Below are 72,089 nucleotides of genomic sequence, written 5' to 3'. Positions count from 1 at the left end.
GTTGTTATTAGAGTCTAAATTATTTTTTTTCCCCGTTATATTCCTTATGAGTTGAAAATATCCATTCTTACGTCATTACAAGAATTATATGATTTTTATGCAGCACCTGACTACTGTTGTTGTCAACGTCTTTGTCATGAAAATCCTGAATGCCCTTATAGTGAGTTTTTTGTGCGTGCTCCTGATGATTTTAGAGTCTTTCCATTAAGATATGATCATATTCGGAAACGATTAGTTGCTAATGAAAGTTATTGGAAGGCTCTTGATGAAAAAGTCTATGGACACTATAATAATACGAATGTTATTGAGGATGAAGAGCCTGTTATAGACTTGGTGGTTGAAAATTCACTGGTTGACAAATTAGTGATTGAAAAATCATTAGCTGTAGAAACGGTGGTTGAAAATTCCTTTGTTGATGATGAGGTTATTCATGAGGGTAAAATATTCAAATCATTATTGGATGATAAAGACAATGACTACCTCCATGTTCCGTTCTACTAATTCTAAATTTTTACTGGAGGAAGTAGAAGGTTGTGGTGTATTTTCATCTCTCTCTTTTAATTTTTCCTTTTATCTTGAGTTCTCTTTATGTGCTCCTAACCTTTTCTTTGTAGGGATTAATGTGCTTGCAATTAAGCCCTATCTAGTGCCTAATGAAATGTTTGCAGGAGCGTTTGATAAGTTGCTCAAGGCATTGAATTCTTCCTATTGAGAGAAGGAGTATGGTCGAGCGGGACCTTGATAAACTAGAACTTTGCGGGAGGCAACCCGTATTTTATTGTTTTTTTTCTAGTTTAGTCTTTTCTTTTTATAATGTGTTTTTGTTTTTTGTTTTAGAGAGGTAAGGAGAGTGTATCTTATACTTGTGGGAGTTTATTTTGTGTAGATTTTGATCTAGAAGGCTGATTTAAAAGGAGAAGAATAAGCTGAATTGCACTCGTATTCGATCGGGCTGAGCTCGCCCGATCGGGGGCGCGTACGCGTCAGCAAACTTTGTCAACTTCGACATGCTATAACTTTTGCGTTTCTTATCGGATTTTGGCGTGTGGCCTATCGTTGGAAAGATCTTTAAGTCTACTTTCTAATGAAATTAGAATCACTGCATTATGACTTTTAGATAAAACGTTATGATCAGAATAGTGCACCTGACTCAAATTTAGACTTTTTCCCACTAACATTTTGTTTCATTCTTGCCCAAATTTGTTCCAAAGAGATGCATTGCAATCCTTGAGGCTTTGGTGACATTGATGTGGTGATGATGATGAGTAGTCACCTTGACTACTAGCTTCCCTTTAAGACAATGAGGACATTGTCCAATTTAGCTTGGGGGGAGGTTCTCGTGTTCACATGGTATATCTTTCACTCTCTCTTTTTATGTATTTATTTTTTTTGTTTTCTTTTGGTGTGCTTAGTATAGATTTTATTGCTTTCTTAGGTTAGTTTTATTCCAATGAATTATGAATCATGCTTCCCTGTGCCCCTTAATGAAATTTTTCGAAATTATTTTGATTCTTGGTTATTGATGATAAATATTGAGGATTAGTTGATCATGATTTGATATTGATTGCTTGGTGATGTGTTCATTTTATATATATATTTATCCTCGTCCCTTGGTCGTAATTAGTAGTGTTTTTGGCTCCTACGAGCCACTTTTATTACTAATTTGTGTTTTCCAGTGCTTTGGTAGTTTTGCTTGAGTTTTGTAGGAATTTGCGTACTTGGAGCATTTTCCCGGGCTTTTAGAGGAGCATCTACAAATATTGGAAGACCGCGACCGCGTTCGATAGCCCAAGACCGATTGGAGGGATCAAATCGGTGATTAAGGGCTCGGTTATGAAGATCGGAGGCCCAAGATTTCGAAGCCCAAGTGCACTCTCTCCGCCCGGAGGCGCGCCCGGCCGGGCGGGCCAAAGCAGCAGGGGCCCGGTGCTCGCGCCCGGCCGGGCGCGAAGAAGATCTTGGAGTGAAGAACTCGGGCCCGGTCGGGCGAGCCACCGCCCGGCCGGGCGCGAAAGAACCCCTAAAGTGAAAAAGACGGGCCCGGTCGGGCGAGCCACTGCCCGGCCGGGCGCGAGTGAACTCCGTAGGAAGAAAAAGGCGGGCCCGGTCGGGCGACTCTTTGCCCGACCGGGCGCGTGTAGTTTTAGGGAATTTGTTTTCCGATTTAATTTGTTCTAGCGAATAATTCTTGCTGAGTATTAATATGTTACTATTAGGCAAGATTAGGACGTCTTGGACCTCTATCTCTTCATTAATTATTCTTACTCTAGGATTATTTTTCTCTTCCTTCTCTCTACTCAACTTTCTCTCTCTAGACTTTAATTTGCGAGAGCCTGTTAGATCTATGTTGGTTAGTAAATTGCGAGAGCCTGTTAATCATGTTATTTATGCAATGTTGATTGATTGATTGTTATGATTTATCCCGGAATATTAATTATTGGTGAACCTATGACCCTAGGCCTTCTTATTATTGATTTTCTCCCTGAACTTGATCTCCGTAGAATAGTTTCACATTATATACAACAAATTGGTTACTTTAATAATTTAGACTATATTAATTAATTAGGAGTAGAAAGACCAGTTTCCCTGTGGATTCGACCCTACTTCCCTATCTACTTTAGTTAGAGGATTTAGGTAATACTTTTGATTAGGTGATACGACTTTAGCCTGTCAAAATTTGGCGCCGTTGCCGGGGAAACGGTTTTATTTTTATTTCTAGTTGTTATTAGAATCTAGATTATTATTTTTTTTTATTTTTATTTTTATTTTTATTTTTATTTTATTTCATATGAGTTGAAAATATCCATGCTTATGTCATTACAAGAATTATATGATTTTTATGCAGCACCTGACTACTGTTGTTGTCAACGTCTTTGTCATGAAAATCCTGAATGCCCTTATAGTGAGTTTTTTGTACGTGCTCCTGATGATTTTAGAGTCTTTCCATTAACATATGATCATATTCGAAAACGATTAGTTGCTAATGAAAGTTATTGGAAGGCTCTTGATGAAAAAGTCTATGGACACTATAATAATACGAATGTTATTGAGGATGAAGAACCCGTTATAGACTTGGTGGTTGAAAATTCACTGGTTGACGAATTGGTGATTGAAAAATCATTAGTTGTAGAAACGGTGGTTGAAAATTCCGTTGTTGATGATGAGGTTATTCATGAGGGTAAAATATTCAAATCATTATTAGATGATAAAGACAATGACTACCTCCATATTTGTTCTATTAATTTTAAATTTTTAGCGGAGGAAGTAGAAGGTTGTGGTGTATTTTCATCTCTCTCTTTTGATTTTTCTTTTTATCTTGAGTTCTCTTTATGTGCTCCTAACCTTTTCTTTGTAGGGATTAATGTGCTTGCAATTAAGCCCTATCTAGTGCCCAATGAAATGTTTGCAGGAGCGTTTGATAAGTTACTCAAGGCATTGAATTCTTCCGATTGAGAGAAATAGTATGGTCGAGCGGGACCTTGATAAACCAGCGCTTTGCGGGAGGCAACCCGTATTTTACTTGCTTTAATTTTTGTTTTTTCTTTCTTTTTCTTATGAGAGGAGAGAGGAGGGAATTTAATGAGTTTTATGAGTTTTTGGTACAGTTTACAGGAAAGAGTTAGTCAAATTTTGAGGAAGAAAAAAAGTTCGTCAAAACTTACTCTCGGGCCCGGCCGGGCGGAGTTTCGCCCGACCGGGCGCGAGAGTTGACGTATACGGACATTAATTTCGCCCGACCGGGCGGGATGGCGCCCGACCGGGCGCGAGAGCAAGGATGGAAAAGCTTGACATTGGCCCGACCGGGCGGAGCTTCGCCCGACTGGGCGGAGCTTCGCCCGACTGGGCGGAGCTTCGCCCGACCGGGCGCGAGAGTTACCTAAGAATTTGCTTAATTATCGCCCGGCCGGGCGAAGGCGCGCCCGACCGGGCGCGAGAAGAGATTTTGGAAACGGATAGATCGCCCGACCGGGCGAAGGAACGCCCGACCGGGCGCGAGCGATATCAAAACGGACAAACCTGATCGCCCGACCGGGCGAACGTCCGCCCGACCGGGCGCGACGCCCCAACCGACCTCCTTTTCTTCTTTCTTCTCCTTTCTTCTTCTTCTTTCCTTCTTTTCATTCACTTTCTCTCTCTAAAAACCTTAAACTCTCTAACTTCTCTCTAAGATTTCTCCTCCCTCTCTTACCCAAATCCAAAAATTTTTACATTTTCTTCCTCCTCTCTTCATCCTCTACATTCCTACATAAAAAAATTCTACATTTCCACAAATTAAATTTTCGACTACTACCTAATGGCGGCTAAAAGGGCTCGAAATTTGCTCGGGGGTAGCTCCAGCTCGTCCCAACAGTACGATCCAGCTCTTCAACTCGTTCAGTGGCCGACGATCAAGATCGCGACGGCGGAGCAACGGGAGAAACTGGAGGTGCTCTACGGAAGAGAGGTAATTCCCTCACGGTGGTTACACCGTCCCACTTTAGAAGCTTTAGGTTTATATGGTTTTGTTAGGAGATTTTTAAATGATATTGGTATGCGTAAATTTGTAGATATGCATTATGCGACATACCGTGAATTAACTTGTGAATTCTTGTCTTCTCTTGTTATTCAAAACCATAAAAGTGGTCCTAAATTAATATTTAGGCTTAACAATAAAAATATCACTCTTTCTTTTGTGGAATTTTGTAAATTATTTGAACTGGAACCTGATTTGAACAGACAATGGAATGCTGAATTTAAAATGGAAGATGTTTATTTAGCTTTGACTGGCATTTCAAATGTTCATGCTCAACATGCTAGTGCTAGGCCCATTCACCACCCCATCCCCAAATTGTGGCAAAGATTTGCCGGTGTATGTTTCCTAGGTAGAAATGAACCCCATAACTGTCAGACCAATGAACTTGCTGTGATTGGCCATTACATTTCTGGGTATGAAAAACTGAACATCGCCCGGTACATTATTCACCACCTAGGTAGGCACGCTACGGCCAGCAACCACCACACTACCCCTATCCGTCTTGGTGGCCTTATCACTAGGATAGCCATCAAGAAGGCCGATTTTGTAGAGAGTGGACCCCACCGGATGACTAACATGGGACCCGACACTTATATGACCTCTAGGTACCTTGAGGAGCTTGGGTGGTTGCGGGTAGACGAGAACCAGGTCACCCATTGGTGCATTAGGACAGGGACTGAACAACCCTTGCCCATTTTTCCTTTGCCCAACCCAGACCTGACCGCCTTTCCACCAGGGCAAGAGTCATACACTTACGCCCTGTTAGTTGCCCATGCTAGGGGTGAGGATCCACAGCAGGCCCAGGCCCAACCACAGCTTGTAGTCCAACCCATTCCACAGCCACCATCACCACCCCGACAGTCCCATTCCGTCCCTCACGGTGACTCTGACCCAGTTTGGGACTTGCAGAGTATTGGCCAGGCCATAGGTCGCATAGAGCAGACCCAGACCGAGTTCAGACAGATGATTGGTTCTGTCGACCAGAGGCTAGGCTACCTAGAGAGGAACCAGGGTAGGGGACTCTACCCCATTTATGATGATTATGCTCGTCGGGGCAAAATTCCCGACGATGCTGTTTACCCAGACTGGTTCCAGCCCCCACCTCAGGGATATGATAGGGATCCCACTGCCCATGGTATTTACACAGACTATACCTCGTTCCATGGGTACGGCCAGGACATTCCTTTTGGGGGACCGCCGGGGGGGACTTTTCAAGCTAACTATTTTGGTGGTAGCTCTTTTGGTGCAGATGGTGCAGGTTCCAGTGGTGGAGCAGGTGGGTCCTCTCATATGGACCAGGATGAGGATGAGTAGCCAGCTGGGTTACTTTCGAGCCAATGAGGACATTGTCCGATCTTGGCTTGGGGGAGGATTTTTGGATTTGGTATTTACTTTTCTCTTTCCTTTTCTTTATTTTTGTTTATTTTTGGTGTGTTTTGTTAGTTTAGATTTATTGCTTTCTAGATTAGTTTTATTGCTTTCCTTATATGAAAAATACAAAAAAATTGAAAAACCAAAACAAAAATAAAAAAAATACGTTCCAATGAATAATGAATCATGCTTCCCTGTGCCCCATACTTGAAAAAATTGTTTTGATTCTTGGTATTTGATTTTGAGCATTGTGGATTAGTTGATCATGATTTGAAGTTTAGTTACTTGGATTCCGAAACATGCGTCAATTTTGTCCAACTACTTGTGAATGTAGTGCTTGACTAGTTGATTTGGTTAGGAATGAGTGATTAGTTCCTGGTATGTCAATGAATTTGAGTATTGGTTTGCAACTATGAGTAATGTTTCATGGCTCACTATTATGCACATGCGGAGGACGAAGGCATTTGTTCTTTAGGTAGCCTTCAGATTTATTTAGATACATTTGTTCCCTTCTTGCTACCCATGTTGTTGCCTTGACTTTTTTTATTGTTTTTAGCCACATTACAAGCCATGTTTGCCCCATTGGTTACTAGTCTCAAGCTTGGCTTGGGGGAGCTATTAGTGAGTGAGGTGAGGGAGTTTGTAGTGTGCACATTATTTGCACAATTTGGGTGGGTTTGAGAAGTTATTTGTTCTTGATCATATTTTTGTCTTGATGAGTTTTATTGTGTATATATTTGAAAAATAAAAGTGTGATGGAAAAAAAGAGAAGTTCAAGAAAAAAAAAGTGAAAAAAAAGAAAGTGAACTATCTAAGTGAAGGTTTATCAGAAGAGCAAAAAAAAATGAAAAAAAAGTGAAAAAAAAAATGAAAAAAAAAGAGCAAAAAAAAAAAAGTGTTTCATTTTCAAATTATCTAAGTGAAGGTTTATCAGAAGAAAAGAAAGAAAAAGTTGAGTTTCATTGTAAATATTTGAGTTTGAGTTTGTTTATTCACTCTAGTTTATATTATCATATTTTTATGAGTGAATTTTGTAAGTTTTGGGATTGTTTTTTATGATTAGAGTATTTTTGGTGGATTTGTGTTGGAGTTAGTTTTGTTGGAGATGATTATGATCATTATATTTGATCATGAGTTTATTAGGATATGGCTCCCTTTTAGCATAGCTTTTCTCTCACATATTCCCAAATTTATCCTACCCTTTACCTTAGCCTTACATTACAAGCTTTAAAAGACCTTCCGACCTTGTGCATAGAGTTGTGTAAATGTGAAAGTGTTGTTTATCAATGCAAGTTATGACTTGACATATTCCGAGTTGACTATTAGGTTGAGTGTATGTCTTTTTAAACACACGAGTGTTGTGAGTTTGGGAGGGCATTGTTCACATAAAGGGGTTGGTTGGAGAGCGATCGAGTACATCTTTTACTCGCCACATAAATGAGAGTTGAGTGTGTAAGCACTAGTCTTGAATTCTATATGCTCTTGTGGTTTGCTCTACTTGACAATTGTTGGGGATGAAGGGTGATTAGATGGATAGGATTGGTTGATTTTGAAGCATGTTCACTTGATTTGCCTTGAGTCGTTTGTGCTTGATTTTTATATTGGGGTGAGGCATGTTTTATTTGTTCATTGAGGAGCTCTTTGCTTAGGGACAAGCAAAGGTTTGGCTTGGGGGAGTTTGATGTGTTCATTTTATATATATATTTATCCCCGTCCCTTGGTCGTAATTAGTAGTGTTTTTGGCTCCTACGAGCCACTTTTATTACTAATTTGTGTTTTCCAGTGCTTTGGTAGTTTTGCTTGAGTTTTGTAGGAATTTGCGTACTTGGAGCATTTTCCCGGGCTTTTAGAGGAGCATCTACAAATATTGGAAGACCGCGACCGCGTTCGATAGCCCAAGACCGATTGGAGGGATCAAATCGGTGATTAAGGGCTCGGTTATGAAGATCGGAGGCCCAAGATTTCGAAGCCCAAGTGCACTCTCTCCGCCCGGAGGCGCGCCCGGCCGGGCGGGCCAAAGCAGCAGGGGCCCGGTGCTCGCGCCCGGCCGGGCGCGAAGAAGATCTTGGAGTGAAGAACTCGGGCCCGGTCGGGCGAGCCACCGCCCGGCCGGGCGCGAAAGAACCCCTAAAGTGAAAAAGACGGGCCCGGTCGGGCGAGCCACCGCCCGGCCGGGCGCGAGTGAACTCCGTAGGAAGAAAAAGGCGGGCCCGGTCGGGCGACTCTTTGCCCGACCGGGCGCGTGTAGTTTTAGGGAATTTGTTTTCCGATTTAATTTGTTCTAGCGAATAATTCTTGCTGAGTATTAATATGTTACTATTAGGCAAGATTAGGACGTCTTGGACCTCTATCTCTTCATTAATTATTCTTACTCTAGGATTATTTTTCTCTTCCTTCTCTCTACTCAACTTTCTCTCTCTAGACTTTAATTTTCTTTCTTGTTCCTCAACTCTATTGTAATTCCGCCGTCTTGGTACGATTTCTCTCTTAATTAATCTCAGTATTTTACTCTTTCCGATTTTCTGTTATGTCTTGGTTAATTATTATGTTTTGTTTAGTTTTGATTATGTCCGAGTAGTTTAATTCTAGGGTTTATGGGGATCCATAATTAATATGAAGGGGTAATTTATTATTATTGATTATTGATATTGCATGATAATTTCTTATTGAATTGTTTTAATTCTTTGCAATTAGATTATGAATCGAGCAGATGTAATTTGATTGTGAATGTTCAGCAATATTGAATTGATGAATCGAGCAGATGTTAATTTGATATTAGAGGCTATTTTCAATAGGAACTTAGATCTAGTAAATTGCGAGAGCCTGTTAGATCTATGTTGGTTAGTAAATTGCGAGAGCCTGTTAATCATGTTATTTATGCAATGTTGATTGATTGATTGTTATGATTTATCCCGGAATATTAATTTTTGGTGAACCTATGACCCTAGGCCTTCTTATTATTGATTTTCTCCCTGAACTTGATCTCCGTAGAATAGTTTCACATTATATACAACAAATTGGTTACTTTAATAATTTAGACTATATTAATTAATTAGGAGTAGAAAGACCAGTTTCCCTGTGGATTCGACCCTACTTCCCTATCTACTTTAGTTAGAGGATTTAGGTAATAATTTTGATTAGGTGATACGACTTTAGCCTGTCACTTGGATTCCTAAACATGCATCAATTTTGTCCAACTACTTGTGAATATAGTGCTTGACTAGTGATTTAATGCTCTGCAACTAAATTAGCGCTGGTTTAATTGTATGAGTTACGCAATATTAATTCGAGATTCGAGAGATGAGAATTAATATTAAGGCCTAGTTTCAATAGGCAGTTTAATTTATAAATGGTTAGGTCGAGATTCGAGAGATGAGATTTAATACCGGTAAATTAACTCTGTGATTGTAATACGTAGCGAAAGCCCTTTATGATCTGATTAATTGATACATTGATGATTGATTATTATGTTTTACCCTGGAGTATTATTTATTGGTGAACCTATGCCCTAGGTCTTTTATTCATTGTTTTCCTCCTACTTTTATTTCTCCCTACTTTTATTCTTCGTAGTATAATTCCTTTAAATAACAACAATTTGGTTGCTTGATAATTTAGATTATAATTAATTAATTAGGAATAAAAAGACTTGTTTCCCTGTGGATTCGACCCTACTTCCCTATCTATTTTAGTTAGTGGTTTTAGGAATTACTTTTGATTAGGTGATACGACTTTAGCCTGTCAACTATAATGCAAAATTAAAGATAATTGGCCTATAATTGTGTTTACTCTCGAAATCTCTTGTTTTCTATACCACAAGTGATTAGAATTTTATAAACTACGCTTTTTCAACTGGAAATTCTTGCCGGAAAATAAATTGTGTTAGTGCTACTCAAAGTTTTGGTGACTTTGTGGTAGTTTTTTTAAAAGAAAATTTTAAATGGTAGTTGTTCTCAAAAGTGGTCATTTAAATGGTAGTTGTTGGCAAAATTTCCTAAGCATTACCATCCCAATTAGGAAATCTTCTTTCTGGTGGAGTAGGTTGTGTTGGTCCTGTTGGTGCAAGTAAGCCTTTTCCATTTACTTTTTCTAGTAATTCTTTATAGCTTACAGGAAATGGAGTAAATTTTCTTTCTTTTGTCCATCTTTTCCTGGGATCGTTATATTGATTTGTGTTATGGTATTGCGTGGAGGTCGCAAATACGTCAATAAAGGATGATGTTCCATCATTCCCCTTCTTGTAGTTATTTTTAGGCTGATGATGATGAGGCTTATTCGCCTTTTCTGTAACAAGATCATCTTCAATCCTACTAGCCACGGAATAGACCTTTTGGAAAGTGTCTAAACCAAGGTAACGTAGATGTTTATTGTACTTTTCATGACAATTGTCATTGAATTTTTGTACTAGCTCGAGTTCGGGTGGCCTTTGGGCAAGGTGGGCCGCCTTTTCTCGCCATCTACCATAGAAAGCAAGGAAACCTTCATCGTCGCCTTGCTTAACCATTTCGAGTTCACGTAGAGTGGACTTGAACTATATGTTACTCTCATATTGGGTAATGAAAGCCGAAACTACATCTTCCCATGTTGCTTTGAATTTTGGATCTAGCCCATAGTACCACTCTCTTGCGGTTGGGTCTAGAGATAAAGGGAAAGTCAAAGCCTAAAGCCTAGGATCAACTCCCTTTAGTGCCATGGTGCCAGTAAAACACATTAAATGATTTTGTGGATTATTGGTCACCTTAAATATTGGTAAGTCCGTAGCTACGAACTTCTCTAGTAAAGCAAGTCCTGCGGGAGGAGCAAACTTTTCTGCGTCAAAGTACTTGTTCCCCATTGTAGAACGAAGAACTAGCTTCTCTGACGACTTTTCTTTGATGGATAATTGTTCCATCTTTTCTTGCAAGGCTAAAGCTTCAGCATTTTTCTTACTAGCCTTTTCGATTTTCTTAATTCTTTTTTCCTCGACTTCTTGAGCCTTTTCCTCTCTCAAACGAAGAATCTCCTCTTGAAGTTCTTGAATGGTAGACATCATTATTGGACTAGGACAAGTTGTCGAACAAGAATGGTTTGAAAGGGTTTGATCTTTAGGTAGTAAGCGTAGAAGGCGAGCGGCCGAAAGTCTTCTTTCCCAAGATTGGAAACCGACCCTAAAAGAAGTACGAAAGGAAAAGTAAACCGATATGCTTGCTTAAAAGGGGAAGAAGAAAGAAAAAAAGAAAATGACGCAAGGTATATTCGAACGGATAACATTTCCCTTAACAATTCTTAAATAAAGATATCGTTTTGACGAATCAATTTGTTTTTTGCAAAATCAAAACTGATTCGTACAGTGGGCGCGCGCAAATAATAGAGTTGCGCGCGGATGTCGCGCGCAACTAATTTTCTTGCGCTGGGAGTGGTCGCGCAACTCTGTGAGTTGCGCACGCCACCTGCTCGTATGACTTTTTTTTCTTTCTTTTATTCAAGCCTTTTTTATTTTCCCCTTTTTTTCACATCGTTCTTTTTGTTTTTTTTATTATGTTACCCGTTGAATATGACTCTAAATTATGAAGAGACGACTTCATAATTGGGAACCTAGACCAAACTAAAAGGAAGAAAAGAAAAAAACTATCCTAACACGTTGCAGATAGTCATATAATCACATAAGCATGCCACAAGTTATAATTCACGTATTGCCATTCTAAGGTCGAAAAGGATTGGGTGTCCAAGGTACCATATCTTAAGAAACGACGCACAAATTAGTCACTCAACGTGTTGACTCATGACATCGCTCTCCTAACATTTTGTTGGCGATATGGGTGGGATAATTGTTATTGATTTCGGGATAGAAGCCTAGTGTTGGCAACCCCTAGTCAATGAGCCAATCCCCAAGGTTTAAGTGTACTATACTTATGCATGATGCAATGTTGCTTGTTTGGTTTTCACTTTTGTGCAAAAGAAAAATATTATGCATTCAAGTCTCGCTCTCTAACTAGAGATTATCCAAGTTAGTTCTCGTTACAACCCATAAGCAACCTGGTGTTGGAAACCTTGGATCATTACTACGAACTAATCATGTAACCTCTAAGTCCCCATTTGAGTCGCCACTATAAGGAGGGTGTTCCCGTCATAGGGGATCTTTCTCCTTAGATGCCCATGGCCCTTTAAAGCCTAGGACTTTACACTTTTTAGGGTGTATTAGGATTTGAATTCCTGACTGTTTGGGAGACCTTGAATTAAAGATGATTCTATCATACACGCTTTTTTGTAAGAAACAAGTAGGAGTCGCCAATGAGTTTTAGGAAAACCCATAAACCTCATTCATGCCTTTCTCCTAAGTAGAGTTCAAGGGATATTTAGCATGAATCATAGGTTTACCCATGCCAAAATTGGTCTACATAAACCAAAAATGAGTTCGGGAGCGAGGGTACCATGATAACTTTCCCTTTAGAGGGGAATCGCGATCCTAGCCCTAGTGTGGCCTCTACTAGCTCTTCCTTTGCACAATTTCATCACCAAACAATATATGCAACGTAATACCTAAAACTAAGTCAGTTGATTTTATTTACACGCATTAATTATGTAGGAATTACATTGCAAAAGTCGTTATTCTTATTTAATCAAATTCGTGAAAAGACCAATAAAATAAACAATATTCGCCTTGACTTAAGTGATCAACCAACAATTATTTTATTCAACTCTAATCTTGATTAACGAAAGAATCCTATGTGAAATTAATTAATTTATTATTTTAAGGTGATCAAACAACACTAATTAGTTAATTAAAGTTCTTTTCAACAATAAAAATAAAGGTGATTTAACTAAGTGCTCGGGAATTTACCACTTCTCTTTGCTAGATCTCCGTTTAGAACACTTATGGACACCTTCTTGTTGGGAAACCTCAATCGTAGTAACAAAATATCAAAAAGGGTGAGTGTTTAGGACAAGAGGGTTTGGATGCACAAGTTCAAAAGTATTCTGCCAGGATTTTGGTTATTTTTCTGTGTATTGAAGCCTTGGATTAGGGTCTTATTTATAGGGAATGATTAGTTTTAGGGTTTAGAGCATTCTGCCACAGCAGGTGTCGCGCGCAAGTGAATAGGTTGCGCGCGGCTGTCGCGCGCAAGTGAATAGGTCGTGTGCGGTATACCCGTGCAACTATTTGTCTTGCGCACAGCTCTATGGTAAGATTCGATTTTCCAATATTTTAATATTCTAAATCTTTTGTGAGCGCATCTCCAGAAGTTGCGCTAGACGTCGCGAGCAACTGAATAAGTTGCGCGCAACTGCTGAGTGCAACTTTGTGAGATGCGCGCAACATTTTCTGCGGCATCTTTAATTTTAACCTAGACGCTTCTAAATCCGTCATTATTGGGTTTTAAGCACGGGCTTAAGCTTATTTATGATCGGGTCTAGTTAATTTCACCTTGTGTTGGCCTTGTTCTTTTATTTGGGTTAATCTTTTGTGTTTTGTGGCTTAACCAGTTATCCATAAGTATTCTTCACTTCGATCCAACACGAAGATGGTTTTATTTATCGTCGTTGCACTTCCTGTCGGGACAGGAGGCCAAAAGTAGATGACTACACCACCCAACTGCAGCCTGAGAATTGGGTTTACTAATAACGAGCTCCTGTAGTGACCTTCATAAGAGTAATGTGGGAAAATTATTAGTATTTGCATTGCTTTCATTCGGAAATATCATGAAAACAGTATGATTATGAATAGTAGCATTGAATTACCTCATGAAAGCTTGAATAATGGAAATGGTAAGCATGTAACCGGTGAGAAATTCCTTCACATCCACTCTTGAAATAAATGCGATCGCATCCTCATCATAGTGGAACAATGCCTTAGGTAAAATCACTTGAATATGTCTACCCATGGGCAACTCACTAACACGGTTGTGAAGAAAAGTACAAGCTTTAGAGAGCGACTTAAGGACATCGGCTTCTACAAATGGAGTAGAAGAAGCTCTCAAACTCTTATTCGACAAGTGTTCACCCTTCAACCCTTGTCTTTGTTCCATGTTCTTCGGAGGTTGGACATCCTTGGATTTTGGCTTCTCCACCTTCTTCCTTTTAGCGGACTGATTCTCCTTTGTAACCTAGTAACATAAAAGCACATGGTCATATTACAAGATATTGTATATGTAGACATGTTTTAAAAACAAGTAGTGTATACTTACCCCTCCTAACAACCTCACCCGATCACGTGGCCATTGTACAAAGCTACCTTTCGCCTCAAGCAGCTTAAATAAATGATCATATTCCTCTATAGGCATCGGTAGTGGTAAGTCCTCAAACCCAACTACTATAGAATTGATCCCGACCGAGATATAGTGGGTACCAGTATTAGACTTGAAATGGACCTTGTCAAACGGTTGTGCGCTACCATACCCCACCAACTGCAACTCTCCATCCTTGTTTTCCCTGGGGGTGAAGGAGCTCACAAGGCATCTCTTCCTACACATTTGATTAGGACATTAGTTATGAACTAACCAACGAAAGTTTAATAGAAGCACATTTGATTAGCTACTGAAGTTTACCTTAACATCAAGGAAAGGTTCTCGTGTCGGATTTGCAGTCTTAAAACTCTTCATGCGTAAGACTAGGAATCTGCAATGGTAATATAATTAGGCATGCAACAGACCCCGTTTGACCAAGTCCTAAAAGAGACCAAGTTCATATTTTATATTTTGATTGTAATGAGATTACCTCGCTCTCAACAAGTGGATCGTCCTCGGCGCGGTCTGGGTGACTACTTGAGTCCACCAGCGTAATTGAGGGTAATGGAAAGTTTGGCAAGTTCATGTGCTTCAAAATGGCATTGAATTGACTTTGCATTTGTTCTTGCATCTCTGCGCGTATCTCCGCCTTAAGTGATTCCTTTTCCTTGTCATCCATACGATGTGGTGAATTAACACTTGATCTACTTCTTTCTGATCTAGTGTATTTTGAACCCATCACCTTTTCCCACCCTAGTTGTTTCCCTCCTGAACCAATACACTACAAGAAAAAGGGTATTTAGCGACGGCCTAAGTAGTCGCAAATCAGTCGCAAAAATAGATTTGCGACGGATTTGCAACTACTTTGGTTCGTTGCCAAAGACCTCGTCGCAAATCCATTTTTGCGACTAATTTTTGGACAGTCGCAAATTTAGCGACGGATTTGCAACGCCTTTGCAACTACCATTTAGCGACTAACTTTCAAATTTTAGCAACTAAATTATTGTCCGTCGTAAAATATTTACGACGGATTAGCAACTACTTAGACTAATGTTTTAAGACTACTTTTGCGACGGATTAGCGACTACAATACCAAACTTTTGCGACTACGAGACTAAACTTTTGTGACTACGGAGACTAGTTTAATTGCGATGGATTTGCGACTACTGAGACTAATGTTTTTTGCGACGGATTAGCAACTACTTATGAAACTAATTATTTGTGACAGATTAGCGACTATTGAGACTAATGATTTTGCAACTAACCAATCAGTCTCTAAACCAAATTTGCAGTCGCTAAATATTTGCGACTGACAATCAATATTTGGGACCATAATTTAGCGACAACCAATATCAATCACAAAAAAAAGGTACCCACGCATAAATTCAAATAACCAAAATGTTAATTTTATTCAAATATCCAAAATATCATCAAATTTGTATCAATGTATTAAAAAACAATATTTAACTCATATGACTAATTATTTCAAAAGTAACCTCCCATATAAAGAAAGCTACTTCAAATAAGAACCAATAATGACGATGTAAAAAAGACTAGTTGTTCACAAAATTACCACCAAGTAAATAAAAATCACTTAGTTGTATCACGAGAGCGGGTGACTGTAGGCGTAGGAGGCTTACAAGGACGGTAACCTTGTTTGTCAAGTGATACCATTTCCTGTAATGTTTTTTGCATAGCTAATTTTTCCTTCTCATGATTATCGACGAATTCCTTAGCATATTTAAAGCTCTCTGCCGCTATTTTTTGGCTTTCTTCTACCTTGTTATGGTTTTCGTCTTCCATCTTCTTTAATTCTTCAACTTGAGAGCTTAATTGAGAAATCATGGAAGGAGTAGAAGATGATGTCGTAAGTTGAGAAGCAAGATCGCTCTTGTAATACATTTGTGAAGCACTCCCTAAACCGTAGACTTTTCCTTTCTTTTGCCCACCTACAACCTCCAAATAGACTTTGTCGGGGTTTATCTTAATTCCTTTGTTCTTATACTCCTCAAGTTTTTCCATATATTCTCCCTGCATTAAGATATGTATCAGTAACTATGATCTCAAATGTAAAAACTTAAAAAGACTAAAAACATCAAAAAAAAAAAAACAAAAACAAAAAACCAAAAAAAAGAAGTGAAAATAAAAAATGCAACACTTATAGCAAAATAATTTATGTAAGCAGTTATTAGTAAAAATTTCGGCAAAGTCTCCTTTGTAAATTGAAGAATCCCCTCCTATAGGGTATGGCTTCAAAATAAACCTGTCTTAATTCACATTGTGCCATACCACATTAATCATATGATTAATGCCGGCAAATCATTCTCATCCTCCAACTCAATCACATAAACAAATAAATAATCTATAATATCTCCAAACATTAACTACCATATATTTTTTTTTTTTGTAATCTTAGCAAAATATATAAGTATACTCATACCATGACTTTTTGAGACTTGTCACCCATCAATTCAACTTCATCATTGCCCACACAAACAGAATGAGTGCTCTCATAAACTTCAGCAGCTGTTGGTAAAATTCCATCCTTTTTCTTTGCCTTGTATTAGAAGAAGTTGGTAGCACTAAAAAAAATACAACAAAAAATAGGGGACATAGATTAAAGAGCAATTATAACATAGTTATTGTCATCTCTTAGTGGCTAAAAATTTTCTACTTTCTTCAATCTTATATAATATCATAAGTTTGCTACTAAAATCATACACTTGCCATTTTTTTAACCACTTGAGGAGTAGATATGCTACCTTGGCGCAGGGTCAAACTTCTCTAATGTTTGGCCAAATAACCGATTATCTCTTGCTTGATTAGAACGTTTCAGAAAATCAGGATGCTTACGCTTATTTATGAATTCAGCTCGAACACTGTTAGTCATGAAACTAACTTCCTTATGGAGAGGCATTTTGTAAACTTGGTTCAATGTGCCCCTAAGTCTATCCCCAGCTTTTTTGTCAAATTCTCTCCTAGCCTTAGCATCGAACTCTGCTGCACATAATTAACATGTAAAGCTTATAATTTTAACTCAAAATAGCATATTATACATAAATAATTTTACATGGGCACTCTGAACAAATAAGTGAGTTTTTGGTTGCATTTGTAGTGAGATGTGGTTGTGATTACTTACTAGAGTCTTAGCAGTTTACAAATCGAAGCTGCATGGAAGTTGGCATCCTTAGTTGGTAACTCAGGAGTCGTTGGGCCGAACATGTAATCATGGAATATCTAACTTGCAATTGTTTTTGGTTTGTCTATCTTTGACACCTAGGCACCCCCTTTCCTAGTTTCATAGATTGCTTGGAAGGCTAGTGTTCCTCTTAATATGCACCTTGGTGTTTGGTAAAATTAACACTAATGATATGATCTAATGCCTTTGAGAAGACAAGGAATGGTTATTTCACAGGATGTTTGCATTTTGTGTCATAGTATTAGTGAGTCCTGCTCTCATCTGTCTTCAATGTGAAAGGGCAAAGTTGGAGGAGCCTATTGGTTGTATATGCTGTAAGTTCGCTTTGTGATTTGAACAGAATGCACTGCTTCAACTAGTGCTTTGTTGTAGGATAGCATAATCTACTTTCCTTCTTTGTGGGCTAAGGCAGGGGAGGAGTTTGAAGTTGGTGGGGAAATTCAGTGGGATTGTGCTAATATGTAATTTGTTCATTGCTGTTTTAAGGGTAATTTGTCTTCTGTTTTAATTATTATTAAAATAAAATATGCGTTTAGTATACTTAACTTTATCAAGCAAATTAAACGTTGTGGTAATTCATTTGCAACATAGAAAATAATATCATGAATTTCTTAAACAACATTTGTTGTGGACCGAGTTTGATTCTCTGTATCTTTTCCCTGTCAGAGGATTTTAATATTAGATGTCTTAATACCCCCCTTTTGCACCAGAAGGTTTATAATTTACCAATATTTGCTAATGGATTGCTGTGGATCGTGGCTGTTGGAGGTGCCCTACTGCTGGCACTATGCGCATCAACACTGATGCAGCAGTGTTGGAAGGGTGGGGTGTGAGCTTGGGGCTGTGATTAGGGACTCTGATGGCAGCATTATGGCTGTGATGGTTCGTAGTGTGAGTGCTCAGGTCCGTGTGGCTATGACAGAGGCTTTGGAAGCACGAATGGGAGTGGTTTTGGCTACTGAGTTAGGCTGTTAGAGGGTGGATATAGAGTGTGAGTGCTCATTATTGGAACTGTTGGAAGTTACTGGAGTCATACAGAAAAGACTACTAATTCTGGGTCAAGCACAAAAAGTACCAAAAGCAGATTCAGAGAGGTTAGTCTCTGACAATATAACTGTCTTTGATAAATTCTGTTACATGTTACAATAATCGTTGGATTTTTTTGTGCTTAATGTCTTTGATTATGGTATTGCTGTGAATTGGTGATTTGATTGCAGAGTGCCAAAGTGAACTGAAACTGAAACTCTTATCATAGTATAATGAACTAAAACTCTTGTCTGGCAAAGATTTTTAGATTCTCTTCTATATGTGTAATAAACTGAAATTCTGGGCAAAAATAAGAGGGAGATGAACTTGATTGATTATAAGAGAATTACCGAAGATATAATTGATATTGAGCTTTTGAGAGTATCTCTCTCAGGTACAAATTGAATCTAAAATGAAATTGATAAAATTCTTCATCATTTATGTCTTCCTAATTCCTCTGATTATAGATTAACTGATCTTCCTCTTCTTCCTGCTAAAGCTACTTTTAATTGAATTGTAATGCAATTCCTAATTTGTCCATCCCCTATATATCGAGCTATCCCCAATGCATTACACATAGCAAACATGTCGTAAAACTACAGAATTCAATATTCTAGAGACGTGTTCTAGGATAAAAAGAAAGCATGAAAAGATATCACAGTGCAGAATGGTTGTCTTATTTATTTTGGCTCGTGATTTTGGATTGTTAATACAGTCTGCAATAGAACACTTGTTCAGATTCTGGTTCTCTGATCCTTGTCTGGTCTGAGTGTTTTGATAGGTATACATATGTATTAATTATACTTGCAGGTAACCTGTGGTATATATGATTGAGTGATTCTCTTCACTATAATAAGTGTCTAGAAGTTAAACCACTAGATAGAGCCACATATCATTTTCTCTTCTTTTAGCATGATACATTGTCTAGCATTAGTAATAAGGTGATTTACTAGGCCAATACGTAAAAAGATTAAAGATAATGTCTCATGTTACCCCCATATCCCCAAAAAATTGATGGGTTATATCACAAAATGAAGTTTATGTAGTACTAGTGCACCATAATTGCAAGTGAGACTATGAGAGGGACTGAGGAAGAGCAAGAGCAAGAGACATTTGTTCAAGCAGAGGTCATGTTTAGCATTCAGTACTTTTTAAGCCCATAACAGAAATCCAACGATGACAGCTATTCCGTTACAGAAGGATCAAACCTAAGTCTTCTAGGACTGATAGAATTACGAAGTTCATTAAGTCAATGCACCAAACAGAAATTAGTAATCAATCAAGCTTTCCTCTAAATTCCTAGTTAATTTGAGAAATACTTATTCCTAATTCTAGTTACTAATTTTGTATTATTTTCAAGAATAATTCTCGCATCTGCGATATTATCATATTAAACCAATTTGCAATTCGATCAATAATTAGATTAATATCAATTCGCAATAGAAACCCAATTAAAATAAAAAAAATTGGACAAAAAACTCAATTAACATACTGTTATTCTAACCCTTAACTTGCTGCCCCACAACTCAATTAACTAACACCACATCATTCTAGCAACCACCCACAACGGTTGCCATGATAACCAACCAGCAGCAAATTAGGCTAAAAAACATAATAAAATCAGAGCAAACAAGAATTCAATTATAACTAGCGAGCCTCAATACCCTCTAATGAACAGGAATTCAGAGCAAAACGAGAATTCAATTAACAACAACCCCCCCTCCCCCCCTCCCCCCCTCTTCATGAAATATACTTGTATATATTTTACAAATAACAGTTAAAAAAAAGGGGTCGAAATAACTAGAAAAGGGATTTTTACATTGAGAATCATTAGGGATTTTTGCATACTCAATCAATTTTGATTGATTTTTAATTAATTGACTTCAATAAGACCATGGAAACCAAATTAAAATCAATAATTGGACCCAAAAAAAAACAATGATAACCCTAAAATTCATAGTCAACAAATTACAATAAGCGAAGGGTGGAAGGCATTTAAACTTACCTGGGAAGAGACGTGGTGGCGCAGTGGAGCTAAGGAAGATGAAGAACGACGGTGAGGGGATGAGGGTTGATTCTCTAAAATTAACCCTTCTGCGTGTATCTTTCAGAGTGATTAATTCTTTTTTTTTCCTTTTTTTTTTGTTTTGTTTCACGAGATAAATGATTAAGGGGTTTTTTGAGGAAGAGTATGATAGTTCTTGTTTTTGACAGTGAATAAGAAGTATAAGACTGATAGATAATTCTTGTTTTTTTGGCAGCAATAACCTTTTTTTTTCTTTTTTTTTAAGGAATAAGGGGTGTTTTTATTTTTTTATTATAGTAAGGGTTTTTTTCTTTTTAACTAATATTAAAAATAATAGTAGCGACTACCGTGTTAGTTGCAAATTATTACAAGATCGTCGCAGATTAGCGACTGCATAGCAACTATTATAAATTCGGTTGCAAATTTTGTGACTACTCGTCTTTTTCTGTCGCAAAAATATTTTTTGCAACTGATTATTATAGTAGTCGCAAAAATCAGTCGCTAATTAACGACCGCATAGCAACTACTGCAAATTCGGTTGCAAAATTTGCGACTACTCGTCTTTTTCAGTCGCTAAAATTATTTTTGCAACTAATTATTATGGTAGTCGCAAAATTCCGTTGCTAATGCACCTTTTTCTTGTAGTGAATAACTCGCCCAGGGTGGTATGGTTTTCCCAAAGCCAAGGTGAAAGGATCTTTTTCAATGCTTGGAGTGAGCTTGCCTTCAATCACTTCCGATGTATGATCGAGCTGTAACAAAACAAGAAGTTATAAATTCCAAGTAAGATGTAGTTTATATGAAAATATTTAATAATAAGGGTGTAATAATAGCAAAAGTAGCATAGTTTGATTACAAGTGCATCTGCTACTGCTTTTGTATTCGTATGCATGACATACTTGCATGTTTTCTTGTCAATCCCATGCAGAGCACACCACCAGTCAATTGCACGACATACTAAAGTTGAAACCGTGGAAGAAAGCGGTTTATTAGATTTTGATAATTTGGATGTAGGGTATAGACCCTCTTTGATCCACTTTGGTCTACATTCCGCAAATGTCTTACAACCCATATGATGGCTGTACAATTTCTGCAGAGCATTGATTCTAGCTTGTTCACTTTTTTCCTACATATCAAGAAATGTCAGCATCATTATTTATAGTAAACCAAATTTAGCAAACAACTACTCTAATTGATATTATATATATATATATATATATATATATATATATATATATATATATATATATATATATATATATATATATATATATATAACATACAAGTGCAGCCGACGTTACTGATTTCACACAAACTTGTTCTAGTCATCCGAAAGTATTTGTGGATATAAATCCCACGGTTTCATATCAGGTTCCTCCTCTCCTTCAGTAGCTTTTTTATTTTTCTATAGTCTTTTCCTTTTTTTCTTATGGATCCATCTGGTTCTCAAGTAACTTTTGAAGTTTTTGAATCTCTCTTATACGAAAGCTTCAAACAATTTTCTCTTGGCTGGCTCATCAGGAATGTTAAACACGCTCTGTAAGAATGACAACTGTCAATGTTAAAAGCTTTAAAAAAACAGAGAGAATCAAAAAAATGCAGTAGCCTTGGAAGCTGCAATAGCCAAGGCAACTGCCCAGGCAGCTGCAGTAGCTAAGGCAATTTCCCATGCAGCAGCAACAGCCATGGCAACTGCCCAGGCAGCAGCAGCCGCCCAGGCAGCAGCAGCATCCGTGGCAGCAGCCCAAGCAACTGAATTTTCCATGGCAGCAGCCCGGGGAATAGCCGAGGGCATTTACGGGTTTTGCCTCTTTCTTGTACTACATGATTTGTAAGCCAAATTAAAACAGCAAATTCAAAATACTTACCGTTGTATCGTCCCAAGCCGTTTGAAGCAACCCGGGTGGTACCTCGGCCCAATCAAGTGTAATGGGTATTTTACGAGTTCGTATGCCAACGTGTTGGGAATATTTGTCGCGTCATTGGCTAGCAGGTTGATCAAACTCGTTATACTCAAGAACCATGGGTACCCCGGGTTTCTTAAAAGCTTTTGTTGCACCCCTAGCTTTTCTCTTCACCGGTGCCTTTACCCCCCCCCCCCCTCACCGCCGGTGGTTTTCACTTGACTTTGCATGTGACTTTGTCCTTATGAATCACATACAAACTCGGAAACAACATTATCCTTAATAGGGGGGCACGTTCAACTGATATCTCGTATTCCTCAAGCCTAGGTTGCAACTCATCATGAGCTTGGTCTTCCTCTTCACCCAAATCTGTCTTCTTATTAACATCATATAACTCGTCATCAGAGTGAGAACTACTACGGTCTTCATCATCCATATCCTCATCACAATGAAGGTTCTCATCACTACCCATGATGTATACACACCTACCATCACAAGCAAAGCAAATTGTTAGTCATCACTAAAAGTAATCAAAGGTGCTGCACGAAAATATCAAACACTTACCCAACTTCTTTGTTTTCACAACAAATTCACATATAATCCTCTTAACAATTCATATTTAGTGTATATTACATGTATATAAGTTGAAAATGCTTAAAAGTCAAATATTTCATGCAAAAACAAGGTGCTAAGAGCGAAAGATATTTGTTATAAACTTTCCCAACTTCTTTTTTTTCATTCCAACTTCACATATAATCCTTCTAGAAATATATATTTGGTGTATATCACATGTTTATAAGTTGAAAATGCTTAAAAGTCATTGATTTCATGCAAAAACAAGATTTTAGGAGCGAAATAAGCTCAGAATGACATAAATGAGGTTCTAATTTTCCCAACATCTTTATTTTCATGAATATATAGTTCACATCTAATCAAGCTTGAGATTTTTATTATGATGCATCAATAAAAGTACCTCATTCGAGTATTCCCTCGTTGTGGTCTGATCAAATATAAGTAGTGTCATTGTCTACATCATTTGCTACATCAAGTCTAGGAGCAGTGAAAGGGGGTGAATCATCAAATGCATCATATTCTTCCTCGTCTTCAACATCTCCAACCCCTAAAATTCATCTTTTCCCAGCAAGGACAATGGACCATTTTGGATCGGCTGGTTAGTTACATAGAACACTTGCTTAGCTTGAGATGCTAAGATGAATGGTTCCAAACTATCCCGCAAGTGGCCAAGGTCTACAAGAGTGAAGTCGTCATATCTGACGTTGCGCCTGTTATTATCGACTCATTTACACTTGAATAGACCTACCTTGAACTCACAGTAATCTAGTTCCCATATTTCCTAAATTCGTCCATAGTAGGATAATAGTGCCTCAACTAGTGATGTATCCATTGCACTTGCAAATTTTGTTGATGAAGCCACAAGAGTGACACCACTATTTTGAGTCAATGAGGATTCCTGATCCCGACGCTTAGTCCATAATGTGAACCCATTTATGTCATATCCCTCAAATGAATGAACATCTTCCTTTGGACCATAAGCTAGCCACTTTATTGTATCAGAGACTCCCTCATCCAATTGATGCATCACACAATCATGGAACCACTTCACAAACATCTTATTATGCAACTGCATTAGTGCCCTTTCCCCTTTAGATGGAAATTCGACACGCAAACTATCCATGTGCTCTTTTAAATAAGGGTGAACCTCTACAACATGATGAATCACAAATAAGTGAGCTTGCAAGAACTGATCTCGAGTAGGTGAGATCCGTTTTGACCCGATTGTACCATGACTATCAAGTCTCCCTTCATGTCGGGAAGTGGGAAGCCCAATAGGTTCGGCAACGGCAACATACTCTGCCACGAAATTACCAATCTTCTCGGCCACTATTCCTTGTACCATAGTACCTTCCGGATGGGCTGGATTTCTGACTTTATCTTGCAATGTACCCATGTGTCAAACAAAAGGATAGCACCACCTCATAAAGACTAGACCGCACAACTTAATCTCACAAACCAAATGAAGAATCAAATGCACCATTATGTCAAAAAGTGACGGTGGGAAATACATCTCAAATTTGCACAGAGTTACAACAACATTTGCCTGGAGAGCATCAAGTGTAAAGGGATCAAGCACTTTCCTGCATATAGTATTGAAAAACAAACAAATGCTTGTAATAACTTCTCTCACGTGCTTCGGTAAAATACCACGAATTGCAATCGGTAGGAATACCTGCATCATCATGTGACAATCATAGGATTTCATACTTGTCAACTTCAATTCTCCATTTAAGGAAACAAATCTTTTCATGTTTGACGAGAACCCAAATGGAACCTTAATGTCATACAAACAAGCACAAAACTTTCGTTTTTCTTTCTTTGACAATGTATAGCAAGCTGGAGGTAAATAAACCTTTTATTCTTGCCTTTTCCATCATCTTTCTTCTTTGAGCTACCCGTGGCCTTTTCCTTGCGCTTCCCCTTACGTTTTTGTCCACCGTCTTCGCTTCCATTTTCCTTTACCATTGCCTTCCCTACCTTTTTGTTAACCCACATTTCCGAACAAACCCCCCACGCTTGGAAATCTAATCGCGCACTCTTTCCATCCTTTGTTTTTCCGGGAATGTTCATAATTGTCCCAAAAATTGCATCACAAACATTCTTCTCTATATGCATCACATCGAGACAATGTCTAACATCATGTTCTTTCTAGTACTCAAGCTTCCAAAAGATTGATTCCTTTTTAAAGAGAGCATGTGGGTCTATTGGTTTCGTTGTTTTACCAAAAACACATGGTTTACCCTTCACTCTAGCATAAACCTTTTTTCCACTCAATGGCCTAGGTGCAACCCCCTCTTCCACTTTCCCATTGAAGGCCTTTTTCTGCCTATGATATGGGTGATCGCAGCTAAGCAATCTTCGGGCTCTCACGTACACATCTTTGCCCCAGTTGTGAAGGTACACGCTTGTTGTGTCATCAATACAAATGGGACATGCTTTCTTCCCTTTGTTCTTGTACTCGGACAGGTTGCCATATGCGGGAAAATCATTGATGGTCCACATAAGGGCTGCACGCAATATGAACATCTCGTTCTTATGGGCATCAAAATTGGAAACTCCTTCGTCCCACATCTTTCTCAAATTATCAACAAGGGGCTAAAGGTAAACATCTATGTCGTTTCCAGGTTGCCTTGGCCCCGTTATCAAAAGTAAAAGCATTATGTACTTCCGTTTCATGCACAACCACGGAGGCAAGTTGTAGATCACTAAAAGTACCGGCCATGTGCTATGTTTGGTACTAAAAGAACCAAATGGATTCATACCGTCCGTGCATAACCCAAGCCTTAAATTTCTAACTTCATCAACAAATTCCCTAAACTTCATATCAATGTTCTTCCATTGTGGAGAGTCAGCCGGATGCTTTAACAAACCATTTTTCTTTCTTCCCTCTGCATGCCATCTCAAGTTTTTAGCATCTTTTGGTATTGAAAATAGACGCTTTAACCTTGGAATAATGGGAAGATACCACAACACCTTGGCAGGAGGTCCCTTCATACCAGCATTGCAGCTTGTTTGCTTGTAACGCGACTTACCTCAACGTGGACACTCCTCCAACTCTTCATATTCATTTTGATACAGAACACAATCATTAGGACATGCATGTATCTTCTTATATTCCAAACCAAATGGACACATGAGTTTCTTTGCATAATAGTAGGAATTAGGAAGTTCATTCCCATCTGGCAACATGTCACATAACGAAGTCAACAAAGAAGTAAAACTAGTGTCGCTTCAGTTATGCTTCGACTTAATGTTAAAAAGTGTTAGCAGGCTGAGAGTTTTGTGTATTTTTTGGACCCATGATACAAAGGCTTTTTGGTAGCTTCTGATAATGAGTCATATATCAGATCGGTCACCAAATTCACCTTCAACATCACGCATCATCTCATCCAAGTGATCATCACCAACATCCTCGATCTCATCCCCCTCCTCATCCCCATCTCCATCATCATCACTCCCATATTGCTCTTCCACACGAATCTCGGCACTTTTAGCATGCGTCTCATTCCTAACAACATTCTCTCTATACGATCCCTTTTCACTGTGCCAAACCCACACATGATATTGAGGCCTAAACCCATGACATTGTACATGAGCCATGATGGTATCAACACTATCTACCCTTGTGACATTATTACAATTGACACAAGGACAATAAAGGTGATTGACACCCGTTCTGAGCTGATACTGTGAAGCACTCTTGCAAAACATTTGAAGCCCATTAAAGAATTCCAATGTATCACGTCTACCATACATCCAACCGCGATCCATTGACGTTTTAAATTGCCTTTAAATATATCGACACATTTCAAATAATGTATAAATGTAACATATATTATGTCAATTAAAGTACATATAGCATATAATTCATCTATATTGCATAAAAATGAATGCTCCCAAAAGGTCCTTATCACTCCAACCTAACCCATCCTTGAACGTCTAATCTCACTAGTGAATGTATGTCAACTTTTCAATTTCAAGGAAAATCCGGCAGCATTTCCCCCCAGTTCTCCAAGTACACAATGTAGGTAATTACTTACCTACATATGCACCCAGAGAACATGGTGAGAAAATGATAAGCCGAGATATTCATTAAAATCGAAAAAGAGACATACATTCACTACCTAAGTGAGATTAAACGTCCAAGAACAGTCCTAACCAGGGACTATTCAAGACTTTCTCCTATTGAGAAAGACTTGAACGCGTATCAAGGAAAATGATGGTGCAAGCATTCAATAATTTGCATTTATTTGATATTCAACAATACATAAGTTCATTCATTCGTATAGTGCTAATTAAATTACCTAAAATCAAACTAAGGTTACTTAACAATCCATTCATTCAATCATATCAATCCATTCAAACATTATAATTTACTAACTGTAGGGAATATTTCAAGCATTGTGATCCCAAGCTTGAACCCCACTGTGATCATACACTAAAGTATGGTGGCGTTCCAAAGGGAAGAAAGCTAGAGCAAAAGAGTCGCCAACAAGTTTTAGGAACTTGTAAACCCAAAACGATCCAGGAGATCGTCAACTCCATAAGGTCAGGAACCAAATAGGTGATGGGAGAAGAAACGGTAGGTCGTTGGGCTACCTCCCCACCCAATCAAGCAATATTTATAACTCAACAAACCCCTATATATAGGAGTATAGTAGTAAGTCGAGGTCGAACCCAAGGGAATGGAAATTGAATGCCTATTGTCTAATGTTATGCTACTCCGAAGTCAAGTACGGGGTTTATGGTAAGAACTAAAGCTAAACACAACTAATAACTTGTAAGCCAAAAATAACAAATGCTAGGGCTAGGATCCACACGCATCAACAATGAAAATCAATCAATTTAGGTGGTCAATCAATTAAGTCAAGCAATGTGAGGAAAAATCGAAATTGCAACCAAAAGAGCATATCATGCTATTCTCCTAGAGGTCTAACTAGCGCCAACTACATCAAACACTAACTAGGAAACGTCACAAGATATCTCAATCGAGTAAATGCAAGCCACAAATCAATGGTCCGTATCAATGTGAACTTACAATGCAATCTAGTGTGAATAACAAGGGTGATCAAGCCTAATCAAGCACACACATGCACAAAATCAATCAACTAATTTAATCACATTATCAACTCAATCAATTTCCCCAAATTAATCTCAATTCATCACTAATACATGCATCACCTTTACCCTAGCAATCAAACTACTCACAATCCATGAAAAACATCAAGATCAAAGCTAAACTGATCATCAAACCCATATTCATCATTTGAAATCAACAAATTCAAACCAAATCAATCAACCTATTAATAAGCTAAATCAAACAACAATACTAATGAAATCAACCATGAAATTGCATTAAAGAGTAAAGAATCCTTACAAACTTGATAGAAATCCAATCAAATGTAGCAATCTTCAATCATCAATCATCAAACCCACATTTTCTCTCTCTAGAAATCTAAGAACAAGTGTTTTTCCCTCTCTAAGATCTAATCTAATCTAATTCTAGCTAATGAAGATCTAATTCTCTCCCTAAAAATAAAAGGAAATAACTATATATACAAAGGAGAAGATAGTTTTGACGTCCAAAAATAGACCCACGCCGGTGCGACCGCTCGTAGGAGAGAGAAAGGCGCGCACGGAAAACACCCACACAGGTGCGCCCGCACGCGCTTGATGTGCGGCCGCACGCGACACCTGTACGGCCGCACATCCCCTGCGTGCGCCCGCACCTTCGTGGGTGAGCTTCCCTTCCTTCTTCGTCCTAGCTCATCCGGTGCACACACCCTTGATGATGGTGATGCGGAACGAAGTAGGCAGCAACTTTCCTTGGAAATTTTGGTGAACACAAGGCATGAAAGGTGCACAACCAAGGTCTTGAAGCTTGCTCTTCGGGTCCCTCTTGACTTGGATCACTTTGCACTAGCATAAGGCATCAAAAACGATAAAAACCATTGAAAGGAAGCTCGGGAATTCTTGGACAATCGATCATAACCTACAAATAAAAGAGAAAAAGCAAATAAAAGGGAAAAACAACAAATAAACTAGAAAATGCACAAAATAGAGAAACTAACTAAGAAAAGCACAAAATGAAGAAATCAAGAGTAAAACTAAAGAAAACTAAAGAAAAGAGTTATAAAATGAAATGAAAGTCATCCAAAAAGAGATCAAATGAGTGCCATAAATGTCACTCATCAAATTCCCCCAAGCTAAACTTTAGCTCGTCCTCGAGCAAAACAAAGAAAGAAAGATCAAGGATGAAAAATTTATTGAAAATGAAAAAGAAAGACTCAAGATAAGAATATACACTTAGACTCACTGTCGTAGGAATCACGGTTGTTTTTAGCTACAACAAGCCCTTTAAACCCCAAAGTCGACTATGAGGACGAGTGAGCTCTCGTAAGGGTATCCTAAGAGTTTGACCCATAACTCTCCACCAAACATCAATGAGGCAAACCATAAAAAGAAAAGAAAAGGAAATGAAAAGAACCTTTGCGAAATGGACTTACTTAAAGACTATAATGCAAATGAACAAAAATTTTTCTCAAGTAGTTAAGGTATGCACTTTTCAAGATATCTAAGGTTGATTGAAACATAGGGTATGCTAGGCATAGGAACTAGACATCACAATCCACGTTCATCCCAAACAATTTTACCGCGTTCTCCCCACTAGTCTCAAATCTCCCCTTAGTGAGTATCCCAATGATTCCTCGAAGGAACCGGAAAAGAAATTTATTTAGGCTACTCGACAATCTCGACTATGCATCCACTTTCCTTAGGAAATGACCCATGATGCCCTCCCCCAAATAGTGACTCAACTATCTAGGTTGAAAGGTCTTTCCCCAAGGTTGTAACGTAAGGCATAAAGGGTGAATGTAGACTAAAATTTAAAATTTGGTGATTTTCCTAAAAAGTGAAGCAAAAGGGTGATTAATCCATAACACCACAATCAAGAAATTACCAAACAAAAACAACACCCCCAAGCTTACTTGAAGCTATACTCACAAAGAAATATATACAAAAAGCGTAAACGCTTCTCTCCCAAGCTAAAATGAAGCATTGTCCTCAATGCTTAGAAGGAGAAAAGAATACATCAAAATATTTTTGAATGTTTCATTTTTTCAATTTGTATTTTTTTTATTTTTTTTTTATTTGAACTTGCAATGTCCTTGCCTTTTGCTAAATTCGGACGGCTCTTTCTATAATGCAATTTATTATTCCATGCCTTTTATGAAGTAGGACGGCTTCTTTCTTTAAACATTTGCCATTATTCACAAAGAAGATGATATCACAAACTTGCACTCATAAAAACCAAAACTCCAACTCATCCACCACAAACTCCATCATAAATGATCAATTTGCTTCACAAAAACCAAAATAAAAAGAAAATGAAACAAAAGGTCAAAGTACTAAAGATGTGGCTTGAAAAGAAGGTATAAGGCTTAAATGGTTGCAAGAAGGAAAATGTAAACCCAAAAATAAAGAAAATAACAAACTATATCAAAAATGAAAAATACCACCCCGAAAAAATGTGCCTTTGTCCTTCCTAGATAGTTCGGTCTCGGGTTTAAGAATCATACATCAAGATTTATAGATTAGGTTTGCATAGTCAAGGATCCACGCCGCTCATACAAAGAATGTTGAAGGCTTGAAAAACAATGAACCTCACATGGATGTAGCAAAAACTCACTAATGGTGTCAAATTGACTATAGGGAGCAACTACCAAGCATGCCACAAACAAGTAGAATCCGACTTCATGATCCTCCTAGTTCAAACCAACTACCCTGGCATACACCTATCCTAGAGTCAACCGAACATAGTCTCAAACCGTGCATACCTTTACTACCTAGGAAGAAAATCATGCAAAAGACAAAGTCTAATGTACAAAGTCCAATTCAAAAGAGAAATGAAAAATAAGCCTCAAAATTAAACCACAAATAAGAAAAGAAAAATAAAAGAAAAGGAAAGTAAAGGAAAGTAAAAGAAAATAAAATAAAGGAAATGGAAACATAGAAAAAGGAAAATAGGAGAAATAATATGAAATGGACTAGAAGGCAAGTTAAACACATAAGAATCCCAATCGATAAACATGTGATCGATCGACATCATCATCATCGATCCCAAACACATTACGTGTTAACAAGCATCCATCCTCGAACCATTCAACTTCCCCTAAACTAATCCTATTCTATGCAACCAAAGAAAAATAAAGAGAAAAATAAGAAAGATCTCACCGGGCTCCAAGCTTAGCAAAAATAAACGAAGCAAGTAGAAACCAACTTCGTTGCATTCCATGACCAAAAGCTTCTTCAAGAAACCAAGTGAGTGAAAGAAAAATAAAAGAAGCTATAAACAAAGAAAATGGTTAGTAACTTCAAAACAAAGGAAAGAAAATAACAAATAAAAGGAAACTAAACTAAGCAAAAAGTATATACAACTAAGGGAAAATAAAAGCTAAACTAAACAAAGAATAAAAGGAATAAAAGAAAGAAAATCTAAGAAAGCAAGAAAGTAACTAACTAACTAAAGAATTAAGCTAAACTACAAGATTTATATTTTAGGGATTTGGATCAAAGGGAGCAACCACAACAACAACATCATAAGCAAAGCATCATCACAAACAACAAGTAACCAAGCAAACCGGGCAAGCATACAAGCTACAAGGAAAGTAGCATAGAGATCGAGAAAAAGAGGAAACCAAATAAGAAGAGCAAAATAAACATGCAAGCAACTAAGATATGTACACAACAACCAATATTGGCCACCAAGCATAGCATTAATTCCCCCAAGCTAGATAATAATACATCTCAACATCCCAAGCAATACAAAACAAGCATCAAAAATCTAAGGGATGGAGGCAAAAAGCACAAAAAGCATAAGGGAACTAATGACTACTACCATCACCACCACCACTACCACTACCGCTAGGCCCGGCCCCATTGGGGTCAATGTTGCCCACGGGGTCATCGAAAGGATGTGGATAAGGCTCCCATCCTCCGTTGAAACCCTCGGGCCACCCATAATGCCCCTTAAAAAGATCTTGTTGCCAAGGAGCAAGAGGGGTGAAGTTATCGGGCAAGCGTAGTTCGTAAGGGTGGTTGTCATGGACATGGGGGTAGTTAGGGTCACCCCTATAGTCACATCCACCGGGAGCCTTGTAATCGTAATTACCTTGCTCATCCGGGTAGAAGCGACGCTCGGTATCGGGGTCGGAAGGACCCGATCAATATGGATGCCCGTAAGAAGGTATAGGACCTTGTTGGGGCGGGAAGTACGGATAGTTAACGGGGGAACAATGTTCCCGCGGTTAACTTCCGCATCATAGAGTTGTTGTTGTTGTGAAAACATACCTTGTTACATTTCTTGGATACCTCTCAATTGGTCGTAGATGGCCCCAAAATCTTGATCATACATGCCGTCCAAACGGATTTGCAATCCGCTCATTTGCTCACTAAGAGCCCTCATATCGGCATTCTCATAAGTATGTTGCCCTTCTTGATCTTGATCTTGAGGAACTTGTTGTTGTGGAATTTGTTGTTGTTGTTGACGTTGTTGTTGTCGTTGTTGTTGTTTTTATTGGACTCTTTGGAACTCCTCATCATCATCCTCATCATCCTCATCGGAGTCAAAGTTGGGGCGCCAAAAGAACCTAGGGACATGCCAAATGTTCTCGGTGTTGATCCGGACCAAAGAAGTCAATCCGGGGTTAGGCAAAAAGCACCAATGCTCATTGTTCCTTAACCACTCATATCTCCCATCTTCATAGTTCTTGGAAATGAATTGAATTTAATTTGCCCCAATTGTCTCAAGTCAAGATATTGGGTGGTGTTCTCTCCAACCTCCTTGCAAAAGGGAAGATAGTGGTCAAGGCGGAGGCGAGTCAAAAGCCTAGTCACCATGCCCCCGCATGGAATCTCTCCCGTGCTCCGGCCCCTTAGATCAACACAATATTGGGCGAAGATGTACCCCAAGTTCAACCGGCCTCGATACTCCGGGCGAGTAGACAACCAAAGCACCTTGAGCTCAAGCTTGCTCGTCTTCCCCAACTCTTGCTTGGGGAACACAACATACCCCAAAAGGCGGTGTACTACCCTAAGAAAAAGGTTGCTACACCGATGAGATCTTGGCTTTGTTGGTGATGAATTCATTACCACCTGAAATATCTTCCCACCAAGAGTTATGATCATACTCCGGGAAGATGTACGGCTCCACATTTAAGATATCCCCATGGGGGTCAAAATCCAACGCCACATTAAACTCTTCCAAAGAATGATCAAAATAGTGGTTGAAAATTTGGAAACGCACCCTATATTGCCCTCCCAAGGGCACAAGCTCCAAGGTAGCCAAAAACTCCAATGTTGGCTCCTTGTAGGTGCGGTAGGCCGAGTTGATGAAAGACCCCGTTCGCAAATTCAAGAGCAAGGACCTCACATCTTCATCTATCCCCAAACTAGTCATGTCACGTTGAAGATAGTGGCGGGTTGGTTTAAGGGTTCTTTCTTCCTTTAATTGTTGGTAAATGGTTTTTTGTTCGGTGGTGAAGTTTTTCTTTTTGGGAAGAGAGGTGGGTAATCATGTTTGAGAGGAGGGGTTTGTAGATGTGCTTGGCCTAGAAGAAGTGCTAGGCCGGGAAGATGTACTTGGGTGAGGTTCCTCAATGGAAATATCGGTCTTTCTCTTTTTGGTGAATTTCTAGAGGATTTTAGACATTTTTGAGGCTAGGGAAAAATCACCAAATAAATCAACCAAGAACAAATCCAATGAACCAAAGAATTCCACACCAAAGTCACACCTTACTACCAAATTTTCAATTCACAACTTCACACTTTCTTCCACCAAAATCAATTCCAATCAAACCAAATACACCAATTATCCAAGAACAACCTCTTTCAATCAATCCAAGAACAACCAAATAACCAATACCAACATCAACACTTACTACCCAATTTCCAAAATTCAATCTCACAAATTATTAATCAACAATGATGAAAATTGCTACAAAACCAACAAACAACACAATGTTATGCAATTTCAATCATCAAACATCACAAAATCACATCCAAAATCAAAATCAATCATCAAAAATCACAAAAATCATACTACACTATTCATGCTCATACAAAAATTCAATCTTAGCAAAATTATGATATAATTAACAAAATTAAAGCAATGAGAAGTGATTATACCATACAAGAAGCAAAATTGACCAAGTTAGAGCCTCCACTTTCAAGCACACACAAAAGCCCCAAATTTCATTCAACAATGGAGCAGAGAGAATGAGGGTTATTTGGGTCAAAATGTGTAGAATTTGATGAGTAGGAACGTTTGTGAGTGAATTTAGATGAAAATGGAGTGATTTTTGTGAAGTTTTCTTGAAATTTTGATGGTGAATGGTGGAGTTAGGGTGCGCACGAAGGGGGTTTGAGAGGAGAGGATGTCGTGAGCTTGAGAGTGAGGTATGAGGGAAATGAAAGAAAGAAGAAGGAGGAGGAAAATAAAGGAGCACGACAGCAGGGGCGTGCGGCAGCACCTGGTGCGCTTGCGCCCGCACTAAGTGCGTGTGCGGCCGCACACTGCTGTGCTTCTTCGTTCTCTTTTTTTTCTTTTCTTTGATGCTTACTGACCACTTGGGTGCGCACATGAATCATGATGGTGATGAGCAACAACATAGGCAGTAGCTAAAAACATTTTTAGTGAGCTCAAAGTTAAAGATTCATGTGTTCACCACAAGAACTCACTAAGCATCAACTTCCTCCAACTTTCAAAACATGAATTTCCTATCTTACCTCTCTAAAATTCTTACCCCTTTTACCTCAAATTTCGATCGGAATCGAACACAACCATGATATGTGCTGCAATCACCTTCCATTCATCACGCTATCTCGAAGAAATCCAATTCCGCAAAGTTCATCCTAAAAATCCAATCAAGTAGAAAAGTGAAAGAAAAGAAAAGGTAATAAAAGGAACAAAAATAAGAAAACTCAAAAATCAAAAGGAAAGATTAGAATCCCCGGGTTGCCTCCCGGGAAGCGCTTGCTTAAGATCCTAAGCTCGACCCTTCCTCCAAATCATGGACGGTTAAAGAACACCACCTTCTTCAAAGTGGCGGAAAGAGCAAATTTCTCTTCAACTTCTAAAAACTTCTCGTTGTTGCTTGATGAGATTTCATACAAAGACTTTTCAAATGCAAGCTTTTCTTTCCACAACTTCTTTCTCTTTCTCTTTTTCCTAGAAGCTCGTGCTCTTTTCTTTGCCTTGTTTTTCTTTGCAAATGGCTCCTCACCATCTAAACTCATGGAAACAACATGTTCATCTTGAGGATAGAGTTCAAACCAATGAGGAATGTCAACTTCCTCCTCGTCCATAAGCTTGGGAATCATCACTTTATATTCACTAACCTTCTTGCAATCACAACTCAAAAGCACATCATCATAATTCTCAAGAAAATCGTTAGTTGAAGAATCAATAATGCATACATCATCAATAGGGTGAGGGGAATTAACACACATAATTCCTTTTACAAGAGACAAAGACTCACGTGTTGGTTTCAAATCAAAACTTTCCTCATTCTTACCAATTCTCAAGGTAATACGACCTCCCTTAACATCTATCAAGGCTCCCTAGGTGGCTAAGAAAGGTCTTCCTAAGATGATAGGGATATGGTCATCTTCCGCAATCTCAAGCACAATGAAATCAACGGGAATGGTGAACTCTCCTATCTTGAGAGGAACATCCTCAACTCTCCCCTTTGGAAATTTAATAGACCGATCGGCCAATTGAAGGGTCATGTTGGATGGAAGGAGTTCACCTAGCTTAAGTTTCTTAAAAACGGAATAAGGCATGATACTAACACTAGCACGAAGATCACAAAGAGCATTTTGGAACAATTTTCCTTTGATTTTGCAAGGTACGGAGAAATTTCCGGGATCTTTCAACTTTTGGGGTAAGTCATTTTGAATAAAGGCACTAAAATACTCCCCTAAATTCACCGGTTCCACCATATTACAATCTCTCTTACCGCTCAAAATTTCCTTAAGAAACTTAGCATAGTTTGGCATTTGTTCTACAACATCGGTAAAAGGAAGAGTAAGATGAAGTTGCTTAAGCATCTCAATGAATTTTCCAAATTGCTCATCCAATTTATGCCTATTATGCTTTTGTGGGTAAGGAAGTCTAGGTTTGTAAACCTCGTCTTGCTTCCGCTCTTTCTCCTTAGGCTTATCATTGGAATCCTCACTCATCTTGCTAGGCTCTTCATTCTTATTCCCTTCACTTGAATCATTCTCCTTTTCACTCTCCTTACTCTTCATAGGAACACTCTCCTTAAGGACCTTACCACTCCTAGTGGTAATAGCACACATCAGTTCCCTGTAGTCAACTTCTTGTGAGGGTAAAGAAGATGGACTAGCAGAATCTTTCAAAGGTTGGCTAGTTGAACAATTTGGTTCTCAAGCATCTTTCCATGATTAAATAGGACCTCAAACATTTTATTACAAGACAATGTGAATTCATTTAACATCTTGGATTGATCCATCATTAAATTTTCTAGCCTATTCAATTGGGATTGTTGAGTAAAGAAATCATCACCTTGGTTTTGAATCTTTGGAGTAATTTGGGGTGGGGTATCTCTTTGAACATCATTTTGAAAATTTCCCCTACTTTGATTACTCCAATTACCCCTACCATGATTTTGGCCGGAATTTTGATTATGGTTACCATAACCTTGGTTATGATCCCCATATTCTTGGCCATGGCTTTGATCATTACAACAAAAATTATTATGGTTACCACAAAACTCTTGGGTCACATGGTTACCATAACCACTATTTTGGTTATAATTATCATAGCTCACATGATTGTGATAATTCCTATTCCCAACATTCTTTTGAGCATTAAATCTAGGTCCAAAATCATTATTATCATCACAGTCACATGCACATTCTCATATCCATCATACCTATCACAAGGAACATTGGGGCAATTAGAAGCATTATGATCATTCTTTCCACATAAATCACAAACCAAGCATTCTCTTATCATGCAACAAGAAGCAAAAAGAGGGTTAGAGTAAGAAGATGTACCTCTCCCCTTAAATTGGGAGGGAAGACTAGAAGCTTGTGAAGGACTCTCGAGCTTGTTCTTGAGAGAATTCACCTCCTTTCCTAACTCCGAGACCAATGTGGACAAATCGTTGACGACATAAGATTGATCGGTTGAGCAACTTGTGCTTGTCGATTCCCTCTCTTCATCATCCCAATCCATGTAATTCCTTACCACATCATCTATTACATCCACAACCTCTTCTTCCGTCTTGTTCATAATCGGCCCTCCGGCTCCGGCATCTAGGCTCGATTTACCTTGAAAGCTCAAACCACCATAGAAAATTTGTATGACTTGATAGGTTGGAATTCCGTGGTGAGGGCATTTGTAACACCCTAGAAATTCCTTTCCTTTAAATACACACTTTACTCTTTTAAAAATACGATTTAGGAATATCTAAGACATTACCGCCACCGTTAAAACGGCTAAGGCAATTATCAAAGACACACAGCGAAAGACTTAACTCAAAACCATTCAAAAATGAGTCAACTTAAAAGTCAACCAAACGAAAGTAAAGATTAAAGCCAAAGTCAAACGAAGTCAAATAAAATCAACCTACAACTTAGAACCATAGAAGGCCCTTATCAAAACCAATTAAATTACGAAAACCTTTGCGTTAGTCTCATAAGCATAACATAATATAATATAATATTTGAATGTAATAAACCACATCTCAACTAATAGAAACTAGCATGATTCGCTCTTCACTCATGCCCCGTCATGAATATGTTTCAACACCTGAAAAGATTATCTCCACTTGCCCCCACTACTCTCCATTAAAATGGATCATCGTATGGCCAAGATAAAGACATAGCCAGACACAAACAACACACACAATCAACAAAGCTGAGTACATAAGCGTATTTAAACACACTAACATGCAACTCCTAGCATCACACATACTTACCTCATTGCACCTGTTTACAAGTACACACAACAAACAACAAGACTCTTTAACTGGACACTAAATAATTCATTTAGCGTTGATTACGCATCGAACGGGTTTCCAACTAAACCTACCTCAATAAATTGAGGCCCACTGACACGGGAGCTAACCGTGCCAGCATCACCTATGCCACACCCATTGGTGGCGGAATTCCAGCGCATAATAATAATAATAATAATAATAATAATAATAATAATAATAATAATAACAATAATAATAATAATAATAATAATAATAAAAAAGGGAATATACAGCGTCCTGTACTCCATTTGAAGTTATGGTTAAATATAAAACCCCATAACTCCCCCCATATGTTCATACTCAAGGTATATACGTTCCAAGAGTTTTGGTGCGTAATCTCTTTCACTTTACGTTGTTTACATATTATTAGACTTGGTGATGACTCTCAAAGCATAACAATTCAATCATCAATAATAATTCAATCACTCAAACATACCAATTTAATTCTTGAATATTTAGTGACCACATAATATTTAATGTTGAACCCTTTTTACTTCTACCTCAGTGTCAAAGATACCTTAAACGCATAAAGCGCCAACAATCCTATCCCTCGTTGTTAAAAACACCTTAAGTTCACAAAGGCACCAGCATACAATTTATTCCTTGTGTACATAGACACTTATATAGCTCCTTCCTCATGCTTATAGCATCAATAAAAATTATATAAACCATAATAAAATTCCTTTTCAATAATCCAAACATAATTAAACAATTAGTTTGATTAAACATGCTCTCTATCATGCCTTAAATAAATATGTAGTCCATATAATCATGCCAAAATATAATTTTCCAATCCATAGATCATCACAAATAATTCATGCTTCACAATTCAATCACCAACACCAATAATTCACAATTCAACACATGAACCTTAGCATGATACTACTTGTAATTGATTGAAATTAAGCCTAGCATGATTCTACATCATCAAAATATGCTAAGTACGCGAACGTACCTCAATTAAGGCCATAAAGTGGCCGAAAATACTACAACAATTCCCGAATCAAGTCTCCTACAATAAGGGACAATAATACTATATTAATTACCCTTGTATACACAATTTCCAGCAACTTAAATTCACTTTAAACGACTTATACAAATCTGAAAATTAATTTAAAACCCCTAATTAAATTCTTCTTTTATGGGTAATTAATCCCTTTTATTAAAATCACGAAACCAACACTTAAAGTCAATTTTCAGCTTTATAAACTAATTAAAAGTCCCTTAAAACCTCATCAAATACTTTTATACTCAATTATCAATTAGAAACTCTAAGTATGCAAAAGCCACAAATTTATTGATATTAGAGCCCTAAAAATCAAGTCTTGATAAATTAAAACCCTAACTCATAAATTTATGAAATCTGAAAATAAAAACCCAATTGATAACTGAAATTATACTTTTAAATCCTTGAAAACACAATTTTGATACTAATTAAATAAGTTCAATAATAAAAATCCAAAACCACTACTAATATAATTATGCAAGTTAAAGAATTTAAATCAAAAGAGGAGAGAGATGAGAGAGGTGTAATATGATGATGATGATGATGACGGTGGTGAGGGGTGGTGGACAGCCCACAGCCGGCGGCAGGTGGACGGCTGGGCGGCGGTGGTTTTCGGCTGGCGGAAGAGCAGCAGCAGAGCAGTCACGCAAGGAAGGGGAAAGAAGAGAGGAATAGGGGGAAGGTCGTGGCTGACCATGGTCGCCGGCAGGTGGCCGAACGGCCGACCGGTTGCTTCCGGCGGTGGCAGCCTTGAGGTACTTCCATTCATAACCCACCAAAACTCCATGTTAATGGAAAGCTACGGGAAGGAAGGGAAAGAAAAATAAGGAAAAGAAAGGAAGGAAAAGGAAAAATTAAGAAAGAAAAGTAGTACCTTTGACCATTTGACCTTTTTGGGTGGTTAAATTTTGGGGATTCAAGAGCTATTTATAATGTAGGGTAAATTATTGACATTTGGGCTTATATGAGATAATACAAGGGAGAGATAATTGGCCCAATAAATGAAAGAATGATTGGGCTTGTTGTATATATGTAATTTGGTAGAGTGAGGATTAATTGAATTTAAAACTCAATCTGTTTAAATCCCTTAATTTAAAAATAAATTGGCCCAATATATATATATATATATTATAAATAAATAATTTATAAAATACATAAAAATATGGGGTATTACAGTCTACCCCCCTTAAAAGAAGTTTCGTCCCCGAAACTTAGGTGCGAAAACCAGAAAAAGATCGCTTGAAAATGAATAAGTGCTTGTAAATTCTGAAAATTTCCTTAATATTTTTAGTTGATGTACTTTTGTGATACTTACTTTTTCCTCATCTATTCATTCATATACAAACTAGTGTGTAAAGTAACTAACTTACTAACCAACTTACACAAACTAGTGTATAAGATAACAACTTTACTAACAAACTTACACAAAATAATGTGTAAACTATTAGACTATCTAACAAACTCACACTACTATTAGTGTAAGATTCAACTTTGGTAATAAACTTACACATTCTTGTGTGTAAGGCTAACAAACTAAATAACAAAAATTGGTGTAAAACTGACCGAAAAAGCACTTAAAATGCCAAAATTAAGGGAAAAGTGCGCAATTCTATCGCACTCTACCCCCCTTAAAGAAAACGAGTTACGCCCCCGTAACTCCGCTTAATTCAACTTTAGAGTTATACAGTTCTCTTTCTCTTTCCATCCTTTGTAAAATCATTATACTTCTTTATATTCATTCCTTGTTGTTAGTACCAAAATAAACAATTCCCATCTAAACCATCTTTTACCAATCCACTAGTAAAAGAATGCAAGAACTTTGCTATTCAAAACCTTGATTTTGTCTAGCTTTCTTTTGATTAAATTGGTTACCCTCAATAGTTTCCTTTGTAAATCATACCTTTAGTCAATGTTCTTTCACAATAACTCATGAAAAAAAAAATGTCTTATACCTTACCAAGGTCCAATAATATGCCAAGTTACTTGCCACTTTACCAATTCTATGCAAATTCATATTTTTCTATATTCCTTGGCTCATTCTCTTTATTCTTTCCATATTCTCATTCTCTTTATTCAATAACACTTGTCTAGTGAGGCTCAAAGTAAAATTGCACCACTTAATCCATTCATGGATATATACTTTTCTCGCTTCTCCATGACTTTACTCGTTTGAAGTCCTAAGACGATCTTCTCACTAACGTTCCCCTACATAGTGAACTTTCATGGTTCTTTCTATACCAATCTCGAAATGTTGCCATGCTAATGCGGCTTGCATAGTTATTTTTCATTTGTTTCCTCTCCAATGCTTCATGCTCCTTAATAACTTCCAACGTCAAATATTCCTTTTGTTTGTCCATTATTATTTGATGGTTGTAGTAATAATCTCAATCTAAAATGATATCTTTAGGAACTCCATGTAATCTCACAACAAATTTGATTTAAGCCTTTTCAAGTTGCTCCTTTCTCCAAGTCTCCTTCATCAGTTTCACACATTGTGGACTTAGACAATCTATCCACCACAATTTAAATGAAACAATCACCCTTAATCATTAATACACCTTTATCGAATCCTTTTACAACTTGTCCTTTCCTGGGTGTATTTCACCTTCCTTCCATTATATTTCACTTCAACTTCTTACTCTTAAATGCATATTTAAGCTTATTTCCATGACCAATAAAATAGCACATCCTCCTACGAATTTGACCCAAATTTACATTCTCTTCTTGATTTTCCTGTATTTCCTCGAATATCGTCAATCTCAAACTCTAGTTATCCCAACATTTTCTTTACTTTCTTTTCCAACACTTTTGAGGGGGTTAATTTCCTTCTTTCCTACTTTGTATCAATCCACCACATTACCTTCCCTTTCATAACATTGAATGCCTCACCCATATTCCCTTATCAACTCCAATCATTCCTTTGCTACATAATTAAATCCTTGTGTGTGAGAGTCTATCTCAAACTTTAAACTTCATTCAAATAATCATGTTTCTAACAAAATTTATTTTACATTTATATTCCCCATAAACTTTCTATTACTCTCCATTAATACATTCACTTGTCTATTATCCTTGAAAATCCATCATAGACCTTTTTCACCCCTATTATCCAACTTAAAGACCTCAAATGACAACTAATTTATTGTCCATAATTTGTTGTAATGATCAAAGCCATGGCCAAGAATATGGGGATCATAACCAAGGTTATGGTAACCATAATCAAAATTCCGGCCAAAATCATGGTAGGGGTAATTGGAGTAATCAAAGTAGGGGAAATTTTCAAAATGATGTTCAAAGAGATACCCCACCCCAAATTACTCCAAAGATTCAAAACCAAGGTGATGATTTCTTTACTCAACAATCCCAATTGAATAGGCTAGAAAATTTAATGATGGATCAATCCAAGATGTTAAATGAATTCACATTGTCTTGTAATAAAATGTTTGAGGTCCTATTTACTCATGGAAAGATGCTTGAGAACCAAATTGTTCAACTAGCCAACCTTTGAAAGATTCTGCTAGTCCATCTTCTTTACCCTCACAAGAAGTTGACTCTAGGGAACCGATGTGTGCTATGACCACTAGGAGTGGTAAGGTCCTTAAGGAGAGTGTTCCTATGAAGAGTAAGGAGAGTGAAAAGGAGAATGATTCAAGTGAAGGGAATAAGAATGAAGAGCCTAGCAAGATGAGTGAGGATTCCAATGATAAGCCTAAGGAGAAAGAGCGGAAGCAAGACGAGGTTTACAAACCTAGACTTCCTTACCCACAAAAGCATAATAGGCATAAATTGGATGAGCAATTTGGAAAATTCATCGAGATGCTTAAGCAACTTCATCTTACTCTTCCTTTTACCGATGTTGTAGAACAAATGCCAAACTATGCTAAGTTTCTTAAGGAAATTTTGAGCGGTAAGAGAGATTGTAATATGGTGGAACCGGTGAATTTAGGGGAGTATTTTAGTGCCTTTATTCAAAATGACTTACCCCAAAAGTTGAAAGATCCCGGAAATTTCTCCGTACCTTGCAAAATCAAAGGAAAATTGTTCCAAAATGCTCCTTGTGATCTTGGTTCTAGTGTTAGTATCATGCCTTATTCCATTTTTAAGAAACTTAAGCTAGGTGAACTCCTTCCATCCAACATGACCCTTCAATTGGCCGATCGGTCTATTAAGTTTCCAAAGGGGAGAGTTGAGGATGTTCCTCTCAAGATAGGAGAGTTCACCATTCCCGTTGATTTCATTGTGCTTGAGATTGCGGAAGATGACCATTGATGTGTTCATTTTATATATATATTTATCCCCGTCCCTTGGTCGTAATTAGTAGTGTTTTTGGCTCTTCCGAGCCACTTTTGTTACTAATTTGTGTTTTCCAGTGCTTTGGTAGTTTTGCTTGAGTTTTGTAGGAATTTGTGTACTTGGAGCAATTTCCCGGGCTTTTCGAGGAGCATCTACAAGTATTGGAAGACCGCGACCGCGTTCGATAGCCCAAGGCCGATTGGAGGGATCAAATCGGTGATTAAGGGCTCGGTTATGAAGACCCAAGTTCGGAGGCCCAAGAGTTGAAGATTAGAGGCCCAAAGCTTCGCCCAAAGCTCCGCCCGGAGGCGCGCCCGGCCGGGCACGCGCCCGGCCAGGCGCGAGAGGATCTATGAGAGGAAAAGGCGGGCCCGGTCGGGCAAGCCCTTGCCCGACCGGGCGCGTGTCGTTCCTCAGAGACGATTGGTTTTCCGTTTTGTTTTGTTTTAGCGTTAACTCTTGCTTAGTATTAATGTAATTCTATTAGGCAAGATTAGACTATCTCTTCATTATTATTACTCTAGTTTTAGCTTTTCTCTTTCTTCTCTCTACTTAACTTTCTCTCTCTAGATTTTATTTTCTTTCTTATTCCTCAACACTATTGTAATTCCGCCGTCTTGGTACGATTTCTTCCTTAATTAATCTCAGTAATTTATTCTTTCCAATTTCTTTTATGTCTTATTTAATTATTATGTTTTGTTTAGTTTTGATTATGTCTGAGTAGTTTAATTCTAGGGTTTATGGGGATCCATAATTAATATGAAGGGGTAATTTATTATTATTGATTATTGACTTTGCATGATAATTTCTTATTGAATTGTTTTAATTCTTTGCAATTGGATTATGAATCGAGCAGATGTAATTTGATTGTGAATGTTTAGCAATATTGAATTGATGAATCGAGCAGATGTTAATTTAATATTAAAGGCTATTTTCAATAGGAACTTAGATCTAGTAAATTGCGAGAGCCTGTTAGATCTATGTTGGTTAATAAATTGCGAGAGCCTGTTAATCATGTTATTTGTGCAATGTTGATTGATTGATTGTATGCTTTATCCCGGAGTATTAATTATTGGTGAACCTGTGACCCTAGGCCTTCTTATATTTGATTTTCTCCCTAAACTATATCTCCATAGCATAGTTTCATATTAAATACAACAAATTGGTTACCTTGATAATTTAGACTATATTAATTATTTAGGAGTAGAAAGACCAGTTTCCCTGTGGATTCAACCCTACTTCCCTATCTACTTTAGTTAGAGGATTTAGGTAATTCTTTTGATTAGGTGATACGACTTTAGCCTGTCAAAATTTGGCGCCGTTGCCGGGGAAACGGTTTTATTTTTATTTCTATTTGTTTTTATAGTTTAGATTATTTTTCTCTTTTGCCTCAAGGGACATTAGTTCTTTGAGGTAGTACTAATATCTGTTTTTTTTTTAGTTCTTTTTTTATGCCCAGGTGTTCCAGATCAGGTTACATTCCATTCGATCTTGAGATCGAACGCTCGTTTCATAGACAAAAGAATCTTTTTTTTTTTTGAGAAAAGGCGAGAAAATTTATTAATCACAAAAAAAGATACACAGAGGTTACTAAACCCCTAGGCATAAGCCTCGTAACCAAGCTACATCCTTAGCCTTAACTTTACAAGAAAGAACACTACAAATTCAATGATACACATTTATACAAACTCTATTGACAACAATATCATGTCTATCTATCTTTCCTTCCCAAACAGCCCCATTCCGTTGCTGCCAAATGTTGTACACCAGAGCACAACTTATGCTCTGTAGAACCTGTTTCTGAAACCTGTTCTTTGTCTTCCAGCACCACTCATTACAAGTAATCAGGTTCCCAAAATCCATTGTCATTTGAATTTTATCCTGTATCATCTTAATCAGCTTCTTACTGTAGTCACATTCAAAAAATAAGTGCTCACTAGTTTCTGAAGCATCACCACATAAAGGACAGGCATCATCACTGATAACCCCATACTGCAGGAGCTTGTTTCTTGTTCTAAGCCTTCCCCACATAGACATCCAGAGAGTAAATCTATGTTTAGGAATGTTATACCTGTTCCAAACCCAATTGCACCAATTGACTTCAAGGTTAACCTTTTGCAGCCATTTATAAGCTGATTTCACAGAGTACCCAATAGCATTATGTTTCCAGGTATTGCCTGTAAAACCTGTTTTGATCTGTTCTTTAACTCTCCAAATTTGCTTCCATTGCCAACTAGCCTGAGGTGGGCAGCCCATTCTCTTCCAATTTTTGCCTTTGATGTAATGGTGATTAACCCATCTAAGCCAAAGGCTATCATTCTTGTTAGCAATATCCCAAATATATTTCCCCATAGCAGCAATATTCCAAGTAATGCAGTCCTGCACACCCAAACCACCTTGCTTTTTGGGTCTACAGATGATATCCCAAGAGATAGGAGGGGATCTACCAGAAATAGCTTTCCCATCCCATAAAAAATTCCTGCATATTACAATCACACCTTCCAGAACTTTTTTAGGCAAAATAAAAAGAGAAGCCCAATAAGTATGCAAAGACATGAGCACAGCATTCACCAAAGTCACTCTAGTTGCATAAGACATTGTTCTCCCACCCCAAGATCTAATTCTAGCAACTATTTTGTCAATCAAGGTACTGCAATCATCCTGGGACATCTTTTTAGCATTAATTTTAACCCCAAGGTATTTAAAAGAAAGGTCACCTTCTGTAAACCCAGAATTACTCTTGATGTCATCCTTTTCATATTGATCCACATTGCAAAAATAAACATTTGACTTCCCTTCATTAGCAATAAGACCAGAAGTTGCAGCAAAAGTTGCAAGGCCTCTCATAAGTAAAGAAGTGGACTTGGACTCACCTCTGCTCATGACTATTAGATCATCAGCAAAAATAAGATGATTAAGTTTTACCCCACTGCATCTGGGATGAAACTTAAAATCCTTATGCAACCCAATCTTTTGAAAGATCCTAGTCAGGTATTCCATACAAATCACAAACAATAAAGGAGATAGAGGATCCCCTTGTCTCAGTCCCTTTTTCCCAGGAAAGAAGCCATGAACATCCCCATTTATCACCATAGAAAAGCTAGGAGAGGTGACACATTCCATAATCAAGTGTACAAAGTGGGCAGGAAAATGTAAAGCATTGAGCATATCTCTCAAAAAAACCCCAATTCACAGAGTCATATGCCTTCCTGATGTCAACTTTAAACAAGCAACCAGGAGGAGAATTTTTCCTTTGATACCTCCCTACCAAATCTTGAACAATACAGATGTTATGACATATTCTCCTACCCTTTACAAAGCCAGATTGATTTGGAGAAATAATATGAGGCAACACCTGATTTAATCTCAAACACAGCAATTTTGTGATCACCTTATAAACCACATTACAGCAAGCAATGGGTCTAAAATCTGTAACAGACTTAGGTTGATCAACTTTAGGGAGCAACACAAGATTGGTACAATTAATCTCTCTTAGCAGCTTACCATTCTCAAAAAAATCCATCACAGCATTACATATATCATCCCCAACTGTACTCCAAGTCATCTTGAAAAAACTACTATTAAACCCATCAGGGCCTGGGGCCTTAACTCCAGGGATAGAATTCATCACCTTCCTTATGTCTTCCTTAGTAAAAGAAGTGTTAAGCAAAGCACTCTGATCATCTGTAAGAATTGGACCCACATTCACAATGTTCTGATCCACTTTGATCTCACATGTCTGCTCTGAACCCAGAAGCCTTTCATAATATGAGACAAAAGCTTTAGCAACCTGCTGTCTGCCCTCACAACTATTTCCATTCATATCCTCAATAGAAACCACCCTTTTCTTATAAGCATTCATTTTGATGCTTTTATGAAAAAAGGTTGTATTATCATCCCCTAACTTGAGCCAATTAAGCTTTGCTTTCTGCTGCAAAAAGCTATGGTAATCCTTCCTAACTTCTGCAAAATTACCCAACAATATCTTCTCTTTGTCACACAAATCCACATTACCATAATCATTTTGAATCTCTTTTTGAAGATTCTGGAGCTCCTCTTTAATGCTCAGAAATCTGCCACCTATTTCAGAGTATTCACTTTTATTCAGCTTCTTCATGACTTTCTTAACTTCTTTCAGCTTTTTCACAACCTGAAACATTGCTTTACCATGAACAGGAATATGCCAAGCAGTCTTCACCAAGTCATCAAAAGTTGGATGAGTACCCCACATATCGAAAAATTTAAAAGCTCTAGCACTAGGACTTGCTCTCTCTTCAAAATGAACAAAAGCAGGACAATGATCATACCATAGCTCAGAGTCATAATGAACAAAAGAACCAGGGAAAGCATTAACCCAGCTAGGATTTACAAGAGTCCTGTCAATCTTGCTATATACTCTTGCTTCTCCAAACTGTTTATTCGTCCAAGTGTATCTAGCACCTGCATTCACCATGTCTTGCAGATCACAGAAACTGATACACTCTTTAAAAGGAGCCATCTCTCCACTACTAATCATCCTCCCAATTCTATCATCCTGGTTTAAAGGGCAATTAAAATCCCCAGAAACCATCCAAGGACCATCCACACCACTAGAAATAGTCCTTAATTGATCCCAAAGCAGGCCCCTTTGCTGAGCATCATTAAAGCCATAAACAAAAGTGCAAAAAAACACTTTCTGGAAAGTCTTATTCACTACCCTAGCATGAATTAATTGAGAGGTAATGCATAAGATATCAACCTGAAAGAAATCCTGTAGCCAAGCTACCAGAATTCTCCCTCCCTTGACATTATTGAAATTTGTAGAAATGCACCAACCAGTAAATAACCTTTGGTACATTGTAGGAAAATTTGCCAATTTTATCTTATTTTCTAACAGACAGCAGAGACCAATATTCTGGCTTCTCATAATGTTTTTGATCTCTATCTGCTTTGTGGGGCTATTTAAACCCCTTATATTCCATATTGCAACCCTATCCATGTTCCTTTACAGGAACTTGATCTCCAACAACTCCTTCATTTACAGAAACAGAACCAAAAACAACACCAGGGTCCTTTTGTATATCACTCTCAGATAGAACATCAAAAGAATTGGACACTCCAATGTCATTATTACTCCTACCTTTAGTATTAGCCTTAATTGGACTAATACCATTTCTCCTAACAGGAATAAAAACAGGATCAGAAGCATGTAATTCATTTCCTTCCTGTTCCTTATTTTGAACCCCCTTATCCATGGCAACTTGATTCATTTTTTGAACAGCTTTAGGTCTCCAAATCATCTGTGGTTTTTTCTTCTGACATGCTCCATCCATGTGTCCCATCTCATGACAAACCTCACACCATTGAGGCTTCCAGTCCCATTTCACTTCTTGTTCAAACAAGTAACCTTTCTCATCCAAGAAGCTAATCTTATTTGGGAAATGTTGCTTTAAATCCATCTCAACAAGATATCAAACATAAGACACCCTATCCCTAGCTTGAGTGGCAGCATCAGGTTTAATAGGAACCCCAATCAAACCCACAATCTTTTCCAAGCAATTTTTCCCCCAATATTTCAAAGGCAGCCCAGGAAGCTGAACCCAAACAGGAACTCTAGCATTAGTAACTTGTAATTCTATCCCATCTTCCCACTGTTTAAAACACACTGGTTTCCTATCCAGAAGAACATTTGTGCTAGCTAAAGCCTTATCTCTGGTTTCAACATTGAGAAATCTAATCAAGAAAACCCCCTTTTTCAATGGAATGATTTTATCAATGTTCGATTTACCCCAAATCCTAGCGCAAAACCCCTCAAAAGTTTTCACATGAGGATTAGCACAAATTGTAAAAGCAACTACCCCCAGCTTCCAATAATCCAATTCTCCAGCAATATCATCAAAAGTTAATTGCAAAGCAGGCTGAATCAAAGGAATTTCAGTAGGAATCGAAGATACCTGATTCGCATTTGACAATGCTCTGTTTTTCGAACCCAGAAAATCAACTTCATGCTGCTGAATTTCGGACATCCAATCCGATAATCGAGATTTCTCACGCGATCGAGTGATCAATTCCTCCAAAGATTGTTCAGGAGATAACATGCATCTCTCCATTTCTTCCTCAAGATCAAGCTCTAATGGCGGAATTTGACCCACATCTCCTTTCGACCTAGTTTTCTGACCACCAGCTATTGGGCTACAAGAATCCATAGCAATCTTACACACTTCCGACGCACTTTCCCCCTTCTTCAAGCCCGCGTTTCCCTTCTTCTTCTTCGCCATGGCAGAAGAAGCTAAGAGAGAGAAAAAAACGAGAGATTTTCTGGAAAAAAAAATGTTACATCGTTAACTTTTTCTTCTTCCTCTCTCATCCCTGTTGTGTTTCCCCTTCGAATTCCCCTATTAAACTACTAAAACCTCAATTACTTCATTTGTTTTCTTAGCTTTTTTAACAAATTAACAATGATATTCATCCCCTGTGAGCGAATTGACGACAAAAAGAATCTTTACAGGCAGATCTTTGCAGGTTCCGGGAGTAGTAATATTCCTGGAAATCTATTACCTACCTCTAGTGATTCGGAGCATTCTTCTGATTCAGAACTAGAGATGGGTACACCACCTCCACCTCGTAAGCTTAGCGATTATTCGCAGCCATCGCTGACAGATTTTCCGCATCTTTCTCCTACGCCCGATCTCGAGGGAGTCCAGTTCGAGATTAAGCCCCAGTTCATAACGATGATAGAAAGGAAGCAATTCAGTGGAGCAAAGGGTGAAGATCCTAATCTTCGCATTGCAGATTTCTGTCAATACTGCAATACTATTAGGCAGAATGGGGTAACGCATGATCAAATCAGGGAGATTCTTTTTCTCTTTTCTTTATGTGGAAAAGCTAAATTATGGTTTAATGGTTTGAATAGAGCTGCACTTGGTATTACTAACTGGGAAACTCTTGCGTTGAATTTTTATAACAAATATTACCCTGCAGAGAAAACAGCTTTATTAAGAAGCGCCATCCAGAACTTTGCCCAGGAGACAGATGAAGCATTATATGAAGCTTGGGAAAGATTCAAAGATCTGCAGAGGGAGTGTCCTCACCACAATTTGGCTAAGTGGCAACTGATTCAAGCTTTTTACAATGGATTAGGAAATGCATCTAGGACAATTTTAGATTCCGCAGCTAGCGGTAGATTTATGAATTTAAATGTTGATGACGCAGGTCAGGTTATTGAAGATATGGCAATCCATAATTCCCAATATGGGAATGCTAGAGGTTTTGCTAACAAGGGCAAGCATCATGTTGATTCAGTCACTCTATTGCAAGCCCAGCTTACTTCTATTTGTCAGAAACCAGATAATCTTACCACTAACAATTCCAATTCTGTTGCTAATGTTTCTGCTGTTGCTAATAATGCTAACGATGCTTTTTGTGAAAATTGTGGAAGTGTAGGTCATTATGAACAAGATTGCAGGAGTTCAATGGAGCAGGTTAATGCTTTCCAAACTTACAAGCAAAATAACCCTTACTCCAATTCCTACAATCCTGGCTACCGGAACCATCCCTACCTATCTTACCGTAGCACTAATGTTCAAAATCCGCCACATCCTCAACAACCACAACAAGCACCCCCTCCACAGCAGAAATATTACCATCCTCATGCTAATCAGAAACCCCCATCACAACCCCCTATTACATCTTCTGACCCTGGTTTATCAGAAATTAGGGCAATGCTGACTAATATGCAAAAACATATGGAGAGTAGAGACCAACAGATTGACTCTATTATAGGCCATAATAAAGTCATGGACACCCAAATTGCCCAATTGTCCTCTACCCTTCAATCTCGTCAGCAGGGAGCTTTACCAGCGCAGGGAATGCAACCTACGGATCATGCAAATGCAATCACCCTAAGGAGTGGTTCACTCTACGATGGGCCCCAAATGCCCAAAGAGGATGGACCTGAATTATCTGACATTGCTAATCCTGATTCCGTTGTACCAATTTCCCCTGCAGGGCTGCAGGGTAAAATTCCTGATGCTAATATTTTTGATGATTCATTGCAGGGTACAACCCCAGGGAATGATGCACCCTAGGAGAAGAGTAGGGAAGTACCACCAGTTATCAAGCTACCTTTTCCCAACCGTCACTTGAAGACTAAGTTGGATAAACAGTTTGGTAAGTTTTTGGAGGTTGTTAAAAATTTGCAGGTAACAGTTCCTTTCACAGAACTTATTACTCAGGTTCCTGCATATGCTAAATTTATGAAAGATATTCTGACTAGGAAAAGGGCCTTTAATGAGGTAGAAACCGTAGCATTCACTAAGGAATGTAGTGCACTTCTACAGAATAAATCCCCTCCTAAATTAAAGGATCCCGGTAGTTTTTCTATCCCCTGTCATATTGGTAATGTCTTCATTGATAAAGCATTATGTGATCTAGGTGCTTCTGTTAGTGTAATGCCATCGTCTGTTTGTGCTAAATTAAATATGGGTGATTTAAAAGTTACTAATATAACATTGCAAATGGCAGACCGTTCTGTTAAATACCCCTTAGGTATTTTAGAGGATGTACCTGTTAGAGTCGGTAAATTTTTTATCCCCGTTGATTTTGTTGTTCTAGACATGGCTGAGGACACACAAATTCCCATTATATTAGGTAGACCTTTTCTCCATACTGCAGGAGCCATTATTGATGTCAAAAATGGTAAACTAACCCTTTCTGTAGGCGACGATAATATCACGTTTAATTTAGGGAAAGTTTTAAAAGGTCCAATGCTTGAAGAAAATTGTTATTTGATTGATGTGCTTGATATAATGGATGATATTTGTGAGGAAAGCTTACCACAGGTTCTTGCAAGGGACCCCTTGGAGGAAATTCTTTGTAGAAATTTGTCTGCAGGTGACATGAGCGTATGGAGCAAGGAGGTGGATGATATAGAAAGAGCTCTTGCCACCGAGGAATTTGATCTTAATGATTGTGTGAAGGTAGTAAATTTGGTTCAGGAATCAAAACCTGCAGAGGTGAAGAAACCTGAACTAAAACCTCTCCCTTCCCATTTAAAATATGTTTTCCTTGATGAGCAGGAATTGTACCCTGTGATCATTATTACTACACTGGATGACACACAAATTTCCCAACTTCTAGAGGTTCTCCGAACCCACAAAAGGGCAATAGGGTACAGTATTAATGATCTCAAGGGTATAAGCCCTGATTTTTGTATGCATAGGATACACTTAGAGGACAATTACAAGCCCTGCGTTCAACCCCAGAGGAGGTTGAATCCTAATATGCAAGAGGTAGTCAAGAAAGAGGTTATGAAGTTACTTGATGCAGGTATCATCTATCCTATTTCTGACTCCAAATGGGTAAGTCCTGTACAGGTGGTTCCTAAGAAGGGTGGGATGACTGTTGTTAAAAACGATAAAAATGAATTAATTCCCACTAGAACTGTTACAGGGTGGCGTATGTGCATTGATTATCGTAGATTAAATGTCGCCACTAAAAAGGACCATTTCCCTCTCCCCTTCATTGATCAAATGCTTGAGAGGTTAGCGAATCATAAGTTCTTTTGCTATTTATATGGGTATTCGGGATTTTTCCAAATTCCGATCCACCCTGAAGATCGGGAAAAGACAACATTTACATGCCCCTATGGCACTTTTGCATATCGTAGAATGCCTTTTGGTTTGTGTAATGCGCCTGCTACTTTTCAACGTTGCATGATGAGCATTTTTTTAGATTTCATAGAGTCTATCATTGAAGTCTTTATGGATGATTTTAGTGTTTATGGTTCCTCATTTGATGCATGTCTAATTAACCTAGCTAAAATCCTGAAAAGATGTGAAGAATGCAATTTGGTCTTAAATTGGGAGAAATGTCACTTTATGGTGACGGAGGGAGTAGTCTTGGGTCATATTGTATCTGATAAGGGCATACAGGTGGACAAAGCTAAGATTTCAGTGATTGAGCAATTACCTCCCCCAGTTAATGTTAAGGGAGTTAGGAGTTTCTTGGGTCATGCGGGGTTTTATCGCCGTTTTATCAAAGATTTTTCAAAAATTGCTAAACCACTAACTCAGCTTTTGCTTAAGGATGCCCCTTTTGTTTTTACTGACGAGTTTCTTGAGGCTTTTGACAGGATTAAGCAGGCTTTGATATCGGCACCCATCATATGTGCTCCCGATTGGAACCTTCCATTCGAGATTATGTGTGATGCAAGTGACTATGCTCTAGGAGCCGTGCTTGGACAAAGGAAGGATAAAGTTTTGCACGCTATTTATTATGCAAGCAAAACTTTAGATGAAGCCCAAGTCAACTATGCCACCACGGAAAAGGAGTTTCTTGCTGTTATATATGCTTTGGAAAAATTTAGATCATATCTTGTTGGTTCTAAAGTCATTGTTTTTACTGACCATGCAGCTTTGAAATATCTAATAGCTAAGGCGGAATCCAAGCCAAGGCTACTCCGGTGGGTTCTTTTGCTCCAAGATTTCAATATAGAGATAAGAGACAAAAAGGGAGCAGAGAACGTAGTGGCAGATCACTTGTCACGTATCAGGTATGATGAGGGTAAGGATTTTCTTCCTATAGATGATTCGTTCCCCGATGACAACCTGTATGCAGTAGTAGAGAATCACCCTTGGTATGCAGATTTTGCTAATTATTTGGTGGGTGGTACTCTACCTCCTGACTTGTCCTACCAACAGAAAAAGAAATTCCTTTCTGATGTTAAACATTATTTTTGGGATGATCCTTTTTTGTTTCGTGAGTGTGCAGATGGATTATTTCGCAGGTGTGTTCCCGAATGGGAAGTTCACGGTGTCCTTACTAGTTGCCACACTTCACCCTATGGTGGACATCACGGCCCCTCTAGAACGGTGGCCAAGATTAACGAGTCAGGCTTCTTTTGGCCTACCATGTTTAAAGACGCTAACACTTTTGTGCAGGCTTGTGACTCTTGCCAGAGGACTGGCAACATTTCGCGGAGGCATGAGATGCCCCAAACTGGGATACTTGAAGTTGAAATATTTGACGTTTGGGGTATCGATTATATGGGGTCGTTCTCATCTTCCAATGGGAATTGTTACATACTTGTAGCCGTAGATTATGTGTCCAAATGGGTCGAAGCCATAGCATCACCAACAAATGACTCCAAGGTAGTCATCAAGCTATTCAAGAAAATCATATTTCCCAGGTTTGGTGTCCCACGAGCCATTATTAGTGATGGGGGTTCCCACTTCCACGAGAGACAGTTGGACAACTTACTTAAGAAGTATGGTGTGTATCATAGAACCGGGCTTAGTTACCATCCCCAAACTAGCGGTCAAGTTGAGGTCTCTAATAGAGAAATCAAGGCGATTTTAGAGAAGGTAGTAGCCAAGTCTAGGAAGGATTGGAGTATGAAGTTAGATGACACACTTTGGGCATACCGAACGACATTCAAGACACCGATTGGTACTTCACCTTATAGGCTAGTTTATGGTAAGGCATGTCATCTTCCCGTAGAATTGGAGTACAAAGCTTTTTGGGCAATCAAGGAGCTTAACATGGATTCTAAGGCCGCGGGCAAGAAGAGACTTCTCCAACTCAATGAGTTGGATGAGTTTAGATTGTCGTCATATGACAATGCACGCATCTACAAGGAGAAGACCAAGAAGTGGCATGACAAGAGGATCCTACCAAAAGAGTTTACACCGGGTGATAAGGTTCTTCTCTTTAACTCTAGATTAAAAATTTTTCCAGGAAAGTTGAAATCTAGGTGGTCCGGTCCCTTCACTGTCACAAAGGTGAACAAATTTGGTTCGGTGGAGTTGGTGAATAACAAAGGTGAAGAGTTCAAGGTCAATGGCCAAAGATTAAAAGTGTATCATGATGGTGCTACTATCAGGGATGTGGAGGAGACTCTCCTAACTCCACTTCCTAAATGAGCTCAAAGGAGGTAAGAAGGTCGTGCGGGACCTAGATAAACCAGCGCTTTGCGGGAGGCAACCCGTACTTTGTGTGTTTTTATTTTTGTTTTTCTTCTTTTTCTTATGAGAGGAGAGAGGAGGGAATTTAATGAGCTTTATGAGTTTTTGGTACAGTTTACAGGAAAAGAGTTAGCCAAATTTGAAGGAAGAAAAAAAATCGTCAAAACTTGTTCTCGGGCCCGGCCGGGCGGATCTTCGCCCGACCGGGCGCGAGAGTTGACGTATACGGACTTTAAATTGGCCCGACCGGGCAGAATTACGCCCGACCGGGCGCGAGAAGAAATCTCAGAATTGAAGAAAAATCGCCCGATCGGGCAAGCACACGCCCGATCGGGCGCGAGAGACGGAAATTAGAGAGGGACAAGATCGCCCGACCGGGCCCATGACCGCCCGGCCGGGCGCGAGAAAAGAAATTTGGAAGGCAGATAGATCGCCCGACCGTGCCCATGACCGCCCGGCCGGGCGCGAGAAGAAAAATGCCAGCGCGTATAGATCGCCCGACCAGGCGGTGCGGCGCCCCGCCGGGCGCGAGCCCCAACCGTCCCCTCTTTTTCTTCCTCCTTCTTTTCTTCTTCTTTCTTCATTCATCTTTCCTTCTTCCTCCACTTTATCTCTCTAAACTCTAAATTTCCTCTGACTTCTCTCTAAGATTTCTCCTTATTCTCTTACCCAAATCCAAACCTTTTTACATATTCTTACTCCTCTTTTCATTCTCTACGTTCTTACATCAAAAATTTCCAAATTCCACAAAGTTAATTTTTGACCACTACCCAAATGGCGGCTAAAAGAGCAAGAAGTATACTCGGAGGTAGCTCCAGCTCCCAACAGTACGACCCGGCGCTCCAACTCCCTCAGTGGCCGACGATCAAAATCGCAACGGCGGAGCAACGGGAAAAACTCGAGGTACTCTACGGACGCGAGGTAATCCCTTCACGGTGGTTACACCGCCCTACTTTAGAAGCTTTAGGAATTTTTGGTTTTGTTAGGAGATTCATGAATGATATTGGTATGAGAAAATTTGTAGATATGCATTATTCAACATACCGTGAATTGACCTGTGAATTTTTATCTTCTCTTGTTATTCAAAATCATAAAAGTGGTCCAAAATTAATTTTTAGGCTTAACAATAAAAACATCACTCTTTCTTTTGCGGAATTTTGTAAATTGTTTGAACTGGAACCGGAATTAAACCGCCAATGGAATGCTGAATTTAAAATGGAGGATGTTTATTTAGCTTTAACTGGTATTTCACATGTTAACGCTCAACATGCTAGTGCTAGGCCTATTCATCACCCCATCCCCAAATTGTGGCAAAGATTTGCCGGTGTATGTTTCCTAGGTAGAAATGAACCCCATAACTGTCAGACCAATGAACTAGCTGTAATTGGCCATTACATGTTTGGGTATGAAAAACTGAACATCGCCCGGTACATCATTCACCACCTAGGTAGGCACGCTACGGCCAGTAACCACCACACTACCCCTATCCGCCTTGGTGGCCTTATCACTAGGATAGCCATCAAGAAGGCCGGTTTTGTAGAGAGTGGACCTCACCGGATGACTAACATGGGACCTGACACCTATATGACCGCTAGGTACCTTGAGGAGCTAGGGTGGTTGAGGGTAGACGAGAACCAGGTCACCCATTGGTGCATTAGGACAGGGACTGAACAACCCTTGCCTATTTTTGCTTTGCCCAACCCTGACCTGACCGCCTTTCCCCCAGGGAAAGAGTCCTATACCTATGCCCTGTTAGTTGCCCATGCTAGGGGTGAGGATCCACAGGCCCAGCCACCTCCTGTACAGCCCATTCCACAGCCACCATCACCACCCCGACAGTCCTATTCTATCCCTCACGGTGACTCTAACCCAGTTTGGGATTTACAGAGTATTGGCCAGGCCATAGGTCGCATAGAGCAGACCCAGACCGAGTTCAGACAGATGATAGGCTCTGTCGACCTTAGGTTAGGCTACCTAGAGAGGAACCAGGGTAGGGGGCTCTACCCTATGTATGATGATTACGCTCGTCGGGGCAACATTCCTGACGATGCGGTTTACCCAGACTGGTTTCAGCCCCCACCCCAGGGATACGATAGGGATCCCACTGCCCATGGCATTTACACAGACTATTCCTCGTTCCATGGGTACGGACAGGACATTCCTTTTGGGGGACCGCCGGGGGGGACTTTTCATGCTAACTATTTTGGTAGTGGCTCTTTCGGTGCAGATGGTGCCGGTTCCAGTGGTGGAGCAGGTGGGTCCTCTCATATGGACCAGGATGAGGATGAGTAGCCAGCTGGGCTACTTTCGAGCCAATGAGGACATTGTCCGATCTTGGCTTGGGGGAGGATTTTGGATTTGGTATATACTTTTCTCTTTCCTTTTTCTTTATTTTTGTTTATTTTTGGTGTGTTTTGTTAGTTTAGATTTATTGCTTTTTAGATTAGTTTATTGCTTTCCTTATTTGAAAAATACAAAAAAATTGAAATATCAAAAAAAAAATAAAAAATACGAACCAATGAACTGTAAATCATGCTTCCCTGTGCCCCATACTTGAGAAAAATTGTTTTGATTCTTGGTATTTGATTTTGAGCATTGTGAATTTGTTGATCATGATTTGAAGTTTAATTATTTGGATTCCTAAACATGCGTCAATTTTGCCCAACTACTTGTGAATATAGTGCTTGACTAGTTGATTTGGTTAGGAATGTGTGATTAGTTCCTGGTATGTCAATGAATTTGAGTATTGGTTTGCAACTATGAGTAGTGTTTCATAACTCAATATTATGCACATGTGGAGGATAAAGGCATTTGTTCTTTTAGGTGGCCTTCAGATTTATTTAGATACATTTGTTACCTTCTTGCTACCCATGTTGTTGCCTTGACTTTTTGTTGTTTATTAGCCACATTACAAGCCTATTTTGCCCCATTGGTTACTAGTCCCAAGCTTGGCTTGGGGGAGCTATTAGTGAGTGAGGTGAGGGAGTTTGTAGTGTGCACATTAATTGCACAATTTGGGTGGGTTTGAGAAGTTATTTGTTCTTGATCATATTTTTGTTTTGATGAGTTTTATTGTGTATATATTTGAAAAATAAAAGTGTGATGAAAAAGAAAAAAAGAGGAGTTCAAAAAAAAAGGGTGAGAAAATAAAAAAAAAAAAAAAAAAAAAAAAAGGGAACTTCTAGAAAAAAAGAAAAGAAAAAAAAATGAAAAAAAGAGCAAAAAGAAAAAAAAGTGTTTCATGCTCAAATTGTCTAAGTGAAGGTTTATCGAAAAGGAAAAAATTTTGAGTTTCATTGTAAATATTTGAGTTGAGTTCAAGGTTTGTTTATTCACTCTTGTTCCATATTATTATATTTTTATGAGTGAAATTGTAAGTTTTGGGATTGATTTTTTATGATTGGAGTACATTTGGTGATTTATGTTGGAGTTAGTTTTGTTGGAGATGATTATGACCATTATTTTTGGTCATGGGTTTATTAGGATATGGCTCCCTTTATGCATAGCTTTTCTCTCACATATTCCCAAATTTATCCTACCCTTTTCCCTAGCCTTACATTACAAGCTTTAAAAGACCTTTTGACCTTGTGCATAGAGTTGTGTAAATATGAAAGTGTTGTTTATCAATGCAAGTTATGATTTGACATATTCCGAGTCGACTATTAGGTTGAGTGTATGTCTTTTTAAACACACGAGTGTTGTGAGTTTGGGAGGGCATTGTTCACGTTAAAGGGGTTGGGATGGAGAGCGATCGAGTACATTTTTTACTCGCCACATAAATGAGAGTTGAGTGTGTGAGCACTAGTCTTGAATTCTATATGCTCTTGTGGTTTGCTCTACTTGACAATTGTTGGGGATGAAGGGTGATTAGATGGATAGGATTGGTTAATTTTGAAGCATGTTCACTTGATTTGCCTTGAATCGTTTGTGCTTGATTTTTATATTGGGGTGAGGCATGTTTTATTTGTTCATTGAGGAGCTCTTTGCTTAGGGACAAGCAAAGGTTTGGCTTGGGGGAGTTTAATGTGTTCATTTTATATATATATTTATCCCCGTCCCTTGGTCGTAATTAGTAGTGTTTTTGGCTCTTCCGAGCCACTTTTGTTACTAATTTGTGTTTTCCAGTGCTTTGGTAGTTTTGCTTGAGTTTTGTAGGAATTTGTGTACTTGGAGCAATTTCCCGGGCTTTTCGAGGAGCATCTACAAGTATTGGAAGACCGCGACCGCGTTCGATAGCCCAAGGCCGATTGGAGGGATCAAATCGGTGATTAAGGGCTCGGTTATGAAGATCCAAGTTCGGAGGCCCAAGAGTTGAAGATTAGAGGCCCAAAGCTTCGCCCAAAGCTCCGCCCGGAGGCGCGCCCGGCCGGGCGCGAGAGGATCTATGAGAGGAAAAGGCGGGCCCGGTCGGGCGAGCCCTTGCCCGACCGGGCGCGTGTCGTTCCTCAGAGACGATTGGTTTTCCGTTTTGTTTTGTTTTAGCGTTAACTCTTGCTTAGTATTAATGTAATTCTATTAGGCAAGATTAGACTATCTCTTCATTATTATTACTCTAGTTTTAGCTTTTCTCTTTCTTCTCTCTACTTAACTTTCTCTCTCTAGATTTTATTTTCTTTCTTATTCCTCAACACTATTGTAATTCCGCCGTCTTGGTACGATTTCTTCCTTAATTAATCTCAGTATTTTATTATTTCCAATTTCTTTTATGTCTTATTTAATTATTATGTTTTGTTTAGTTTTGATTATGTCTGAGTAGTTTAATTCTAGGGTTTATGGGGATCCATAATTAATATGAAGGGGTAATTTATTATTATTGATTATTGACTTTGCATGATAATTTCTTATTGAATTGTTTTAATTCTTTGCAATTGGATTATGAATCGAGCAGATGTAATTTGATTGTGAATGTTTAGCAATATTGAATTGATGAATCGAGCAGATGTTAATTTAATATTAAAGGCTATTTTCAATAGGAACTTAGATCTAGTAAATTGCGAGAGCCTGTTAGATCTATGTTGGTTAATAAATTGCGAGAGCCTGTTAATCATGTTATTTGTGCAATGTTGATTGATTGATTGTATGCTTTATCCCGGAGTATTAATTATTGGTGAACCTGTGACCCTAGGCCTTCTTATATTTGATTTTCTCCCTAAACTATATCTCCATAGCATAGTTTCATATTAAATACAACAAATTGGTTACCTTGATAATTTAGACTATATTAATTATTTAGGAGTAGAAAGACCAGTTTCCCTGTGGATTCGACCCTACTTCCCTATCTACTTTAGTTAGAGGATTTAGGTAATTCTTTTGATTAGGTGATACGACTTTAGCCTGTCAAAATTTGGCGCCGTTGCCGGGGAAACGGTTTTATTTTTATTTCTATTTGTTTTTATAGTTTAGATTATTTTTCTCTTTTGCCTCAAGGGACATTAGTTCTTTGAGGTAGTACTAATATCTGTTTTTTTTTTTTAGTTCTTTGTTTATGCCCAGGTGTTCCAGATCAGGTTACATTCCATTCGATCTTGAGATCGAACGCTCGTTTCATAGACAAAAGAATCTTTACAGGCAGATCTTAGCAGGTTCCGGGAGTAGTAATATTCCTGGAAATCTATTACCTACCTCTAGTGATTCCATTCAGAACTAGAGATGGGTACACCACCTCCACCTCGTAAGCTTAGCGATTATTCGCAGCCATCGCTGACAGCCCTGGGAACTCCAAGCTCCTTCAAGGTAACCCTTGAACTACCTCCCATGACTTGGGATCTACACACACAAAACTCAAAGACAAAATTAGTAGCACGGCTACAAGTGTAGCCTAAGTGTAAAATCTTTTTGTATTTTTCAAATAGAGTGGAATAGACTCAAAAACAACATGCATACATAACACCATTCCCCGGCAACGGCGCCATTTTGATGTGGCTAAGAATGGTAGGTCGTTGGGCTACCACCCCGCCCTATCAAACAATATTTATAGCTTAACCAACCCCTAATAGTCTAGCGACAAGTCAAGGTCGAACCCTAGAGAATGGAGAATGAATGCATGGTGCCAATATTAAGCTATTCCGGAATCTAGTAGGGGTATATGGTAGACACTAAGAATAGGCTAGGCAAAGAAAAATGCTAGTATTAAATGAATGCTAAGACACTAGGGGAATGGATCCACATGCATCAACGATGAAGTTCAATCAACTTGGGGAATTAACCGATTAAGTCAAACAATGTGAGGGAAAACCGAAATTGCAACCAAGAGAGTACATCAAGCTATTCTCCTAGAGGTCTAATTAGCGTCAACTACATCAAACTCTAGCTAGGAAACATCACAAGATATCTCAATCGAGTAAATGTAAGCCACAAATCAATGGTCCGTATCAATGTGAACCTACAATGCAATCTAGTGTGAATAACAAGGGTGATCAAGCCTAATCAAGCACACACATGCACAAAATCAATCAACCAATTTAATCACATTATCAACTCAATCAATTTCCCCCAAATTAATCTCAATTCATCATCAATACATGCTTCACCACCACCCTAGCAATTAAACTACTCACAATCCATAAAGAACATCAAAATCAAAACTAAACTAATCATCATTCCCAAATTCAACAATTGAAATCAAATTGAAATCAACAAATTCAATCAAATCAATTAAACTATCAATTAACCAAATCAAACAACAATACTAATGAAATCAAACTTTGAATTGCATTAAAGAGTAAAGAATCCTTACAAACTTGATAGAAATCCAATCAAATGAAGCAATCTTCAATCATCAATCATCAAACCCACACTTTCTCTCTCTAAAAATGCTAAGAACTAATGTTTTCTCTCTCTAAAAATCTAATCTAATCTAATTCAATCCAATTCAAGATCTCCTTCTCTCTCTAAATAAGGAAAGAAATAACTATCAAAAACAAAAGGAAGTTGGGAAAGACGTCCAAAAATAGACCCACGTTGGTGCGGGCGCTCGGAGGAGAGAGAATGGTGTGCACGGGAGCACACCCAGGGATGTGCGCCCGCACACACCTGATGTGCGGCTGCACACGACAGATGTGCGGCCGCACATCTCTCTTGTGCGCCCGCACACAGCTGTAGCATCCTCCTTTCTTCTTTTCCCTTGCTCACGAGGTGCACGCATCCTAGATGATGATGATGGAGGACAAGATAGGTAGCAACTTCCTTGAATTTCTTGAAGAAAATGAGCCATGAAGAAGGCATAATCAAGACCTTGAAGCATGCTCCTTGAACCCCACATTGACTTGAAACTTCTTGCACAAGCTTTAAGCATGAAAATCAATGGAAAACCATGGAAAGGAAGCCCGGGAATCCTTGGACAATCAATCACAACCTACAAACAAAGGAGAAAAAGCAAATAAAAGGGAAAAATAACAAATAAACAAGAAAAAGCACAAAATAGAGAAACTAACTACAAAAAGCATAAAATGAAGAAAACAAGAATAAAACTAAGGAAAACGAAAGAAAGGAGAGATAAAATGGAATAAAAATCATCCAAAAAGGAACCAAATGAGTGCCAAAAATGTCACTCATCAAATTCCCCCAAGCTAAACTTTTGCTCGTCCTCGAGCAAAACAAAGCAAGAAAGAGAGAGGATGAAAATTTTATTGAAAACGAAAAAGAAAGACTCAAGATAAGAATATACACAAAAACTCATTGTCGTAGGAATCACGGTTGTTTTTAGCTACAACAAGCCCTTTAAACCCCAAAGTCGCCTATGAGGACGAGTGAGGTCTCGTAAGGGTATCCTAAGAGTTTGACCCATAACTCTCAACCAAACATCAATGAGGCAAACCAAAGGATTAAAAGAAAGAAAAAATGAAAGAAAAACAAACCTTTACGAAATGAATCAACATAAAGACTATAAAGCAAATGAATGACAATCTTTCTCAAGTAGTTAAGGTATGCACGTTTCAAGATATCTAAGGTTGATTGAAACATAGGGTATGCTAGGCATAGGAACTAGTTATCACAATTCACTTTCATCCCAAACAATCTTACCGCGTTCTTCCCACTAGTCTCAAATCTCCCTTTAGTGAGTGTCCCAATGATTCCTCGAAGGAACCGGAAAAGAAATATTTGAAGGCTACTCGACATCTTGACTATGCATCCCCTTTCCTTAGGCAATGACCCATGATGCCCTCCCTCGAATAGTGACTCAACTATCTAGGTCAAAAGGTCTTTCCCAAAGGTTGTAACGTAAGGCAATAAGGGTGAAGGTAGGCTAAAAATTTGAAATTTGGTGGTTTTCCTAAAAGTGAAGCAAAGAGGGCGCCTTTCTTTAGAAACACAATCAAGTAATCACCAATCCAAACAAAAATACTCACACCCCCAAGCTTATTCAAAGCTATAAACCACAAACATATACACAAAAAGCGTGAGAACGCTTCCCCCCAAGCTTAAATTGAGCATTGTCCTCAATGCTCAAAAAGGGAGAAAAGCTCACATCAAAATATTTTGAAGTTTTCATTTTTCACTTTTTTTTCTTTTTAATAGTGCTTTGTCCTCGCCTCTTTTAACTTTGGACGACTTTTTCGAATTTGCACTTATTTGTCCATGCCTTTTGTAATGTAGGACGACTTTTACTCAAACTCATTTGCCATTATTCACAAAGAAGATAGAACACAAACTTGCTTTCATAAGAGACAAACATTTAACTTCTCCACCACAAACTCCATCAAGAATGATCAATTGCTTCACAAAAACCAAGAAAAGAAAGAAAATGAAACAAAAGGCCAAAGATCTAAAGATGTGGCTTGAAAAGAAGGGATAAGGCTCAAATGTTCGCAAGAAGGCAAATGTAAACCCAAAAATAAAGAAAATAACAAAATATAACAAAAATGAAAATACCACCCCGAAAAATGTGCCTTTGTCCTTCCTAGATAGTTCGGTCTCGTGTTTGAGAAGCATACATCAAGCTTTATTAGATTAGGTTTGCATAGGCAAGGATCCACGCCGCTCATACAAGGAATGTTGAAGGCTAGAAAAGCAAGTAACCTCACAAGGTCGTGGCAAAAACTCACCAATGGTGTCAAATCAACTATAGGAAGCAACTACCAACATACCACAAACAAGTAGAATTCGGCTTCATGATCCTCCTAGTTCAAACCAACTACCCTAGCATACACTATCCTAGAGTCAACCAAACATAATCTCAAACCGTGCATACCTTTACAACCTAGGAAGAAAGTCATGCAAAAGACAAGTCCAATGTACAATGATCATCTCAAAAGAAAAGAAATGAGAAACAAAGCCTCAAAATCACATCAAAAATAAAAAGAAAAATAAAAGAAAATAAGAGAAAAAGGTAAAATAAAAGAAAGTAAAAGAAAACAAAATGGAGACATAGGAAAGGAAAACAAAGGAGAAAAATCATGTAAAGGTCTAGAAAGCATGTTAAACACATAAAAATCCCAATCGACAAACAAGTGATCGATAGACAATAAAGTTACCGATCCCAAACACATTACGTGTTAACAAGCATCCATCCTCGAACCATTCAACTTCTCCTAAGCTAATCCTAATCTATGCAACCAAGGAAAATAAAGAGAAAAATAAGAAAGATCTCACCGGCTCCAAGCTTAGCAAAAATAAACGAAGTAAGTAGAAACCACCTCGTTGCATTCCTTAACCAAAAGCTTCTACTAAAGACCAAGTGAGAAAAAGAGAATAAAAGAATCTATATACAAAGAAAATTGTTAGTAACTTCCAAATGAAACCAGCCGAAAATTCGGCAGCATAACGACAGGAAATGAAAAATATATATCAGAGACAGGGAAACATCATCAGCAACAAGAATCATCGGAACAATAGCAGAGCAGATAGATAAAGAATATAGCAAGTCATCATCAAAGAAACAGCAGATAAAACATCACAGAGACACTAGAGCAGACAGAGGACAAAGAGGCTAAGGAAGAAGAATGCAAAGTAAACCACTAGCAAGGAGGAGAACCGTGCAAACCATAACCAACCTAAAAAAACTCCCCCAAGCTATAAATGAGCCACCCCTCCCCCAAGCTAAACCCAACCATAGGGCAAACACAAAACATAATCAAAAAGCATGCATACGGAGAGGGGTAGCCAAAATGGCTCACTCGGCACTAAAGTAGGGGGTAGAACTAGTACTCCCCCCACCTGATGAAACAACTTCTTTCCCCTTAGCCCTACCCAACCTTCTAAGGGCATCTGCAGCAAAATAGTCAGACCAATCATCAAAGACAGGGGGCCCTGAACGACCCCATCTCCCCTCTGTCTCAGGGGAAGGGAAAGGAGCAGGGTTTGCTGGATCATAAGTCCAGTCACATCCTCCCGGCCTCCTGTAATCATAATCCCCCTTAGAGGTCCCACGAATGGCACTATGTGCCATATGCGGGCCCTCCCAGTAGGGATAACAAAGACGGGGCCCCACCGCCTTGTCAAACGGCTCCCACTGTGGGACAGGGCCCTCTTGGACCGGGAGATGAGGATAATTCACATAAGGCTCAATATCCCCCCTTGAAACATGAAAGTCATACACCCTCCTAGCATGATAATCATAACCATCCACAAAGCAAGAATTCCCCATAGAAGAAGAAGAAGATAATGCAATAGAAAGGGCATCAATCTTGGCATGCAAGCTAGATAAATCATGCAAGGGAGGGGACGGAAGAGGAAGAGGAGTAGGAGAAGAAGGTCGAGGGGTACCTTTCTTAGATGAAGAGGCCTTAGACTTTGGAAGAACATTACCCGAAGAAGGCACGGATCCCCGACGAAAAGAAACCGAAATGTCTCTCTTGGGCGGCTTCCAAGGATAGGGCGAACTCTTGTCTCTCACCATCGACCCTTCATAGGGAATGAGGCACCAATCGGTTGTTCGAGACACCTTCCAAATAAACAAATCGTCCATAATAGTGCGCTCGATGAATTTTTGATTGATTAAGGCAAATGTACCCAACAAACAAGACGGAGACTTCTCTCTAGGATCTTTAATCTCCACAAGATCTCCAATCATGGAAGCATATTTCTTGTTAAGTGATAGCACGATGAGGGTTATCATACCCCCAATTTGAATGCTTCCCGAGAGGAAGAAACCGTCACGAATATCGATGAAGCGGTCAAGCAAATGCCTAGCAAAATCAATCACATCAAAGTCCTCCAACATATCATCCCTATATCGATGAGCCAACCATAGCCAACTTAATTGCTCTTGAGAAATAGCTCCAAGAGATTCCTTGGAGAAAAATGCATAAGTTAGCATGCGGCTAAAATAGCGCATCGCTCCATGGACAATTGAGGCCGATTTGGAAGTTTGGGCACAATAGGTATCTTCAATAGAAATATCATCCCACCAATCGTTCTCATCATACCTATGGTCGCGATGGAGAGCTTCATAAGCCGGATAGATCAAAGGCCTTCCATCAATAGGCTCCGGAAAGTTGAACATCTTATTTAGGAATGAAAGAGGGATGGAATAGTCCTCATTGAATACTTGGAAGGTAAGTGTTGGGCATTCGTTGTCATCACCATCCTCATGCACCTCGAGTGAAGAAAGGAACTCATAAGTGAGCCTTGCATATGTGGGAGCATTAAGATCAATGAAATGCTCAAGTCCCAAATTCCGAGCTAACATCCTCACATCATCATCTATCCCAAGAAGAGTAGTAGTGTCTCTATCATAGAATCTTGTGGAATACAATTTCCTTGAAGAAAGACTTTCAAATCTAGCCCAATGCTCTTGGACCGTGAATTTGATGCCAAAGGTTTCTTTGATGGAAGAAGGTGGATCAATTGTGTTCCTTGATTTTGTAACTTTTGCACGCTTGGCTTGTCTTGAACCACCCATCTATAAGATAATGCACCAAGAAAATGATTTCAATAGTAGGAATGGTGTGCTAAAATTAATCATGAACATGGGGAAAAATAAAAGGACAATATGACATGAGTTTAAGCAAAATTTCAATAGAGGTGAAAAATGCATAATCAAGGCATCACAATTGACACAAGTATTACCCCAAATCACAATTAACAAAAGCAACTAAACTCCATACTACCAACAACCATTTTCTCCATTATCACCATCAACATCAACAAAACACCCTAGAACTTAAACATATGTAAATCCAACAAGGTTCATGCCAAAATTTGTAAATGCTCAAGTAGAATCAACATCATAAATAGATTTCACAAAACCATCATCAACAATTCCACATTCATCATCATAAAAACAAGAGGTAGTAATGGTGGAGAGTATGAGGGTAGTACTAGTCATGCTCAAATATGAAAATTAAAACTTTAGCACATAAAACATGCAATTATACTTTCAATTGATTGAAAATCACAACAATTAAGCAAGAAAAACACTACTACACATAAACATCTCCAACAATCATACCAACAAGTTTCAATTAACAAGTACCCAAAATTTTCAAACTAGGAGTGAGAAAATTACCTTAAAGGATGTAGAATGAAGACTTGGGGAGCAAAGTAATGAGAATTATGGAAAATTTGATGAGGGTTTATGAAAAATATTATGAGGAGAATGGAGAGCAACTATGAGCAACCACAATACCTAAGGAGGAAGGAGAATGAAATAGGAGAGAGAGAATGGAGAATCGGGTTAAGAGAGGAGGAAAAAGGTTCCCCCGAAGACCCAGCAGTGTGCGGCCGCACAAGAGGGGTGTGCGCCCGCACAGGGCTCGTGTGCGGCCGCACAAAGCTTTTGTGCGGGCGCACAAAACCTGGGATTTTTATCCCGATTTCCTTCCTCCCTCATGATGTGCGCACACCCCATGATGGTGATGAGGAACCATATGGGCAGTAGCTACACTTCATATTGGAGAAAGAAAAACATGAAAATAAACACAAGTATTCACCATTCTCCACACTTACCCACCTTTCCAACTTAAGAATTGGGACAAGTTTACCTCAATATTGGCATCAAAATTGTTGGAATTAAACTCAAACCATCCTACAACATCAAACACAACAAAATTAGATCTCAAAATCATCATCAAAACCAAAAGAAAAACCAAAAGAAAAAGGAAGAAAGAGTTAGAAAACACGAGTTGCCTCCCGTGAAGCGCTTAATTTAGAGTCTTAAGCTAGACATCCTCCACCTCTTTCAAGGCGGATCATAGAGAGTCATGTCATGAATGACCCCCACGAACACTCCATCATAATATCTCTTTAGTCTATGTCCGTTAACCTTAAAAGTTCTTGAAAAATCCAAAGGAGAAATTTCGATAGAACCATTTGAAAACACCTCTTGAATAACAAAAGGGCCGGTCCAACGAGACATCAATTTTCCGGGAAAAAGTCTCATTTTGGAATTGAAAAGAATCACCTTATCCCCCGGAACAAACTCTTTCTTCTCAATGAGCTTATCATGCACCTCCTTAGTTCTAGCTTTATACAAGCTAGCACAATCATAAGCATCCAATCGAAGCTCTTCTAACTCATGAAGATCTAACCAACGTTGCTCACCCGCACTAGCCAAATCAAAGTTGATCTTTTTAATAGCCCAATGAGTGCGGTGCTCGAGTTCAACCGGAAGGTGACAAGATTTACCATAAACCAAGCGATAAGGAGTGGTACCAATAGGAGTTTTGAAAGCTGTTCTATATGCCCAAAGAGCATCATCAAGCTTGTTTGCCCAATCTTTCCTACTCCTAGCAACCGTCTTCTCAAGAATTAACTTAATTTGACGATTGGATACCTCAACTTGCCCATTAGTTTGAGGATGATAAGGAAGACCAAATCGTTGGTTCACTCCATGCTTCTTCAACATCTTCCGGAAAGCATAGTGCACAAAGTGTGAGCCATTGTCATTTATAACCGCTTTGGGGATGCCAAACCTAGGGAATATTATCTTTTTGAACAATTTCATTACCACTTTATGGTCATTAGTGGGAGAAGCAATGGCTTCCACCCACTTTGACACATAATCAACGGCAACAAGGATATATTGATTCCCATAAGAAGATGGAAAAGGACCCATAAAATCTATACCCCAAACATCAAATATCTCCAATTCAAGTATTGGTTGTTGGGGCATCTCATTCCTCCTTGAAATATTCCCGGTCCGTTGACATTGATCACAACTTTTGACATACTCCCAAGCATTCTCAAAGAGGTTAGGCCACCATAATCCACATTGAAGCACCTTAGAGGCCGTTCTTGAAACACCCATATGACCACCACTAGGATCCGAGTGGCACATCTTCAAAACATTTGGTATCTCCTCATTTGGCACACATCGGCGCAACAATCCATCCACACCTCTTTTGTACAAGATTGGCTCATCCCATACATAGTGCCTTGCTTCTCTCTTAAGCTTTCTCTTTTGATTGTTGGAAAAGGAAAGAGGAAACTCCCCACAAGCAAGAAAATTCACCAAATCGGCAAACCATGGGAGCTCCTTCATATTGATAACATACAAAGAATCATCCAACATTCGGTCCTCTATAGGAGACACATCGTCTTGAACTTGAAAATCTTCAAGTCTAGACAAATGATCCGCAACAACATTTTCAGCACCTTTTTTATCTCGGATCTCAAGATCAAAAGATTGTAGCTCAAGGACCCAACGAATTAACCTCGGTTTGGATTCTTTTTTCCCAAAGAGATACTTCAAAGCCGCATGATCGGTGAAAACTATAGTCTTAGACCCCAACAAGTAACAACGGAATTTCTCAAAAGAATGAACAATAGCCAAGAATTCCTTTTCCGTTGTTGTGTAGTTTCTTTGAGCACCATTAAGAGTCTTTGACATATAATAGATGACATGGAGCTTTTTGTCAATTCTTTGACCCAACACACCTCCTATAGCCGTATCACTTGCATCACACATGAGCTCAAATGGCAAATCCCATCTAGGGGCTTGGACAATAGGAGTAGAAGTCAAAGCTTTCTTCAATTTATTAAAAGCTTCCAAGCAAGCATCATTAAAGACAAAATCAACATCTTTTTGGAGGAGATCATTTAAGGGCTTAGCAATAAGAGAAAAGTCTTTGATAAACCTTCTATAAAATCCGGCATGACCCAAAAATGATCGTACCCCTTTCACATTGACCGGAGGAGGCAACTTCTCAATCACCTCAATCTTAGCCTTGTCAACCTCGATGCCTTTATTGGAAATTTTATGACCTAGAACAATCCCTTCTTCCACCATGAAGTGGCATTTTTCCCAATTAAGCACCAAGTTGACTTTTTCACATCTCTCTAAGCATCTTTCAAGATTTTTGAGGCAATCCTCAAATGAAACACCTCCCACGGAAAAATCATCCATGAAAACTTCCATTTCCTCTTCAAGCATGTCCCCAAAAATGCTCATCATGCACCTTTGAAAGGTCGCCGGAGCATTACACAACCCAAAGGGCATTCTTCTATAAGCAAAAGTACCATATGGGCATGTGAAGGTTGTCTTTTCTTGATCCTCGGGGTGAATAGGAATTTGAAAGAATCCCGAATATCTATCAAGAAAGCAATAAAATTTGTGCCTAGTCAACCTTTCAAGCATTTGGTCAATAAAAGGGAGAGGGAAATGATCCTTTTTGGTTGATGTGTTTAGACGTCTATAGTCTATACACATCCTCCAACCGGTGACCGTTCGAGTTGGGATGAGCTCACCTTTCTCATTCTCAACTACGGTCATACCCCCCTTCTTAGGAACGACATGCACGGGGGAGACCCACCTTGAGCTTGAAATGGGGAATATAATTCCCGCATCCAAAAGCTTGGTGATCTCTTTCTTAACTACTTCTCCCATTTGGGGATGTAGTTTCCTTTGTCGTTCAATAGAAGGAAGGGTGCCTTCCTCAAGTGTTATGTGATGTGTACACAAGGCGGGGCTTATGCCTTTAAGATCATCAATTGTGTACCCCAAAGCACCTTGGTGCTTTCTCAAAACACCACATAACGCTTGAGCTTGGCTCTCACTCAAGGATGCACTAACAATAACGGGATATGTAGAATTAGGGCCTAAGAATTCATACCTAAGGTGTGATGGTAGAGGTTTTAGCTCTACCATGGGAACACCTTTACCTTCTTTGGTTGAGGCCACTTGCAAAGCATCTTGACTTGATATCCCCATGCAAGTTTCTTCTCCACTCCCTATATCGCCTTCATTAAGCAAATTTTCATACAATTGCTCTTCCTTGGTTGAGATACCTATCTTTTCCTTGTTCAATAAAACACACTCAAGAGGATCGTTAGATGTGAGCAAGTGCTCATGCATGGAATTCACAATATTATCAAGCACTTCAACTCTCATGCAATTTTCTAAAGAAGAGGAAGGATATTTCATTCCTTCATTCAAATCAAATTCAATTTCTTCCTCCCCTATCTTAAGAGATATCTTAGCACTTTTCACATCTATCATAGCCCCCGATGTAGCAAGGAAAGGTCTACCTAAGATGATAGGTATTGTAGCATCTTCATCCATGTCCAATACTACAAAATCAACCGGAATAACAAATTTTCCAACCCTCAAAGGTACATCTTCTACCTTTCCCTTAGGAATCTTGATTGATCTATCGGCTAATTGCAAGGTAATCTTTGAAGTAGAAGTTCTCCTAGACCTAACCTTTGATAAACCGAATATGGCATAAGGCTAACACTAGCTCCTAAATCACATAAGGCATTATCAATTTGGGTCTTGTTGATAGCACAAGGGATGGAAAAATTTCCGGGATCCTTCAACTTAGGAGGCATCTTATTCATGATGATTGCACTACAATGCTCGGTAAGGCTAATGGTCTCCGCCACATCACAAGTCCTTTTTCCACTCAAAATTTCCTTGAGGAACTTAGCATAATTTGGCATTTGTTCAACAACATCGGTGAAAGGAAGAGTTAAATGAAGTTGCTTAAGCATCTCTACAAACTTCCCAAATTGCTCATCCAACTTATATCTATTATATCTTTGAGGATAGGGGAGCCTTTGTTTGCAAACCTCTCTCTCTTTCTCTA

The sequence above is a fragment of the Chenopodium album genome, chromosome 19 (genome assembly GCF_948465745.1).
Source record: "Chenopodium album chromosome 19, dcCheAlbu1.1, whole genome shotgun sequence".
Classification (NCBI taxonomy): Eukaryota; Viridiplantae; Streptophyta; class Magnoliopsida; order Caryophyllales; family Amaranthaceae; genus Chenopodium; species Chenopodium album.
The sequence above is the reverse complement of the archived record's forward strand: the minus strand, read 5'-3'. Positions refer to the sequence as shown.